The sequence below is a fragment of the Clinocottus analis genome, unplaced genomic scaffold (assembly GCF_023055335.1).
Source record: "Clinocottus analis isolate CAN_PGR_092001 unplaced genomic scaffold, fCliAna1.0.p SCAF_2, whole genome shotgun sequence".
In the NCBI taxonomy this organism is placed as follows: domain Eukaryota; kingdom Metazoa; phylum Chordata; class Actinopteri; order Perciformes; family Cottidae; genus Clinocottus; species Clinocottus analis.
Window position 1 is genome coordinate 22,749,037 of NW_027175931.1, and position 72,089 is coordinate 22,821,125.

Genomic DNA, 72,089 nt, shown 5'->3' on the forward strand with positions numbered 1-72,089 from the left:
CACGGCATGAAACACAGACACATGTTTTACTTCAGCAAAGAACTTGCACAATGAAAAGTTTCACTTTGCATACTGTCTATGATGCACATTGTCTTGAATCACTTTCACTTCACTTCATCATGGCAGTTATTTGGGAATTCTGCCTCTTCGTGCATAGTTCAGTTGAGTACATTTCACACCATGGTAATGAGCAAAGCACCATTTAGATGTAATGACTTTAGATACACATGTGACCGAGCATGCCTGTAATTGCTGTGGAAGTAATTTGTTTAGTGTATAAAGAGTGAGGTCTAGACTCGTGTTTTTTTTTTAAACCCCGCAGGACTCTCAAGAGCACTGGAAGAGCATATGCTGCCCACAGCGTGTACAATGGGCCCGATCAAAGCCATCAATAACCATAATGGTCACCCGGACATTTGTGTTACAGTTACTGGAATGAGGAATGAGGCGATCAAGTCAGAGGGCAACCTTTGTGCACACTGATCTTCAAAAGGCCCTGTGATTTTATTACCAAATGCCAAACGATGGCCCAAGATAACAGTGATGTTCTTCTGCAAATAACAGTCATTTTGTGAGAAACTTTATTTATTCTATAAATAACATTCCTCACAGGCCGACACAAGGCTCCACAGCTACAAACTAACCAAAATTGGTAAGATTTAAGTTATTCTTTAGAAAAGAAAAAACAAAATGATTTTTTTTTTTTTTTGATGCAATAATTCTGAATTCAAACACTAAAACTTCTGGGCTTGACTAGTGGCTTCAATTTCTATATCAACCATGTTTGATCATATATGTATGTACATGAAGTTTCATTTTTTGAAGACACAGAATTATTAATAAATACTTACTAAATCCACCACAATCACTTTAAAAAAGTTATATTCATATTATATCCTCATATTATTATGAAACTTGTCATGGATTTGATGCACCCCCATTTTTTAAAAATTAGTTTGTATCTAATTTGTTCACCCAATTATTTTTGTCACTATTAGTTAATAATGTTTAAAGCCAATAGAAATGTCTTCCATCAAAGATGCATTTCTCTTCATTCTGGCAGTGAGATAATTAATGTGAAGAGTATGCAGCAGGACATGAATATAGATAAACTGACATGTAGATTCTCATCGATTTGCCTGCTCTCTATGCTTTTAAAATTTGATGAATGGATGAAAAGGTTTCTTAATCTCAAACTGCAAGTTCATTTAAAATGAAACTGTCTGCTTTGCTTTTGGCAGATTCCTCAGTGTTAAGATGTGTTAACTGTTTGAGCTTTTCTGTAATCAAACTGATTATTTTTCTCAATAATTCAAACAGTTAAAAACAAAAGAATATGTATTTATTTTTTGCACAAGTGCTCTAAAGTAAATTGTGCAGGTGGCATCATTAGAGCCAACTAATGATCAATACTCAATTAACCTAAATAGTTCAACTGTTCACTATTTTCATCTTTAATGGTGTGGCATCAATATATTATATGTGCTGATTGAAATGTCGAGAACAGAAGAAAAGCTTCGGCTGTGAAACATGACATCAGTGCTGTTTCTTACCAATTTATTTTTAAAACCTGCTGATATTCTGTCAAATACGCTTTTTTCTTTCTTTCTTTTTAGGTTTCTTCATTCCCCATGTTTCCATTCCTCCCCTCAAAAAGCTTTAAGACTCAGTCAGTTAATAAAAGTCTTGCTTTGGAAATGATTTATGCGCAGTTCATTCTGTGAGCGTGAACCAGGTTTTTAGGGTTCGGGCTGCCCACGACGTCAGGCCCAGGTCGGTTGTTATTAACATTTGCCACACAAATGTTTTTTTCTCCGAGCTTCTGCTTAGACGAGTAGAATTCAGAGCAACTGTTCCACCGAGGTGCAGCAGCAACACTTCTTCTTCTTCTTCTGAAACTCGCTGCACGCCATGAAGCGACAGAAATCAATACATTTGAAAAGTCTGATTTTTCACCACAGGGCCTGAATGGTGGGCGCTATATGAACGTTATTAACGCCTGTTGGATGCATTTACCTTCTCCAAGCCGGGAGTAATGCAGCTCACATCTTAGCCGAGATAGAAGGTGTTTCCACTGCCAGGTTGTCAGTCAAACAGCAGACGTGTCAGTGGAGTAATGCGTCACCTCTGTGTCAGGGTGAGCAGATGGGAGTTCCTGTTAGCAGCAGGTCTGTCTGAAGGACTATTCTCAAGGCTTCTCTCTGCAAGGCAAACCCTCCGGTTTGCACACATGAATGACATGTTCTGATTTGAGAATCCACTCAGAATTGTCCCGTCTGTGATGTCAATCGGGAGTTCAAAGCATTGTCTCCAATTTTAGATAACAAGATGTCACACGAAGTGAAAAAAAAACAAAAAAAAACTGCATTTCCGAGGATTTTTTAGTTTATTTTTAAATCTGAGACGTTCTACCATCAGATATTTTGACTTTTCCTTAGAGAATATAGTTCTCTCTTTCTGCTTCCTTTGTGGGACATATGTGCTGATCAACTACGCACTTAGAAATACATTTTGGCATTTTTAAATATTTCCGAGCTGAAGCACAAAGAATCAAAAACACTCTTAATACATGACTTACAGTAGTCTTCCTCCTTACATTATGGAAATCGAAAAACAAATTCTAAAAATGTTAGTAAGCTGCCAAGATCATCAATCACTCATCTTGTAATGCCTTACATTTGTAAGAAAACACTTTTCGCCTGCCTCCTCTTGAACAAGGAATCAAAAAGGAGAATGTTCTCAGTGAAACGTACTCAGACAGATGAGTTTTTAAAGTTCCAGCAAAGATGCATTTGTTTGGAGAGCAGTGAGCAAACGACTGGATAAATAAGACTTGGATTATGCTGCTCGAGTTGTGAGAGAGTTTGTGAACGGATGTTCTGTTTCTCTGCTGTGAAACGCAGCCCCTATTTACTTCCACTCTTCAAGACTTTCCTCCGTTCATTGATTCATCAAGAGGTAACTTGGGTTAAGTAACAGATGTGCAAATTTAGATTTTACATTTCGCTAAAATGTGTACTGTTTTTCAAATCTGTGTCATTTGTTTTGCATATCATTGAGTTAATGATGCTCTGTTGTGCTCTTACAAAATGTCTCCAACTGACAATTTCAATGCAATTTATCTACATCAATTCAATGAAAATAAAAAAAAGACAATAATAACAACATTCTTGGAATCACGGTTAGCGCGTACTGAAGAATATCACCCACTTGACAGATGCTACACCACCTTTGTCGATGTCCAAACAAGAGAGGAGGAGCATGAGGCTCTTTAGCTCTAACAAGGAGTAGAACAGAGTGCACACAGCCCCGAGCAGAACTCCATGCCAATGAGTGACCGGCATGTACAGGCACAAAGAGAGGGAGAGAGAGAGAGAGGGAGGTTATGCTCAGAGCACACTGTAAGAATATGCACTTCCCTTTAATTGTGGCTTCATGCCTAAAGCTGGGGTTCTCCGGAGGTGTTTGGGGCTCTGATGAGGACGCCATGGGGTTTTCCTGGCTGCAGCCCTTCCTAAGCGGCGTGAGGAGAGCCTGTGGCGGAGCGCTGACTGTGACCTGCAGTGACAGCAGTGTTGCAGCGTGCAGCAGAGGAGACTCGCACACCTGTGTCTTCACCACCCTTCAGAGGTTAAGGAGAAAGGTTTTCCTTCCTTGTCCTCTTTTCTCCTTTGCTGCCATCGTTCCTATAACTACACTTTACTTCTGAGGTCTTGAACTGACTCTTAGTCTGTCTTTGTACTCGGGACACCAAAGAGAATTGTATTCCTTATGTTTGACTCGATATCCGTTGTTGAGACAATCCCACAAGCTGCACTGTAAACGCCGGCTAGCTATTAGCTAGCATGTGGAATAAGAACAAGGTAAGCAAAGCGGGACTGAAGATAATCTGCAGCCATTAGGGAGATCTGCAGCAGAGAAATTAATTAGCAGTTTGCTAATAAATAGCTGCCACTGTGATTAGTGGTTGCGGCTGGCATCCTCGACTTTTTTTTTTCTTCAAGATAATTGATGAGAAGGTATGGAACTACACAGCAGTATTTGTATATCTGGCTTCATTAAAAAAACTCACTAACTAAACGGTAGAGAAACATTAATAACAAAAATTGACGCATTTAACATCTGCAAGTTCACCTTTCGTTCAATCTACATTTATTAGAGACACATTTTTCCTCAGTCTGACTGAACGAAAAGATGGTGCTAAGTGAGATGTTAATGATTTGGTTTTGGGCGACTGAGTTGACACTGCCAGATCGCACAGAGTCTGTGACATTAAAATATGGTGTCTTAGTATCTATTCAAATGATTTTTGAATTCAAATAATTTTTGAATAGATACTTTTCTGCAGGGGCTGGAGAATAACTGGTGTTGAATAAGGCTGCTCTTGTTTACCAGCATCCAAGCATCATCTTTGGGATTTGATTGATTTTCTTCGGAACGATTCAGAGAAAACACTTGCAACACTTGTGAAAAGCTAATGAGCCGAAAACAAGCGAGCTTTCAGAAAATGTTTTCAGCAATCAGTCTGTTGAGGTAGGAGTGCTGCAGGTCTTAAATTCCTCATCGCGAGAGAAATCCAGACTTTACTGAGCAGCGTGCGATATGAAGATAATTAAGATTACATCCACATCATTACAGATATGTTTATACTTTATAACTAAAAGTCTCAACTTCATATCTTTATTCAAATCCATGGCAAACTGGCTGCAGATGTTGCGATTACATCAGCTAGCCTTTAACCTCGGGTCCTTTGCTGTTCAGGTATGGTGCATTTGAGATGTGAGCTAACCTTTCATAGCTTCACCAAACATCAGAAAACTCACCGGCATCAAAGAATACCCAAGAATGAGAATGTTTGGAATCTCAGTCTCTATTTTTAGTTGCGAGACTTCAGATCCGGCTCTTATTGTCCACTGGAACATGAACGATGTCTCTCCAGAAGACAGTTTAACCTCATTTGGCATTCGGCCTGAATGACACACAGTTATTATAATGAAACGGAAGCTTGGTGAGGATGCTCGTGTGTGTGTGTGTGTGTGTGTGTGTGAGTGAGATTTTGCATATTTGTGTATATCTGCAAGCCTTTTTAAATGCACGTATGTGCGTGTGCATGCATACAGCCTTGGGTCATTATGACTGCAACAATCCTTGGGGTCTTGTGAGAGTACCGCACGGAGAAGCAGCTGAAGCAGCCTGATCAACGTGATGGATGCTTGTGAGCCTCGTGTGCACACTGACGTGCGAACCTGCCGCCTGTGCCCCACTTATTGAATCCATGAATCAATTTAATGAGTGGAGGACGGGGTCAGGACTTCAATAAACACCCCACCAAGCTTTCCCATTTAACGTCCGCCCAATGAATGATGCTGTATGTCAGACTGGCAGCCAATGAGAAGCCCTTCTACTGTAAATAGGAAATGGGCTTTGTCACGTATAGTAGCCCGTGCAGCTGTCGACCGGATGCCCTTTACGGCTCGTGCATGAGCATTTCCGATGCACAGATGAGTTGGAATCGAGAGCAAAGAAGAGTGCCTGAGTGTGTGTGGTGGGGCGACAGAGTGAGACTTGAGAAAGAGAATCAGACATCTTCCATTGGTAATCAATACCGCAGCAGTGACCCGAGCGTTTTCTCGGTAATTCATCCCATTCAACCCCAACAGGGTTGGCTGTCTGACAGAGACAACTCCATGATTTCCCCTTAGAGTTAGTCATGGCAAAGCCACCTGCTTTACGTGACCACTACATCTGCATAATCACTAAAACGCAATGCCATTATCCCGCCTCCTGCGGAAAAAAAAACCAAACTTGTCTGAAAGTCTGCGTTTTTGATCAACTTTCACATCGCCTGATTTAACCGCAAGCTCACTTCCGGTCTCGAGGTCATTCTTAGCAGCACAAAGGCCCACGTGGTTGCTATTTAGATGTCTGTGACAGCAGCATCCCCAGTAGTGAATGCATTTTTCTTTATCCACTGGGGACGTGGGCGCTAATGGAGCATGAGAGTGGCAGTTCCTCTGGAGTTGTGTAGCCGAGTCACGCCCCCAGTTTGAAGAGAAGCTGCAGGCGGCAGTCATGTGAGACTGGGACCAAGGGGCCACGCTGTGAGAGTCGAGGCCAACTCAGGGGTAAACAGGGGTGGCCGTAATTGGAGAACAACACAGCAGGGAATGTCATACTTTTCTGATCCATGTGGATCAGTGCAGAAGATCCTGACTGTGGATTTTTTTTTTTTTTTTTGGAAGGGGGGGAGGGTGGGGTGGGAAGGACTGATTGTCTATATGCTAAAGGTCTTTCCTGTTCCTGTGCAGAATGTGCTGAGCGCCCCACGATACATAGCGAGCACTCATTTCATAGGTCAAGATTGTCTTAAATGAAAGAGCACAAAGCTCACGCCTCAGAAGGATTCCCTTGGTTGGAGATGCTGATGCAGGGGTTGTGCGTGTTCATAGAGGTGCAGATAAAGAGCTTGTTTGCTGCTAGCACACATGCTATTGCTGTCCATCACGTTTTCTGTGTTAAGGGCTTCAGTGGAGCTGTTGGTCCTGTATTTGTAATTAGATCCAATCAATATCGTTAGTCATCCATTACAGGAGTTTAAGGAAGTCCTCTCCAATCCATCCATCTGCTCTTCTTTCTGCATTAGTACTTTGTGTCTGGGTTATTGCACAATTCCAGGAGAAAACCCTGAATGCTCCCTTTGTGAAGTACATCACTTCTTTTTGTTGTTGTTTTTGAAGATCTCTCACATAGATGTGCCCACTTCATGGTAATGTCCAAGGAATAGCCCTGTGGCGTTATCATCCATTATTTGTTAATGTTGTGCAGGAGGGGATGGGCCACTTCAGGACAAAAAGAAACGTACATTTATAATGCACATGCATGAGTCCAGCAGGCACAGGAATGCTACATATCATACATGTGATGTTGTGCTTCCAGTTTGGTAAGAATGGAAAATGTCTGTGTGAACAAACACACACACACACACACACACACGAACACACTGCGTTACTAAACTTGCTGGGAAGGTACGAGGTTAGTGTTGGCGGTGGAATCCTGTGGCTTCTGCTGTGGTCTCTTATCATAGTCTGCTTATCACTCAGCCTCAGAACAGAAGAAACACACAGACAGACAATTTTAGCAGCGCCACATGAGGAGACATTCTTTATCCATGTCTGTTGCATGTGCATCTAATTACAGGCGGGCGGCAGAAACTGAGAACAAAATTTAGCAAAACACGATTTCTGTACATATACTTTGACATACAGCTCCAAAGTATGACGTTGTCACCTAGAGCACATTGCTGTATCTCACTCTTTCTGTCCGGCTGTCACATATAGTATTCAGACATTATTTATGTTTCATAGTGAAAGCTTTTTGAACAAGCCCTGCAATTTTCTCAGTTGGTTATTCCTACAGCAGCCGCTCAGATCATGTCATCTTACTGACATGATGAACAACCAACACTTTTTCAGACCTTTTTTCCACCTGTAGCAGGAACAACCACAAAGGTAGTTTTGGAGCCATATATTCAGTTTTGATTATAAATCATGTCATATAATATACATATTTTTTGGTGTGAATTACTTATGCTAATTTGATGAAGATCAGCTGGTATAAAAGGGCAGGGGCGGGACCGAATATCAGGTTTTATTTTCCTATGTGGAACGGGACATCGGCACAGATCTTTGACCTCACGTCGGAATTTAATTTAGAAACTCAAGTTAGACTTATGATTTTGTTTGGTCGATGAGAGAGGAATAAATCAACAATTATGGAAATGAAATCAACGTCTCCAGAGTCATCATTTTTTAACGTTTAAGTCAATCAACAGAGTCCCATAATGTGGCAAAGAATATCAACAGGAAAGCAGGAAATGGCCACCACAGGTAGTCTTCTCTACTTTACTAGGTGTTCATATTTATGTCACTGTGCTAGCATTGCAACTGTAAAAAAATTGTGTTAAAATCAAAATGAAGGCAAGGAACATGGCTTTGAGTGATAATAACACGGCCGCAATGTCCACGCAGTATCTAAAATGATGCATGTTAAATGGAAATGTCACATGTGTGCTTTCATCAGTTTTAATATTCTACCTGTAGCCTGTTATATCTCTGTTTTACTTAACCCAAAGTAGTTCATCATGTTTTGGTCTTCACAATAATGATCTGTTATTTGCTGCAGGATATAAGCATTACTGGTCGATAGCTATCTTTGGCACCAGCCACACGACAAAAAAAAACATGTTCCAAAGCTGCATAATTCTGGTAAAGGACATATAGTGCCTGTTTACAACAGTGCGTGTGTGTGTAGGGGCAGGGATATATATATATATATATATATATATATATATATATATATATATCTATATATATATATATATATATATATATATATATATATATATATATGTGTGTGTGTGTGTGTGTGTGTGTGTGTGTGTGTGTGTGTGTGTGTGTGTGTAAAAAATGTCAGATAGACATGTGGAGTTTTCCTCCACATGTCTATTTGAGTGCCAGCACAGCTTTATGCTCTCCTGACATTTGCATGGCAGAAAACTGTCAAACCCAGACAGATGCCTGCTTAAAGATAACAAATGTAACACACACAGATACATACACACACACAGACACACACACACACAAACACACACACACTGGACATCACACAAGCAGAAAGTCTAAAATTGAAGGGATGCATGTGGAGATTTGACAGAATTGTGGTTACATTTGTCATTTTTTCATGTTTTCTGTGTAGAATGCGAAAAAGGCCGACTTTGAATGTGCACATTACACATAGAAAACAATACCAGACAGATCTGATGAAAAGCCTTGGAACACTTTATTGTTGAACTTGTCTGCGGCGGGCCTTTTTCTTTACAACTTTCATGAATTTTATATGATCCATCCTTCATTACGACTGTTTATTGGGCATAAAACGACTTGGTTCTGTAAGGTTCCCGCACACCGTGTCCCCTTCCTCTTAGCAGTTATTAGCTCTGGACATTATAACAAACAAGTGGAGTGAAATCTCATTCTTCAGCTTATTCTCCATTAGTAAAGCAAAATGACACAAAATACGCTGCCCCGGGGGAAGGGGGCAGGGCGGGGGGATCTACACAGACTTCATTACAAGGTACTTTTAATTAGTCATTGTAATTAAAAGCGGAATATTAGGTGCGGAAAGGCTGGTATCTAAATTGATATGCACATAAACGTTTGCATGGTCACCGGTCAGGGTTAGCGAATCGTCTCGTTCTCACTCAGTCGGGTCTGAAAAGAGACTCAGAGTTGAACCGCAGAGGGATTTACAGGAACATTTGGATGACATCTGCCTAATTAAATGGAAGGAAGGAGGGGAACTAGATAATGAGAAAGTAAAAACTAAGTGTAAAATTGGGTATCTACATTTTCATTCCTATTTCTGTCTGACCATATGCTGTAATATGTCATCCAGAAGGGGCTCAGAGGATAATACTCACCCAAAGGCATATACTATTCACAGCTGTGAGGTAATTGGCAGCGTCAAACTGGCTTCAGAACCTTAGGTGATTTATAGGTTTAATAAGTTGAACAGACCTTTTTTTTAAACTCATAAATAAAAAAAATAAAAAAGCATTAAAACATGTAACTAGAACAAGTAGAACAGCGACCACTGCTGTACTGTGTTGATTGATTAAACACAATCCACACCCCAATGGGCTGTAGGTGTCATAAAACACACTTAATTCAAACACACGCATAAGAGTGAGCGATCTCATGGTTCTCCTGTTGGAGATAATATGATTTACAAAACTCTAAATCTGCTAAATTCACATGATATGAGTGCAAATGCTTTTTTTTTTTTTTTTTACCAAAAGCTTGTAACCCAATACTCCTTATAAGAATGTTTCAAACCCAAACCCAATCACGATATAGCACTTAGAAGCACACACAGTGCACATGGGATTGCATACATGTACATATTGCAAATGTGACGTTTATTCTAATCAATTCAACATCTTCTCGTCTGCAGCTCTAATATGTGGTATTATATACAAATTCATAGTATACAGCTATAGTATCTTGAAATGATTGTCAAGTGATTGCCAAGCATTATCCTTATTTAATATAATTTAAAGCCAAAATATGCAATCACTTCTAAAAAATACAGTCTTTGGCTTCTCAGCCTTAAAGTTCAACCTCACACAGTAACTGAGCTTGGATTTCAGTTGATACATTTTCATTTTCATTATGCATTTCCATAGCAATCTGCAGCTTATTTATAGCCCTCTGCTGGGCCGAGCCCTCTGTAATAAACACAGTACCATCACAATTTCCTGGGTCTTTGGAAATTCAGCAGGAGCACATATTTCTCTATGTTGCCCCAATGGTTTGGCCTTATTAATATGTTTTGCCAGGTATAATAATAATAAACTAGATCGAAATCCCAAAATGGTGGCAATCTTTAAGAGGAATGGCAATGAGAAAGGGAAAAAACCTTTGAGAATCGGGTGAGATTTATAGGAAGCTGTGCTTGGTGTGTTGGTAATAGCAGCCAAAACTCCAATATGCAAAACTTGAGACCAGTGATGCTGTTATTAGTCCTGCTGTGTGAGGACTGCTTTTGAATGCCTTGAACATTAATCAAGTTTGACTCTTTACTTTTCCCCTCTGCCATCTAAAGCTGTCCAGTCACATCTCAGAACATTAACGTAGAGTTAAATGACATGAAGCTTGCATGAATCATTAACCTCCTGACTCAGAATTGCGCCATTCTGTGCTATACAGAAAATGGACACGCTGTAATTAAATCCCTTTTAAGCTGCCAGGTTAAATAAGAGCTCAAGATGAGTCTTTAGATGCATTTTATTATATAAGACTTCTTTATTGTTAAGTATCTTGTCACTTTGCAATATGTTAGTAAATTGTGAAAAAGAGAGAGGACTGAAGTTTCTGATTAGTTTAAGAAGCCGGCTAGTTTAGATTGAAGGAACAGAAGGAAACAGCTTTTGTCCACAGCTAATAGTGAAGCTACCAGCACCTCCTATGACTGCAGTGGTTTTTTTTTTTAAATATTTTGTATCATACTTTTGCAGTAATTGACTAAGTTTATTGAGAATGGTATGAGTAAATTTAGCAGCAACTAATTCATTATTTCTCAACCTGCTCTGAAGCACTTCTTAAACTTGATTCAGTTAATCTAACCTCAACAACAGACCTCTCCGGTGTCAGCTGTGTTGCTGTCGTAGCAACAAGACACTGAAATAGCAAATATTCTTTTCCCACACAAAGTCTCTCTCTATGTTGATGAAATGCAGGCTGATTGCAGAGCCTATAGCAAAGCAGCTGCCACTGATAAGATATTCATTATAATCCGTGCCAGGTGACACAAAAAAACGGAAAAAAATGGCAAATGTAGATTATGGATCTTGCACATTTTCCAAAATGGGTGTCAGTAGGTTTTTGCAGAGTGATTTGAGGGATTGAACGGCAAACGTTTAGCCAGCCTCAGTGTAAATGAGTGTAATTAGTTAAAGGGTGTTAGGCTGGATTGACGCCCCATGTTGCACGGCACAGTGGTTCTGCCACGGGACCAGAGAGACGGCCTGAATGACAAGCAGCGCGGAGTGACAGGTGCGCATCTTTTTAGTTTGAATGGGACAAATAATGAGCTGCTGCATGTGTTTAGTGGTGTTGTTGAGCAGCAGAGGTTGGTGATGGAAGAGGAAGCTATTTTTGACTATTTAATAAATGATCCAAGGTGTTTGGAATGCATCAGGTTCTACGTTTCACCAAAACATCACTTCATGACAATACATGTCTATCCGGCACATAAGGGTCCTCTAAACTGCCTCAAATGTCACACTGAGAGACAGTCCACTGCTCAGGCTTGATATGAAACCAAATGGACCTGTATGAAAAACAACATTTTCATAACATTATTAAAAATACCTTTTTCGATCTTGCATTGGAACTCCAAATTAATTCAATGCTACGTTTATGAATTTTTGTCTGACAAAAGGTGCTTGCGTTTTTGAAAGTGTGTGACTGACATCTAGTGGAGGACACGGATCATGGCATGGACATGGATGGCTACATAAATATATACATAATGTATATATTTATTAAAGAAGTAGTCATATAATTATGCCATATATATAAAGATAGTAAACAGAAAAAACAATCTGTAAAATTGTTTTTTAAATATGTTTTTTTGATGTGCTTTAATTTAGTTTAATCACCCATTAATATATTACATTCCATGTCATTTAGCTGACACTTTTATCCAAACCCAGAACAACAAGAATCAAGAAAGTACAATAAAGTCAAACCACAAAGGGTTATCAGTCAGAGCCATCTAAGTGCTGCCAATGTGCTGCTGCTAACACATGTTGTGATCATTTTGGAAGGGAAACGTCAACCCATGATTACTAATCTTCAATACAATATAAAAGGTTGACAACACAGTACGCACAGACGATGCATTGCAAGGTTTTTGAACATGCGGTAGTTTAACTGTTGTGAATGTGGATTGCCTGCTATCACCACCCCGGTCCCAGTGAGGCAGGGGTGGAGGCTGTAACTTGACCTTGCCTCTTAATGGCTCTGGGACAATGCTGCCCTGTCCCACTGGCCTGTCTGCCCCTCGGCCGGGTCTATTTATAATGTCCAGACACAGTGCAGAGGTTATTCAGGGGTGCTGGCGAACACAAGGTGACAAGCGGAGAGCAGCAAGGGGTGAGACATTTCACTGTTAATGTTCCAGTTGTTCACTTTTTATGTCTTGGTTTTATTTGGTTTTAGAAAACATTTTGATGAGCAGAACATTTGTTTATTGAGGATAATGTGTTTAATCTACTGTATATTCTTAAATGAATTTACAGAAATGTTATTGACCGATTGTAATCATCCAATTAAAGTCTGTGTGTCAGAACACACTTTATTTACCATGTCCTGTGCTTGTCTATTAAAAATGATTCAGACGTGTTAAGAGCAGCAATATCTTTCCTGGAAAAAGGACAATGGTAAGTACATTTATTTTGTAATCAGCATTTATAAGATTTACAAGATTAATCAGAAAAATACATTATTTCTTCAGTGAAAAAGTTATCACTTTTAATTAGCATCAGTATGGACTTGGACATTTCTGTGTTGTGTTATTTCTCCCTGAAGGTGAGGAGAAAGTTGCCTGCGGGCCAACATGAGCATTGCGACAAGTGTTACAATGTCCACTGCCAAGTCTCGGTGCAGATCTCCGTCTCATGCCTGGTTGTAAAGTGTCGGCTCAACTGTGGCGCCGCCTTCCACATGTGCAAGCAAGAGGAGCACCAGCTCCTCTGTCCCAAGGAGACGGTGCCCTGCCTCAATGTCCACTACGGCTGTCCCTTGGCCATGCTGCGCCACAGGCTGGCTAACCACCTGGAGGTCTGTCCTGCCAGTGTGGTTTGCTGCTCTCAGGAGTGGAACCGCTGGCCTGTTTCAGAAACAAATCTGGTCTTCTACAAAAATGTTTTGGAAAGCCCTCAAGCAGAGACCAACCTGGATGTTGCAATGGCCCTGAGGGACCAAGAGCTGCTGTTTCGATCCATCAAAATGAAGAACATCTTCCCCGAGTTGATGGTGGGTGATTCTGTCCCCCGGGATGGTTGTGCTGGAGTCGACAGTCCTGCAGATGAACCAACCAGTTCTTTACATTGTGGTGAATTTACAGAAAATGTATACACGAAGACGGAGGAAAAAGAACTGAGCCAAGAGAAGAGGGATGCTTTGGCAAAGAGCCGAGATGTGGATGGTATTGAGAAATACAGCTCCTGGGAGAAAATATTTAACAAGGAGATGGAGGGATGCAAGCAAACCGTGAAAAACTTGAACAAGAAGGAGGAAACGGCAAAGGAAGAGCAAGAATCATTAAACCGCCAGGGGGAGACAAGAGACTCCCACCAAAGCCGAGAAAACGCTCCTGGCGCTCTGAGAATAGACGGCACAACTGGCTTTGCGCCATGGCAAGACGGGGTCCTTCAGCGGTTGAGCCGGCAAGTCAACATTGCCGAATACAACATGTACCTAGCGCACAATGGGGCAATGTTGATTAACTTTGGCCAACTTGCAGCTTGCACCCCGAGGGAAAAGGATTTTGTTTACGGGAAGCTGGAGCCCATGGAGGTGAAAACCGTCCGCTCCTTTACTGCTCCAACGAGCTACCGGGCAAAGCGCAACTACCTGAAGGATAGGAAGGTCAAGACCGACGTCAGTGTTGACACCGCAGAGTTGGGTATTTCGGTCGAGGATCTTCCAAAGTGCGACGAGGTCGGCGCCACGCTTCTTCACTCCCTGGAGAAGGAACTGAGAGGACACGTCATCTCAGAGAGCACGGGGATGGATGGCTTTTACGTCGATATAGGCACGCAAACATACAACTTTGCCTCTGCGCCGTTCAAAACTGAAGCGACGCTTGCCGATGTCATCGCCGACAAACCCCGCGGTCTCCATGTACAGGTAGAAGCCGAGTCCGTCACCAGAAGACACAACAAAACAAATTCGGCTTTCAGCAACATGTGTGGTCACTTCTTTCGGAGAGACGAATACCGCGCTCACTTCAGGAATGTGCACTGTGACATACAGGCCTCTCTGAGCGGCTGGTTCCAACAACGCTGCCCTTTGGCGTACCTCGGCTGCGCTTTCACCCAGACGAGGTTTCACCCCGCGGGTCAACGCGCCACTGTCAAATTCCTCGAAGATGTCAACGCCTTTGTCCTTCATCCAGAAGTCCCTTCATTTCTCAGTGAAGGCGGGGAAACCCTCAACCCTCAGAGAAGTGCCGCAAATAATCTGTGTCCCCTGAGCCGATTGCCCCTGGAGATTCTTCAGCACATTGCTGCTTTCCTTGACAGTTTCACATTATCTCAGCTGTCCCAAGTCTCCCATCTGATGAGAGAGGTGTGTGCCACATTGTTGCAGGAAAGAGGGATGGTCTCTCTCAAGTGGAAGAAAAAGACGTATTCCCATGGGGGAAGCTCCTGGAAATGCAGGAAGAAAGCAAGTATCCCTACGATTCCAGTTATTCTCCATTATAGCATGATTTGGACTGTAGAGTTCTGCAGGCATGACAGCTGCGGGCCAACCCTGTAAATTAGCATCGCACTGGTGCCCTCGACCAAAAGCCAATGGGATTTTTCCATTGATTTTGCATTCTTGCAGAAAAATAAGCTCTGTGGCAAACACCAGTAAAAAGATAATGTTATATGTTTTTGTAGTCTTACAGCGACTTGTTAGCAAGCGCCTTTTTAGAACACATACAAGCTTCTGGATTTACAAGAAGAATATATACTGACATATTTTATATTGTAGAAGAAAACAATAACATTTCTGAAGCTTGTGCTAACCACAAACCTTTTTTCCGGCATCTAAACAAAAAACAATATCCGATCCCCGTTCAGTATCTGACATCATTCTGTTTTCTGTCATTGAAAAGTTTCCGTCATTCACGCAGCCTGCCAGCTGCTGCATTGTAAACACTCTCTAGACTCTGCGTATTCCTCTCTAACAATATTACAAGCTGCATCACAGCCGTGTTGGCAACAGTTAATGGGTTCCCACTGAAGCAGTTGCTGGAGAGTTGCCAGGTTTTTTTCTGTGTCCGTATCACAGAATGTATAGAAAGAGTCAATGGTCCTTATTATGAAACAGCTGCATGTGGGTTCATGAGGAAGTGTGTGGGACATTTTTCTGTTCTGGTGATCATGCAATGGTTCTGGTCAGTTGGGCTTGACCATCCTTTAGTTTAACAACATGCTGATTTTGTTTTACAAATTTATTACAGAAATAATGACTATGAAAATAAATATAAAATACAAACTGTAAGCTAGCTTTCACTATTTATTCTTACCTCGTTTTGATAGTGGACAGTGGAGAGATTAAGGAAAAATAAGAGTGAGCAGGGATGCTGTATTTGCATTAGTCTGCTAAGCTAGACCTTAAACGCTTTGGCTCAGACCGCTCGCCCACAGGGACGCCAAGAGGCCCATCGGTCTGAGCCTTGAGGAGGCCCCAAGCTGCCTTGACTTTTAGAGATTACCTAAATCCTGTTTGGAATGATGAGCATTATGTACTGTATGAGGATGGACGTTTAAGAGTTTCAGACACATGGCCACTGAGCTATGGCTCTTTATATGCATAATTCATGTTGCTGTACACAACTTTAAACAAAGTGCCATCATGTGCTGGCTTTTTTAAAGTAAGTTAGGTGACATTCAAATCTTTAAGAACTTGGCAAACAACCAGGAAAAAATAAAGCAGAAAAAAGAAAGATGTATTATTATTTTAAGTATAGTTTTTTTTTTCCTTTATCCTGCTGACATAAAAAAATAACCTCTCTACTGGAGTAAGAAAGGATAAATATAGTAATGCATAACATGTCTATTGTTCCATCCACTCTCTCTGTGGATCATGGGACAAAGGGTGTAACGATGATATCAGAGAGGTGGAATGGCCTGAGGCCTCGCTGCCAGTAAACACAGTGCCACCATAACAAGTCAGATGTGATCATTCATGGAAACACAATGTTGACAAGACTGTGTAGACAGCTGGGTATTTGCTCCCCGATGAAGGGCATCATTTAAATACATTTGTAATGGATGGATGCAGAAATAACACCATGCCCTGAACCCAGATAAAAATACTCCGAGTTCTAGATTCCCTGGATATTGAACATAAATGCATCTTTTTGGTTACTGCTGCAGTGCGGTTGATGGATGCCCCCGGAGCAGCCTCCTACACCTACTTCAGCTCTGTTTCTGTGTTTTACAGGTTTGGGAGTTCAGCTCTCTGTTTTCCTCTGTGGACAAATGGAGCTTCAGCAACACTCCTTCCATGTCAGATCACCTGAAAAGCTGCTCCTTCTACCAGAGAGAGGAACACACTGAGCCAGTGGCTTTAGCCTGCATAGGAGTGGTCAGAGACAAACGTAGAGAAATAAAGTGCAAAAGATAACGCTCGGGGTCCCAGAGCTCAGTGGACGAACCGCAACGCAACGTTTGGAATCAGTCAGACGTGATGTGAATCCTCCGCATGTGCAGCTGCCCAGACAGAGCTGGAGCCCTGCAGACATGAACAGAACATATGAAGAATTCACTTTGGCATGAATGATGTGATATATTGAACTTTCATTTTCTTGCAATGGCTCCTCGTGTAATCATGCTTGTTTGTAAGGAAAATGCTTTAAGATGAGTCTATTTATGTGTATTTAGAGTTCATTAAAACTTAGGTAATCCCTCTGAGAAAACTTCATTTACGAATTAATTGCTCTGGTGTTTGAGAGGGATCCTCATATTCATTGAAGTGAGATAATTTGCTTTTATGTGGCGTACCGAGCTGACAAGTGTTGTTTGTTCCATCTTGTTTCATTCTTGTGGGGAACTGCATCATTTCAAAGAATCAAGGGCAACAGATGTTGCTGTTGTTGCCTGTTGTCAACGTGACAAGACTGCCATCTACTGGAGAGAAGCTGAAGTACCTCATCTTTGAGCAGTGGCGACATGTCACAAAGGAACAGGTCCTATATTTCAGATTTGATCAAGCACAGCAGCGCACGAGGAGACTGACAACTTTGTTTCAGTTGAGACGATCTTAAAGGAAAGTAAGAGAAATGATATACATATGTCACTGCCATTGTCAGTACAATAAAAAGGACCTAATTAAAAGCTTTGAATGTTATTTTATTAAACGCAGACTTCAAAACAGAAAAGGTGTACAAGCAACCAGCTTTCAGCTACAGCGCCTCGGACACTCCCGGGTTTCGTAGTTTGTTGATCACCTCCGACAACATTTTGTTGCACAGGGCTGCGTACGGATTCAGAGCAACGGCCTGCTGTCGAGCAAATTCACTTCCGAGTGCAGCCGCTTTCTCAAAGTCCGCCCTGGCTTCATCGCCCCGGCATGCCAGTCTGTGTAAAAGGCCCCTCTGCACCAGCGCCTGGCACGCGGTCCGTCCGGCGCCGCCGCTCAGAGAGACGGCTCGGTCCAGGTCCCCCAGGGCCCCTGAGAGGAGACAACAGCACCGGGAGACACACTTAAAGTCAACTTCCAATTTGTAACTTCCTACAGGCTACACAGTCTAGCTGAATCAACTTTAAATCACTTTGTACTGGAGACTATTTCCAGTAATTCTAATATTACACTCAATTGACCTTACAATCTGATGTTTTTCATAAACCAAAAAAATACAGCAGTCTCCAACTCATTCAAAACATCTACAACAAATTGGTCAGCGATGACATTTGTGGCTGAATATAGCACTATATCACAATATGTGTGTCTGTATCTTTGGTTGGGAACAGCAACAACTTGGCCTCAGATTACAGCCCAATTGAAAAGCACAACCTATAGATACAAACTATAATTTTACAAACAGCCAATGGAGTTTAAAAGATCTCACAATATGAAGTGCATGGTGTGACTGTGATTAATAATTTCAAGAAGTAAAGATGACAAGGATTATAAGTAACATAAGCAGCTATAATCTATAGCATTCTTATGTATGTAATAATAATCTTGGATCTATAAGGGGACCATTTTCATTGTGGCACAGAAGGTATATAATAGAAGGTATATGATATAATTGTAATTCTGTGCATGCAGCGTATACGCAACCACATGACGGACAGCACGCAACAGGAACCTAACACAGGGCCACTAGAAGTGACAAAGTGCATCAGATAGACACAACCCTGATATGTTGTCACGCTGGCCTCAAACTCAGCACTCTGACATGTCGTGATGGAGAGGTTTATTACTGAGTTTGCAGCATGTACCTGCTGTGTTCCCCTGCAGCCGCAGGGCTTGTGCCCGGTTGTTATAGGCTGAGGCTCGCTGAGGCAGGATCTGGATTGCCTGGCTGAACAGTTGAAGTGCGCCTTGCAAATCCCCAGCCTCTGCTGCCGAGACACCCCGCATCTCCAACTCTTTCACTTGCCTCAGCAACTCTGTGTCAAAGCCACAGTCTGGCAGGGGGAGATAAACAGGTTGAAAAAAAAAGCACTCAAATTCAATTGACAGGTACCGTGGCGAGGAAAACACAGAAATGTCACCCAGAACTCAACTTGGATTAAAATGTCTCTTTTTTTTCAGTCCAGAAATGGAATGCGTTCAAATGAATTCAATATGCTATGAAATGATAAATGTGAAAAAGCTGTGACATGATATGCAGAGACACATCAAGTCAGAGGCTCACGCTCACCGTCATCAATTAAGTCCTCCTCTTGGTTCAGGCCAGGGATGTCTCCCAATGGCGTGGTGGGGTTGAATATAGCCTGCAGGACAGCTCTGTCATGAGCCGAGGCCATCTCTCTATTGTCTGCAAAGAGAACAGGGAAGCAAATGGTGACACCTAAACTGCAACTAGTTGGAAAATCATTCCTCCCCAAACTTCAGCCATTTCCAGCAGCCAATCGGAGAAGGGGGCGGAAGCAGAGGTGGACTTTGAGATTTGCCATCTGTACTTGATTAGGTGAAAAATGCAGACCAGGCCTACACGCTGCAGCGCTGCTGCTTCGATGGCAGGAGGGGAACATGTTCTCAGATATATTCTATTTGAGGATTACTCCTCGATGGAAAGCGATGCTGCCCAGACTCCATGGGATTTGTAGTTATTTAATACTCTGGTAAAAAAAAATGAAGAAAAGATGCCCAGATATTCCTGTACTACTTACCCATCCACCCACATATGGACAGAAGTAAACATGCACTGTAAGTGGAAAGCTACAGGTTTTAGAAGCGACAGCCAGAGAATCACAGGCTGAGTTTGACCGGATTAAGGCATCAAGTGATAGATAGAGAGATAGATAGATCAAAGTCAAAAGACAAAGTCAACTTTAATGTACAATCTTCCATTTGTGCAAACAAACAGAAGATTCAAACGTATGTTTTTCTCCTGTCCAACATCAAGTGAATGTAATAATAAAAGTGCAAAACAGCTAAAACAAGAACATTTAAACAACATATAAATGAAGAAACTATATATAAAAAGAACCTTGAGTACTGTAGCAGCAGTCAGACATGGAGAGGAGTTTAGATAGATAGATAGGTAGATGCTTTATTTATCTCAAGGAGTAATTAGTTAAGTGGTTAAAGCAAATTATCAGCGCAGACTACCAGGATGCTTTTGTTCTGTTTTTAAAATTGTGTGTCCAGTAAACAACCCATTAGCACTGTAATGCTACTGTATTCCAGCCATTAATAGAACTGGACCAGCAGTGTTTTGGTCCTGCATGAAAGCTAATGTATAGTGGCATTCAAAATGTGCTTTCCATTTGTATTTTTGTGTGTCCGTGCAGCCACTGCCGTCAGCTGCCAAGATGGTAACGTTAGGAGTAACATCACCAACGGCACCTTGTTATTCATTTCACTCTTTGACGTACTGGGGCTCGTGTGCACCGGTGTTATGTCAAAGTCTGTTCCCGAGTCAAACAGTCGCTCATGCTGTCAGAGTGTGATGACGTCATAGAGCGCTGCAGGGATGATGCATTTTTGTAGGTCAACCCCGGAGGTCAGCGCTTACTCTTATACAAACTGATACATCACTATATTTGTACTTTATAATATTATACTAAAACTCTCACAGGGATCATTATTCTGCAATATGTACTTTCTTTTGATACTTTGCTGATACACTATCACACATGTCAGTAGCATTTTAAATGCAGGACTTTTACTTGTGATGGGGTGTTTTACAGTGTGGTTTTGCTATGTTATAACAAGAAGATCTAAATACTTCCTTCACTGCTGTGTCAGACAGCTACAAATGAGAGAAAACTCTTCAGGCCAGGACAAGCAGGCCTGCAGCAGTTTGCTTCAGACAGATTGGAGAGAATCTGCAGTGAATTATGGGGGAGAGATTCATTAGTTTCAGCCTGATGATCTGCAGCCGGATTCCAACATTGTTTCACATCCCAAACAATGTGGGGCCATTACCCAGCAAGTCCAGGAAGCAGCTATTCATCGCAACCTTTCAGGGTAAGGCTGACAGATATGTGGGACACCGGTCTTGGAGGAAAACTATGCTGTCTTACTACTGAGGTGCTGCGCTGCCGCCTCCAGAACAATCCAGCTGTACCAAGAGAATAGCTTCACCACTGCCAGGTTTGATACATTGCTGGCATCAGAATATGAATTTTACAACTGGATTCTGTTGGAGGAGACATCCAGACCAAAAATATCACGGCTCAAATCCTGCCTTCTGCTGTCACTGCTGACGTGGAGGGAGATGCACTTTGATCACTTGATACGCAAGAAGCTCCTACAGGTAGGACCTCTACTACATGAACTGCATGCAGCATGATACACGGTCATGGTTGGATGGCCGTGGTTTTCTTGTTTTCAAGATGCTGGAGCAGTGGTAGGATACAATTGTCACTAGGTTCATATGCAGAGTGACGCCTGTCCTCCATCCATACCCATATACATACTGTTGTTTTGGTTCTCTGTTGCAGGTGCTGATTGGAGTGTCCATTTTGGATGAGCCATAAGAGTCCTTTATTTGGCAGCCGCTCTCGGCTTGCGAGGATTTAACCGTCAGCACATTCGTCACCGACACAAGCCTCCATACGCGCTTCAAAGCCTCGACACGAAAGGACACATACCTAACTGATACCTTCACTTTAATTGTTGGGACTTATGTTGTTAAAAATACATCGGTTCTTGTTAGCAGCCTGCTCGTTTGTCGCCCTGTTTTTTCCTGTCTTTGAGCCGGGTTGTGACGGCAGCCATTTTGCATTCAGCCCCCTATGGCAAGGTGCCTGTATGTACAGTGGAATCAGAATCAAGCAGGTTTTTAGGCATTGGGCAAATCCTGATACTATAAGACTAAAAACAGTGTATACGAGTGAATCACGAATCATCCGCTGGAGAAATGATTGTATTTGTTATGATACACAGTAAATAAATCAGACAAATGTATTGAGGAATGCAAAAAGATAACGATATGTAAAATGATTTCCTCAGATCTTTTTTTCTTCTCTGTAAAATACGAGATCGTTCTATCTCTTCTGGTTAAAAACATTATGAAAATGAAACGGTCTGAGCAGGAAAAATCCCTCTTTGGTTAGAACTGCTCCCACACTGTGATGAGGGATCTCAAATAGGCAGAGCTTTCATTGAAGAAGTCACAAGTCAAAACAGCTGGGTGCTACTGATGTCCTCTGTAATATTTTGATCGCACTGTGCGGCTGAGCGAGGCGGTTTTGACAGGACACACACTTAATCTAAGGTATGGTTTGCAAAATCTGAACTCACGTCTGGACAAAAAAAACAGGATGAGATTCTGTGCTACGCGTTTGCTTTAGTCTTCAGGGGACACTTTTACACCTTAGACCAGCATCTTGCTTTGATTTAAAAAGTCAAGCACTGTATTTAGAATTAAATTAAGATTTGCAATCATAATCTGGCAAGCGGCTCCACAAATTGAAAAGATAGTCTGACGATTAAAAGAGAGCAAGGACAGGAGAAGCTTCACAGAATCAGAAGAAAATAAGTGCAATACAGCAGAAACATTAAATATAGTTATCGGATAACACATTGGCTCTTCAGGGATCTCCATAGCAACAGGCACAGGTGTAGAGGCAGAAAATAACAGTCTTTAAAAGAGGTATAGTTGCATGTAACAATGGCAGATAACAGCACCCAAAGGAAGTGAAATGACGACAGGTGAGATTGATCAAAACGGTACGACTGAACAGGGAAACACTGAGGCTTGTCATTGTTCTCATTGGCTTAGAAGGTAACTGCAACTATCTTCAGCAAACGCAAGTGAGTCGCAGAGATGAAAATAGTTACGGCTCAAAGCCTTTTTCAGTTGTTTCCAATTACGGTCAGCAGTCATCCGGAACAAGAGAGAGCTGGAGGTATGGGCTTTTGGGACCTTTAAAAGGACGAGGCAGATCTGATGCTGAAGTGGAGCTTCTGCAGCATGAACTTTCTTGAGAAATGGTCTTCAGCTGTCAAGGATGTGGATTTTGGGATAGTTTGCTCTACCGTAAAAGACTTTTGTCAGTATTTTTGCCAAACAATGCATAAAGAAAACAGCACAATCCAAAAAACATGTGTTTTTTTTAATGCATTTTTTCAAGTTTCTGGTTCGTAGTGTATTCAATGGGCATACGTACAAGCACTCTTTGCAATGCTCACAGTAGAGATGACTGACTCATGGATGTATGCCGGTGTGTTTTTTGTATGATGACCCAGCTGCCATTGTGAGACTGAGACATTTTCTGGGGAAAATGTGAATCCTGTAGTGTCACACTCTTCTGTGCAGTCTGACGCTAACGTTACCACGTGATGGCGTGGGTAATAAATAGATGTGATGGCTTATGTTGACAATAGCATTTATTCACAATACGGCTTGAATATAAGGGGAAGGCTTTTGATGTGGAGTGCAATGTTTATCTTCGATAATTATAGCCGAGGTAAGACAGCAGTCGGTCTGATGTAACAGATCTTTCCTTCTCAAAAGCTGTCAAACACTGAAAACGTCACAATGCATCAACTCAACAGTGCATAAATTACAATATATTGTCATAATATATACACATTATTAACCAACTCTCTTGCATAATTGCTATAGCTGGCTTATCTAGTTTCAGTGTCAGATAGAGGGCATTGATGGAGGAATCCATATCCTATATCCAGTGTGAATGTCAGACATATTCCATTGGGTTTTTAGGTTGGTATGGTTGATTTAACAAAATGAATGGTTAGATTGAGGAAGAATCCTTGGGTTAGAATAAGTATTTTACGTAAAATGGGTAGGCCTATATTGGTTACGTAACTTACCTCAAATATATAGCTTGAGCTATATATAAATACATATATATATATGTATGTGTATATACAAATAGATATAGATATGTGCGTGTGGAGTAGTGTCTACCTGAACTCAGAAAGAATCATATACAGTAGCACCTTTTAAGTATGAGGATTACGAAACAAAAGTCAGTTAAAATAAGTCAACGTCTCATTCAGACACAGAGGCCCACTGACCAAGGTAGTACGGGTACAGCATGGAATGTGAATTTGACGCTTTGGAGACTCATTGAGGCAAGAATATTATAAGTTTAATGACACCTGCTTGACTAATGCTGCTGGTTTCAAGAATCTAATTTAAACTTCTACTGCTGCAATTCTACATTCTGCAGCAAAACCAAGACTTGATTTAGCAGCCAGAGCAAAGTCTGATGCGGACAAATTACCACAATGTTTTAAAGAGGCAATTAAAAACCTGAGATGATATAGTTATTTGCCTGGATGATAAAAAATCCAAGAGGATTATAAAAGGGCTTCTTGATTGCCGGGCAGAGAGAGAAAGATTCTTCTTTTACCACTCAAGAGAGCTCTCACTGATTTTGTTTCTGCCGGCTCTCCATCCACCCAGTCAGCAGACAGTTTGATCCTGCAGGACTCCCATTTTCCACAGGGTAATAAGAGTTAAAGAGTGAGGGCGAGGCTATCTTGTTCATGGTCACTCCGTAAGCAGCGGGTTTTCTGCAGAAGCACAGTGTGTCCCCCTACGGCCTCGGCCATAGTGCAGAGGTGGAGAAGCAATTGTGTGAGGATTATCAGTCTCCCATTACTGCAAATGTCACTGCGTCAGCAGCGTTCAACGGGATTATGTCAACAGGGAAACACATGGGAGGTGTTTACAGACTCAGAGAAAAACAAAGAACTGGAAGAAGGGGGTGGCTGTTGCCGCAGGGCCAAGAGGGAAATTAACAGATAATCAAAAAACACTGACCCCCCAGTGGGAGCACTGCTGTAAAACCTAAGACCAACATTTAGCAATGAACAGGTCCTTTGTATTTCCTCCGAGAAATTACAAAGGAAATAGATAGATCAGATCGAACTGCAATGGCAGAGTATAAACAGTGGAACAACACTTCCTGAAGGTCTAATGGTGAATGAGACAACATTATTACTCATTAGCTGTCTAGCAGACGCAATGAGCATTTCTTTAGGGGCTAAATCCTCCCGATGGACTTTTATAAACTCACCAAAGAGAATGTCTTATCCTGACAGAACAAAGGAGAAAAAACCTCTCAATAAATAAAATGATGATAAAAGATAAAACAAAGTCTTCGACAGTTGCCGCTCCATATTTTCCTTTTCTTCTCCTCGTTCCTGGCTCTCCCGCCGCCTCATGACGCCTGGTAAAGAAATGGACTTTGGTATCGTAATAACCCAGAGAGGCTTTAGCTCTGCTCCACTTCTGTCTGTGAATCTGACATCAAAGTGTGTGCTCCTAATCCCTGTGCCCTATAGAGGTAAACAGGGGCCCCGTGTGTCAATACCTGGCCTGTTATGATGACGGCGGACGATTGCGCGCTGCGCGGGGGCACTCTGAGCTGGATTAAAACAAAGTAATCCGCTCTGCGGAGAGACAAGGAATAACCAGAGGTGCCAGAGGTTAAGAAAATAGACAATGTGCTCCTTTTTCATGTGGAAATCTTTAGCAACATCCTCTGTGCTGCGACACAATAGCTACATATTTCTTCCCGTCTCTCATTGCCATAGACTTGCGGGGGGAATTGTAGCCGTTCATCCTGATGGCTTTATGTATGGCTGGCTCACAATAGTTGGCTACCCGGTTATTGTGTGCTGTAGCAGGCCACTTCCTCCTTTTTTTGCCCCAAAACCTCAGCTACAATACTGTATATTAGGCATTTTATGACATTTTGTGATTTGCTAAACAAGTTTTAGGACACCCCGGGTGAAAGAATGTAGCAATGCATTTTCTGGTTTATGGTTCAGTCAGGCTAAATGCGTTGAGTTTGTCGGGCGCCACTGATGTCTATTGGGGAGGACGTTGTCACATGTGGTGGCATCATAAATCTCAGAAAGTGCAGTTTGCTTCTAGTTTGTGTTGTTGTCGGGTCCAGGCGCTTCATGACTGTAGTTTTCGATCAGAAGTAACACCATGGAATGGTACATTTACAATAACATGACCAATCCCAGGTGTGATTTGCTATTGAGCAGCGTAGTTTACATTTAAATTTAAATTTATTTTGTTGCTAGCCCAAAATAATAATGAATGGCAGATCGTAGACGGCTTAAAGATTAGCGTGATACTGAGATTAGAGTAACTTCACAAATATATATGGGTATATATATATATATATATATATATATATATATATATATATATATATATATATATATATATATAGACAGGGATTTGCTGCAAATTGGTAAAAAAAAAATTGACACTTGTCTCCTGCACTGCCAACATTATCTACATTATGTGATATAATCCTCCTCAAACTGCATCAAAGTGGCACATATTTCTTATATAAGATACGCGTTTGATTCTAGTTTAACAGCAGAAGTTCAGTCTGCCAGACTTTCCATGGTTATGTAGGTCACATTCCCTTTTAAACAATCTGTCACAAATTCTACTTTCTCTTAGTGTTTATTTTGTTCGGGTTCTGCTTCATCGTCAACTCCTCCTTTTGTTTCAGATGCTGCCATGTTCTCAGGCCAGGCAATTACCCCTTTCCTGGACACCCCGCCCATCTCCTCACCTACGCTCGATCACTAATTAGAGATCCAGTCCCAAATGTATACTCGTCCACTCTCTCTTGGTTCCTGCCAGACAGTCTTGTGTGTCCCTGCCAAGCTCTTCAGTGATTACCATCCTAGTTTCCCACCAAAATTGGTGTGCAGGTTTTTTAAAGTACTGAAAAACCTGCTAAAAAATAGGTGTTAGAATCCTTTTCCCTTTGCCAGGAGACGAGTATGCCTTTGTTATTTCTTTTTCTGGTGTGTCATGATGAGCATAAAAAATATGCAGAAAAACAAGGTTAGTAAACGGTGAAAATGTTCCAGTGGTTAGTGCTTTCTTTTTTTCTAGCTTGTACTTATTCAAATTCTCTTTCAAACTCTCCAACCAGAGTTCATTTTTGGAACAGTGGAAAGACAGTTTTGACGAGAATGATTTAGTTTTTGTCGAATTTGTTAGTTTGTTGGTATGTTCCGACGATCGGTGAGGAAAATGTACTCTTGTCTGACTTGAAGTGGAGCATGTTAACAATATGTTTTGTACAATGTAATAATTACCCTGTTACAGGGGCACTGTGTCTCAGAGGTTAGCTTGCCAGTCTTTCAAGCAAAGGATCAATGGTTCGAACACTGGCTCCGTGGGTCCACGTTAACGATTCTATTTATGATATATTCACTTTAGCTTGCGTTTTGTAACATCTCCTGATAATGTCTTGGGATTTATTGGACTGAACGACTGACCTTCCAGTTCTGACCTTGCCCGACCTTGTACTAACTCTGGTTGTCTCGTTGTCATGAGTTCAAGTCGGCGATTAGCAGCATACGTTGCACAATCAACATCAGTTCAGTGTCTGCTTAAAGAAATGGCATTTGTTCTACACTGAAAAGGAATGATGTTTTGACAATGTTTAGACTAAGAAATACAACTACAATCAAAAAAAAAAATTGACAACGCACAAGAAATTGTCCTCAGCATTCACACTTCTACACACCCCGTCACTCCCTTGCTCTGCCAACCAGCCAGACATGATTAAAAGCATGTATCAAGTGAGGCACGGAGGAGAAACAAATCAAACCCAATAGCAATTTTAGTATTTGGGGTATCTGGACATGTAACTGTAATGTTTTTCCCAATGTAATGTGCTGGAGCGTAGCCGGAACTGTCATAACGAGTCATGGATGATTTATGGTTTACTTTGGCAGAAACAGGAGGATTTCAGTAGAGTGGGTTGCTCTCTGAGGTGCTTATGCCACCTACCACCTGCTGATAGAAAAACTAGTTTAGAGGGATTGTGTGTATGCGATTGTTGCGTATGTGCAGGGGAGGAAAAGGGGGGAGAGGGGCCTTGAACACAGCAGCTGTGTTACATGCAATCAATCTAGTGTTAACACGTTAAACTTGCAATCTTTATTATAAGTGTAAAAAGACCTCATCCCATCCCAGCATACACTGGTAGGACACAGACTGGAAAATGTTCACTCTCATTATCACAGACTGCATGAGTCAAATCTCCAATTTATTTGAAGTGTAGTAGGTTGAAAGAAATAAGTTTCCAGTATTGCTGCTTGTACAGATATAAACAAAAGTCTGGTTAGAATGTTAGAGAGGCATTCATTTTCATTTCCAGGCAAACGAGACCAAACCAATTACTGTTTCTTTTTCAGGAACTATTGTTCCTGAAAAAATGTTCACTCTCATTATCACAGACTGCATGAGTCAAATCTCCAATTTATTTGAACACAGCAGCTGTGTTACATGCAATCAATCTAGTGTTAACACGTTAAAGGTGCAATCTCTAATATCTCTAATATGTAAAACGGCCTCCAGTATGGCTGCTTGTACAGATCTAAATAAAAGTCTGGTTAGAATGTTAGAGAGGCATTCATTTTCATTTCCAGGCAAACAAGACCAAACCAAGTACTGTTTCTTATCGGAAATAGCACAACTTTAGTGTACAATCCTACAGTAGAGGAAAGGAAAAAAGCTGGACTACTTCACTTATGGTGCAACAATGCAGCACCAGTATCATTCCAGTTTGCTGCAGCTGCTGCTGCTGCTGCATGAAAAGGGACTGCACTGCTGAGGCACGACGTTCAGTTCAAACTGATACTGGCCGTTCCTGATCAGAGCCAACTAAAAACTCTAAATGTATCCTCTGGGAAACAGAACTAGACACACCCCTCCCCTCAAAAAATGTCCTTTCAAAAGCCTCGGCCCTGCAGAGTACCCAGAGGAGTCTGTTAGGCTCAGTAGCTGCACGTCTCAGGTAACACTTTACCCCCTGTAAGTTGTTAACATCGATCCCAGATAACGCCCCAGCGCGTGGAACCTGCAGGGGATTACACAGTACAGTATATATCATAGTTAGAGGCGCTGTCTCCTCGAGGAACCTCATTACAATTTGTCCACAAACAAACAAACAGGAAAAAATGATAGATACAGAACAAATAATTCACTTTCAGTTTCTAAATTTGGCAACACGGAAGCTTTATCTTAATTTCTCTGTTGTACTATTCTCATTGGATTATCTGTTGTGCTTTCTGTTTGTGGTTTTTGAGCACTGGAGTTAAAATACCAGCACCTATTTATGAGGAGAATTCACTTCTGCTATCGAATTTAAGAATGCCGACTTTATGCTTTTCCCACCACATTGACAGTGCACACTCAGACAGCTATTCAATCAAGGCTATTCCTCTGCTCATTTGACAGGTCTGTCTGGATTTATAAGCATGAGAAAGAGCCTCCCACTGTGCTCCAAGGACTGGCTGATGTTCTGGGTAGTATTCAGAGGTGGAGAGAGCAACACTTGCTGGCAAGGTTTAAAACTTGAGGCAAGGTAAAATAAACAGTGCAAGTTCAAACAGCCAGCACAATTGAGTGTTCTGTTAGTCTACGCAGTCTTTTGCATTGACTCAGCAACGGCGCAGATGCTCTTGGTTGTGTCTCTTTTGCACGACAGATCGGCGTCAAATTATCAAAATAATATGCAAATGCAAACAATTTAACACCAATTATTATCCACAACGTGTTGCATCATTCTTGCAGTGGCAGCAAGAGAGAAGAAACACAAAATGCTTACCCCACTTGCATTTTTCTTTTTTTTCCTGGAAAGCTCACATCCACCTACCGGCACATTTCTCATGCATTTTTTAGAGTCAACTGTTCTCATGCCAGGCTGCACTTGAAAAAGCCTATCTGGTCTTTGTGAAAGCCATCTGCATGTCTTTAAAGTCCTCTATTAGAAAGTTAAATGTGCACATGAATATCCCTGGCGATCGTTTACCTGCGTTGGATGGAAAATACAATTTTTATGGTGGAGTAGACATTATGTTGGGGCCACAAAGTAGAATGGATAGCCTCGGTCCAAAGCTTATTTAACACATGATGTCATGCGGCTACATCATTTGTGCAGGCGGGATAACTCATTTGGAAAATGAAAAGTCCCTCGGAGTGATGTGCAAGATCTAATCAGCCGCAATATTGGGTGGTTTGTAGATTACTTTTTGTCGGACATTTTGCCGGGTGCAAAAGTGGCTGGTTAATGTGTCAGGCTGGATCGTCTGATTGACTAAGTGTGGCTTTAAGAGGGTCTGAAATGTGTTTTGAAGGAACTCTTCATTACTAAGATATATTGTTCACTCTCCATGATATCCATGCAATTGTAAAAAAAATGTAAAAAAATATATAAGTTTATAAGAAATACAAAAGACACACAGATGACGCTGCTGTTCCATCCCATATAAAACCCAAACAAGCACATTTGTTGTTGCAGTTATGCTTATTGACCAAAGGATGGTGCCCAAAGACAGAGCTAGGCCTGCTGCTGGTCACCTGAAGGGATTCGGAGCGTTAGGTTCCCGCATGCAGGCTGAATAAAACATGACTCTTCTAGCAATATGACAACACCAAGACTTCATTGCATCTCTGTCTGGCCGAAGATGCTTTTGATTGTAAATCTCGTTTTCTTTTAGTTAGTTATTTTCGAGGGGCTTATCATGTAGAGCCAGGTGTTATATTGTTTTGTTGAAATTGAAGAGCTCCAAGAGTGTTTCCATTAATAAAGGTCAACAAGGTATTAATAGAAACAACAAGGGAAAAACCGCTCTGAGAAATCCACGAGTCTCTTTCTTTGGTGAGTCATCACATTTATATCTAGAGGCAGCAGTGTTTCTCATGTGGCTCAGGTATTTCTCGAGCTGTCCGCCCACTCGCAGCTTCCATGTAAATACAGTTGTTTGTGATGAGCGATAGTTCCAGCTAGAGGTTGGAGGCACTGACCTCGGTCCGGCTCTAATTAATCAACAGAGCGGTGCAGCGTCCCACACCATTAACCTTACACGAGTGAGAGGTTCATAAACGGCACAGGTCAGACCCGCAAGAGGAAGACCAATGGCTTTTCTGAGCTCAGTCTCTGCCGGAGTTTTCAGTTTAATTGTACGTTAGCTGTTAACTGTTACGTTAGCTGTTAGCTCTTACGTTAGCACCAATCTCGACAGCACTGCAGTCCGTTTTCAGCAAGTCACTTGTGCCGCTTACTTAAAGGTGCAGTGTGTAGGATTCGTTAGCATCTAGCTTTGAGGTTTCAGGATGACAATCAAATGAAACTTCTCCAATCTTGTTGGAGAACCACAATGGCCAGCAAGAAAATGAAAAAAAGAAAATTTGGCCCTTTCTAGAGCGAGTGTTTTGTTTGTCCGTTCTTGGCTGCTGTAAACATGGCGACTGGCTCTGTAGACATAAACAGCTCATCTCCCTAAATGCCACACACCGTTCTTTCAATTTGGAAATATATTCACCAGAAGAATGCTGGCAGCAACACCTCAAAATAACTAATTTTTACATTTTGGTGGTTGTCTGATCATGAAAAAGAACGTTGGTATTGGACAATTCTCCTAAACCCAGGATTATGTTCAGCGACAACCTGTTTTTGTTTTTTTTTACAATCGCTGCATGGCCACTCAAGTAAGATTAATGTTGAGGAAAGATTATGTTTAATAAAAAACACAGCTAGTAGCCTAATTGCCTGGCTGTGACAAGAATCAAAGTCCAGTTAGGCAGAAAGTCTGACACGCAACATGTACACATACTTATCCTGCACATCCTTACTTTCCACTTTGTTACATTAAGACCCCACTACTACATTGGATGTAAATTGTCTAAAATTAACTTACTATTTGAAATTATGGGCTGAGAGGGGAAAGCTTATTTTTCAAACCAAAATGAAGTGGCATTCTTACAGTTAAGGTCCTGAGCCAAAGTTCCCACGAAAGGCGATACATCATTGCTATGTCAGTGCTATCGAAGCGTCCATTCGTTCTATCAACATCAAATCCAACAGCATACGACCTCCTGTGTCCATTTCAATTCCTTGATGTGTGTGACACGCTTGAGGCGACGCAGATATGGATGCAGATATGTTTGTTTGTCACAGACAAATAATGGAGATGGAAAATGCTGCAGAATCCCTAAAAAAAAATGCAGGTGTTGTGGGCTGAGATTGTTGCGTTGGGCGTGCTGTCTACTACCAACACTCAGTGGTGGTTTCTTCTCTACGACATTCTTTCCCTCATCCTAAAAACAGTTTAATTTTTGGGCAATAACCACAATCTTCTTCCCAACATCTGTCAAGTAATTTCTTGTATCATTGTTTAACTGAGTGAGTCATTTTGAAAAAGTTGTGAGACGTTCTTTATTTTATTGAATCACATTCATTATCATGGATGATTTGACTATGTTGTAAGATGCACATGGAGCTGCAACATTGGTTGATTATCTGATTGTTAGAAGAAATGTCAAAGTATTGATCTTTCTTTCTTAAATGAAATTAATCTTCATTTAATCTGATTGTACATTTAATATCTATTGGTTTTTGACTGATGGTCAGAAAACTAAATTAGCTTTAATTTACAGACTATACAAATAGGCCTAAACGAGTAATAATTGGCTGATGAATCATTAATAAAAAAGCTAGGGTTTTCTTGAATGGTATTGGTGATACAGTGATATTAAAAAAGATACACAAATATTGCAAATACATACAAGTATTATAATATATTGTGATGAATGCAGTCCCTTTCAAATTATATTGTGGTTACAGACTCTCTCTCCCCCTTCCCTTCAGTTTTCAGTGTAATAAATTAGCTGGAAAAGACAAATGTACAATGAATGAAGATGAATTTGAGTGATAACATTATCTTTTTTTTCATTTCCATATATATATATATATATATATATATATATATATATATATATATATATATATATATATATATATATATATATATATATTTATATATATACATATATAGATATGTTAGTATCTTGAATTATTTTGGGCAAGATAATCGAGCAGTGAGAATCTGATATCATGACATGACAGTCATCATGACAGTCTTATTTGCTGCCGTATAGGGGCTCACTTTCAAGCCTGTGAGCCGAAATTGAGCAGCTCCAACCGGTGGAGTTTGAGGCCCATTGTCTTCTTCTTCAGCACCTTGGCAGCACTTATGGAGAAAAGGTAGACAATTTCACTTCGCAATCTACTTCTGATTCAAACCGTAGGTCTCCCAGTCACAAGATGCCTTTTCAAAGGTCAGAGATTCTCTGGGAGAAATAACCATCTGTTTTACCATTGTCTTGTGTACTCTGGGATGCGGAGAAAGAGAAAATACGATTTGCCATGTGCAGAGCAGAGAAAGGTCCACTGACGAGAGAGAGAGAAAAAAAAGAACTAAGCTGAAAATCAGTGAAGCATCAGCTTGTGCTCTATTTCACTGTCTGATAATGAGAAAACCCAGTTTTCCATCTTTGGCACTGGGTGCTTATCTGTAGGAGCGCAGTCGATGCTGATTTAAATTTGCTTTATGGAAACAATGTTTATGAATCAAGCAGTCATATGTTGTGTATCAAAATGTGAGAAAATGTAAGAGCAGATGGTTATTTCTGCTGGACAGTCACGTAAATAAATCTGACGACAAATGCAAAATGTAGTGATGTTACATAGATATAATGGGAAAAGCATGATATTTTGTAATTTCAAGCTGATGCTTTTTCTTCATTAACTGCATGTCATTTTGGCTTTAATCTACAATAGGAGTCAATGCATGTGCAACAGACCTGATTCAAGCTCAATTTCAAACATTGAAAATTCATTGTCCGACTCTCACAGTCTCCTCGGGTCGGGGAAATTAGTTCTAATCGAAGTACCACGACTTATATTGTGGTCTTGGATAAATAAATGGAGTAAAGCGGTAGTTCAGGAAGAAAGACCCTACACTACAGGTCATTCATATATCTGTCTATTTCGTCATTATGGTAGCAGCTGATCTAGGGGGCGTCTACTTGCAAGCAATCAACCAGATGCATCACTGGGTCTCTAAGCCAATCATATTGTTGCTGTCAAACTTTAAAGGTGTGCTCTGCCCTGCTGCTGTCTGTTGTCATTTCAGCTCGGAAACGACGGCGTCCCTCCTCCCGCCCAATCACCTCCAGGCAGCAGGCAGTCAACTTCCTTCTTCACCACCAGTGTCTGGACTCCAGGGGGGATTCTGCCGGATCAGAACTCAGAGTCACTGCCCCTTGTTTATCCTGCTTCAGGATGGAGTCCGATTGCCAAAAACTTTGCACTATTAATTGTTTCACCAACGTAATAGATGTATTGTTTGAACTCGGAACAAGTCTCTCCTGATTGAAGTAATCCCATAAAGCCGCACACTCTTACACAGAAGGTCAGCATGAAATAATGTCACTAAACGGTCCACTTTTGTTGTTTCTGTTTCAGAAAAAGCTTGAGCGATGCCACTGATGATCTAATGTCAAGTTTTGTCCGACTGGCAGCTGAGCAGAGTGATATTACTGTGCAGTTTGTCATGTGGGTTGACCAGGGGCTGTAGGACATCATTTATCTTGAGAAATATGTCACCGGGGCTTAACTCCATCTCTTTTTGTCCAGTTGGAAACTTGAGTTGATTTTTGGCTGAGTTAGCACCTTGAGACAAACATAAAAAAAATGTGTTATTCATTCAGATTTGACTATACATATGTTTGAAACCCTGCACGCACAAAAAATGCACAAACATTTGCATTTGTTGAGCTGTTGCAATGGACATGATGACTTCGGAGTATGAAAACAAACATCTCCCAGCCGTCCCCGGAGGAGTCCTGTACGTGTGGCTCGTCTGCAGCATGTTGGCGACGTCTGCAGCTCTCTGTTTATTGAGTCTGCGTAGCAATTATTCCAGTGTAAGAAAACCTCTCAAAGTGATACTTTCAATAACGTCAGAGCTTGTGAGCTCATTCTCTGAGCGAGCAGGGGTCTGTGTTAACAGGTAAGCACGTGAATAAATGGATGTCACTTTAATAAATGTATCAGACTGTGAAATCAATTACAATTGATGTCCCATTTATGAAAGCTGGCAGGGCCATTTATTAGGCTTCTGAGGGTTTGCTGCTTGATTAAATGAGCTGAACAGCTGCATCTGGTTGTTTCCATGTCACAACAGCACTTAGTTTGTGAAGGTCTTTAGTGTGTTACATGCATTTGTGAGTTGCATGTTGTTAGTTTGTTATAAGGCAGTGGGTCTCCATGCAGGCTTTAAATCTGCCTTCCAAACTCTTCACCTTTGGCTGTGCGATCCTGTGGTGTTAAAACATTGTTTCAGCTAATTATGCCAACAATACACAAATAAATTGCTTGCATAAGGGCTCACACATTGGGCACATTTTGGATTGCAAACAGACGGCTCTTGTTGTTTGTTCCAACGTCGTAGCCTTAAGCTATTTTTTGTCTTTGTGTCGTTGCAGCCATTGCGTTGTGGATTGTTTCTGCCACATGGGTTACATTTTGAATATGTGAGTCAACAGCCTTTAGTCAGCCAGTCAGAAGTAACGTATTAGTGAACCAGTCATGTGCAAGTGTGTTGTTTAAATAGAAGCATTGTTTTGTTGAGATGATGTGAAACCTCAACTGTATTTAATGTACTTAAGATTTAAAAAGCAATGCAGTCAACAAAAACAATTATGTCTGTCTGTCGCTCTCTCACACACCCTCAATTAAATTTCCGTACCCACATTTATTTTCACCTCAATGCTGTTTCCGCCAGAAGCCAATGCCGAGACCTTTCATCAACATCCTGACACAATCACAAGTCCGACGTCTAATTGACATTTGACCACACGCCACTGGGCCAATTAAAGATTTAAATCCATTTGGATGCCAAACACAAATCAATAGTTCTTCTCTTTAGACACTTTAGCGGAGTCATCAGTTGTAAAGTTTAGCACAGAAGTTTGTTCAAGAGGCTTAAAAATCTATAGTACAGGCTCAACAACATATTTGTAATTATGGCATCACTGGCTGTGATAAGAGAAATGTCAGATGCACGTTCACATACATTTAAATAATAAATGTTCATTTAGTGGTGAATGCAATGCTCGGTCCCTTTGCCTTTATCTCTTTCAATTCCAGCTTAATTTAATGAGATTTTAGTTGTTGGGCAAGAAGGGATACGGATTAGGAAATCTGTAAATGCATAATATATTCATCACAATAAATTGAGACCTTTTAGGACTTAAAACCACATATTTTAAAACAAGAGAACAAGTGCTAAAATGTACCTCTGCTTGGACCACACGTTACACTACTCATGCAAAGTAGATCGCTTACCTTACACTGCAGTTGGATTCTTGTAAAGTCACAAGATCATGAAAGAATAACAGGACGGACAAAGGTGGACCTGGAGAGGTTAGCGTAGATGCTGCAATAGCACCAATTATAGTAGAACTGGAAAGTAGAACTTACAGTGGCCACGTGGACCAGCGTTGCACTTGAAACATTCTTTTTATCATTTTATCCAAATTTCACTGCCTGACCAAGTTGCATCAAGATCGGCTCTGGAAAAAAGAACTGAGCCACAAAATGCGGCTTCTTTCAAAGTAAGCTCACAACAATTTGTGGGCCGATGCGTAAGCCCTCTGATGACAAAATCACACGGACCCTTGCATCCTCGAGGACACGGAAAGTATAACCTCGACTTTAGCTTGACAAGGCAGAAAGTCCTCCATGCTGCTCTGCAGACTTCTGTTCCCTGGTAATTTCATGTCGAGTGTGTGTCCAGCAGTTAGTAGCCTACAACAGCTAATGGACTTCGTATCGTGGCCCTCTCACCTGGGAATTGTCTCACTTCGGTGCTTTGCCCTTTTAGAGCACACTGGCCTTTTTATTTGGTCTCTGTGCTGCGTGGTGAACAATGACTGTGAGTGGGATCAGTGCGACCAGCAGCAGCGGCCAGTGCATTGATTTGGATCATGGTGTAGTTGTGCCTCCTACAATATTGCATGGGTCTTTGCACCCAAAAAAAAACTAGTGCTGTAATTCAATTGTACTTCAAGGGCCCCAGCAGAAAGCTCCAGCCTGTAGTGCCTCAGCACAACTGGAAATAGGAAAGATGGAAAAGTGGATTTCAAAGTCCGAATACAAAGCTAATCCATGTTGATTCACTCATTGATGCTGGAAATCTCGCACTCTAATATTCCACTTTTGAGGTGGACTAACTGCATTTTGACTCCACTAGGTGCCCCTTTGTTTTGAGCCTTGAGAGTAAATTATTTTTACTGCGGGAGCACTTCTTTAAAAGATGACAGCAAAGAAAAAATGAAGTCTATCTTTGCGTTGTGTTGTACTATTATGTATTTTGTTATTATGTCCATGATTTTCTAATAGAGTCCGGGGTGCTTTGTTGTATGCTGTGATTTGGCAGCATCTAATACTACACTGCAAGTTTCAGTGTTTCATTGTCTCAAATAAATATTCCCTTATTCCCCAAACCAACGCTCAGTATTCCCACAGTCACTCTAAACAATCTTTGCCATTTTCGTCTCTAATGAGCAACTCTGCTTTAAAAACCTGACGGCATCACAGGTTTGAGTCACGCAGCCGTTCTCTGGTCTCCCGCTTTTGGGCAAGTAAGCTCTTCATGATTGCAATTAATCTCTGGACTGTTTTCGGGCAAAGTGAATAGCAGCAAATATTTAGAAATCGACTCCAGTTCTCCTCCGCTGGCTGCAGAGGCTGTGTTTGAAATAAACTTTCTGTGTGACACGTCGAGACGATGGCACACTGTGAATACAGCGAAGCAGATCGTAACGACTGAACCGTTGTGAGAAACAGCAAACATGTTCAAGTTTAAACTGTGCTCTGTTTTATCAGTCGGAATCCAAAGCGATAAGAGTGCAAAGCAAGACAATTATGAAATATGTCACTGATACACTACACAAAACCTTTGCTCTGATAAATAACATTGATATATTTTACAGGCTGTAGCTCACCAGAGATAATATGTGCTGTTGAAGGCTTCGAAGAACATTGAATTATCCATGACTGGTATTTTAAGGGATCCCATACTTTTATTTGTCAAAGACGTCCCAGTAGAAACACTTCAGATGACGAGACCTCGGTGCTTTTTGCCGTGAACTTGGAAGAACCAATCAAAGTCAGAGAGAAGACATTGGTGAAGGCACCTGAACTGATATCTGTTGCCGCCATTGTTCTGGTTTTAAATCATGCCGCTCCTATTAGGGACAAAGCACCGTTTTCAGGGTTTAGATGAGACAATCCAACTTTAACATGCTGCAATCCATTTTTTTTTTCTTTTTCAGTGGAATTAGCCTTCTCCTTCCCACTCCTGCGTATAGAGTTATAAGGCCAGAGCAGGTATTTTTCCTCGTTTCTTGCACAGACATTCTGCACTTGCTGCGAAGAGTGACAGTCACAAGGCCGTGTGCCACAACGGCGACATACTGTTCAAACCACAATTACAAGCAGCCGAGCTCATGTGAGCCTTTAGAGTTGAAGTTCTGAGTCGGGGGGTGTCAGGGAAGCAGCGATATACAAACAATAGAAATGTCAGCAACCCACTGGCATAATAGCTGCAAAGACACTTGCACCGAGAGTTACAGCTAAATAATACTCTAATGCCATCAATTCAGAAAATTTAAAAGGAGCTGCCCTTTGTTTGCTCATATGTTGCTCATATTCAACACAGAAAAGGAACTCATTTAGGCTATTTTAAATGTGATTTAAATTAAGTGTCACTACAAGGCGAGCAGTGGGAGACCAGCTCAGGAAAATGTGTGAAACTTACACTTTTTCTGTTCTTCCATGAATCCGCCACTGTGTCTGGGCTGCTTAACCCTCTGGGCTTTAGAGCCCATGTATCCCATATGCAAGTGTTTTTAAAAAAGTGAGTTAAAGAAATTATGTAAAATTGAGAAAATGACCTCAGAGGATTATGGTCATTGTATTTTGTCTATTGAGAAATATTGGTTTAATTTATTAATAGTTTGGTTTATGGGATATAGGGAAATTGCCAAATGTTAGTTGCTAAGTCTGAAATGATTATTAAAAGGTTCAATGAATGAAAAGTCAATGAATCAGTCAGTAAACTAATCTATTCACAAATTGATTATTTCATGTTGACAACATTGTCTTTTTATTGTGAATAGCAAACTATCCTTGGAACCAACGTTGGATGGATCAAGGTTACCTCGAGGCATTGTCTTATCACATACCAGCTACACTGAATTTCTGCTCTGCACATTGAGAAATTATGGTAATTATTCTGATGGAGAAAAAACAAAAAACGTTTGCATTCTTGCCGTATCGACGGCGGACGTCTTTCTTTTATCCAGCCCTCCACAACAAACTTTCCATTGACACTGTTTGCCTTTTTCTACCTCATTAACGTAATTGGAGCGCACAGAACTTCATTCATCTCATATTCACATTATTTGCATCTCTGAAAAAGACACCCTCACCCGTGCGGCAATATTATAGAATATTATAGAAGAAGATGAGGCGTATTGTTGTGAGTCCCACTTCAACACTCACAGCCAAACGTGACCGTTTGCACTGATCCGGGCAGAGAGAAGAGACTTCAGAGGAGCTTTTGTTGTCTCATGTATACTACTCAAGGTCAAACTACACTCCAGCTCTTAGCGACATGTACAATAATACAGTCCAATCTCTAAACCTTTTCTTTGGTTTCACAAATAGAGAGGGGCTGAAGCTTCTGAAAATGTTCCATCCTAATCTTAAAGAAGCAAAACCAAGACTATTTTTTAATTTATACATTTGGACTATGTGAGAGGCTCTTGATTGCACACACACACACAAACTGCAGCTTTTTATTTGCGCACACACGTGACATTCTCATCTGTGGCCTCCTGCAGGGTTATATAACTCAAACATCTCTATAGTCAGTGAGACAGAAAATGTCGTCTTCAGTTCACTGAGGCATACCAGCCTCTGACAACCATTACTGTGGCCCCGTGCTCCTTCGAACATTGTGAGCATGAATACATTTCAATGACTCCCACATGCTCAATCTTTCATGACAGCGGTGTGTGTGAAATCTTAAGCCGTGCCTGCCTACCTATTGTGCAGTGCCAGGTGCACGAGCAAGCGGCGGCGTCGGGGTGGAAGCCGACAATAGATGAGGAGGCGTTTGGTTTTTACACACGGATGCATATTTCCTCATATCGATTAAACCTTGTGAGATCGTTTAAAAAGGGGGAAAAAAATCTTTTAGGAGGAATTGTCCAAAAAAAAACAAGCACAAGATTAAACCTCACCGTGAGAAAATCATGATTTGGGGATTTGATTCAGTCTACATTAACAAGCAGAGAAGATCCTTTCGCTGATAATTAAATTTTTTTTCTCAATGGTCAGATAAGAAGATAAAATCCACTGTAAAGAGCAGTATGGCACTCTGAGCACTAATCATCTCACTGTGCAAAATCAATTGTAATGCCGTCTCTCGCCACATGGATGGGGCCGGCACTAAATATGCAAGAAAGAGCGGAGGCTAATGACGCTTGCTAACGGGGGCTTGAGTTGATATTATAACAGATTGCACTTCAGTCAGGGTCTAGCCAGTGGGAGAAAGAAACAGCTTCTTTATTCATGTAGAAAATTGCAGGCACAAAGAGGAGAGGTAAACGTCATGGATGGGAGAGAGTTGTTTACACTCTGAGGGAAATTTTACACTTCAAAGGATTAACTGCGTCTCAATTTTGACAGTGAAAGATAAAGGTTATTTGAAATGCATTTTTTTCTCTCCTCTTTATAGTTTCCAATCCAAGAAGCCATTATTGGTGCTGCAAGTGTCTCAGTTGTATATATATATTTTAAAAAGAATGTTCTCCCCCGAAAGCTTTACAGAGCACTCTTGTGATGAATTTGCAAATTTATACAATAGCGTGTCCTCGTCTGTGGATGTTCACTTTCCCTCTCGATCCTCGCATCCTGTGAGCCCTGCTTGCTTTGTGGCGCATCAGACAGACAGTGTGGACGTGGGAACGGTGGAGGAGAGATCAAGTCCTGGGATGTACACTTACTGGCACAAAAGATGGTGATCTGAGGATCTAGATTACAGATGTATTATCAGAATGATAATGAATGACATATGTATCATGCATTTCTATTTTCCCTTGAACACTAATGTCGGAAGATTTTCACCTAAGGGATTGTGGTTACTTTATTTTCATTGTGTGGCTTTTGTCTGAGTTGCGTGGTTCTTTGTGTCATTGAAGGTGGGCGTGTCTTATTGAAGGTGGGCGTGTCTCTCTGCTCACATCCCTGTTTTTTTCAACAGGCACACGTTAGTGATAGAGGGTGAAGAAATTTCAGATGGGGGAGACTTTTCCTCCACAGGACAATACTCACATGTCCCAGGAACATATGAACCAAAGAACAAGTTCATAGCTCCATTATTTATATTTTTATCATATTTTATTGACAATTCCCTAATTTTTCACCTGATTTTGAACCTTTTTTTTCAGGGTCTCCCCCATGATACCTGTTTTTGGTTTTATGAGAAGTTATATAGGGTAAAATAAAAGAAGAGTACTTCAATTTGCCTTGTATTGTTGTATTTTAATAATGAGAAGTATATTTATCAGGTACATTATATACCCAACGTTAGTGATAGTGTGACTATTTTTAACGTTTTATAGGATTAAAAAAAACAACCCCCCACAAAAATAGCAGCCCTTGCTGCACATTTCCTTCTGATGCAAGAGACTGTCACCTGTAACTTTGGCCGGAAATGTCTCCCCTCGGCCCATTTATTTCAAATGCAGTAGTGGAAATTCATCAAAATATTACACAAATCCGTAAAAAAAATTCCGGAGACTGCTGTCATCTGTCACAAAGATGAATTTGCCTCGAACAGACGACGACTTCCAGCGACAGCGCTGGAGTCACTGCAGCACACAGACAAAATGCACTCTTCAAATAATCATGACTCCTGTCTGAAAGCCTGTACGTTTTGTATTCAAACCACTTTCCTCTCACAGGAACCCGCTGCAGTTGCACGCTGTTACCTGCGTCATTCATCAAATAAGTCGTTTCCCAAATTCTTTTGATGTACAGGCCTTTTGTCGTCTTTTTCGTGAGAGCCTTGGTTTCAGATCTCGCTTTCAAAAAATTCCATCTGAACTAATGAGATGAAAAGCGGTTGGAGGCATATGTGGCATAAACATTGTCTTTTGCCGAGATTAAAGCACTGTTTCCGTGATGAAAGTGCGCACTTAGATGTTTTGCTAATTTTCATCCATTTCACATCTCAGCACTGTCGGCTCCCATTGTTAGGATTGTGTCGGTGTGGCAAATTTGTCAGAACCAAGTACGATGGGAATCAGAAGAGTTGCCAAATCTGCTAGAAACGCTTTAAATGTGAAAGTTAAATAACGGTAGAATCGCATGTCTTTGCGTGTTGTGCTAATTGAGTTTTATGATGGGGTGCTTCAGGTGTGTTGCTGGCTGGGGCTTTCAGTGCTGCTAATCTAGCGCTGCTTCCCATTTCTCTGATTAGAAAGCTTCACCAGAAAGCAATTGCACTAGAAAAGAAAGAAACATACACTTTCATTAATCCCCTTGGGGAAATTTTTCTCTGCATTTGACCCAATCTTTGATTAAGGAGCGGTGGGTTGCCCTGTGAGGCGCAGGAAGGGGTTGAGTGTCGTGCTCAGGGACACTGTGGGGGGGCTGGGGATCGAGCCGGCTACCTTGTGGTAACAGGACGACCTCTCATCCCCATGAGCTACAGCTGCCCCTGAGTGCAGTAAGCACTCAGTCCAAAAAGCACTCTCCTTTCCCATAGGGCTCCTTCAAGTTCTGACCTCTTTGTGTGTTTGACCACTCCCACAGACATCCACTGTGTTCTGCTAGAATGTGCACATCAAACTTTTCTTCCCTCAGTGTTTTTTAATTTTTTTTCCCCTGTTTTTTCCTAAATCGTGCGTACGTTCGATACAAACACATGGAGGAGGAGGGTAATGAGCATGTTACAGTTCAGTGTTTCCAGAGTGTCTACAAGATCTCCTTTTTTATCTGGCACTATTTTTTATTTTTTATTTTGTCCTTGAGCAATATCAGTGTGAGGCAATAAAACACCCGTGTACACCTGAGAGAAGTAAAAAGAAGAAAATAAATTGCCTTGTGTTCAGTGGGCCATAGACAGCAAAGACGCAGAAGCTCATTGCGGCTGCCTTTTTGTGCTGGTAATGTTTACGTGTACGTCCTCTTGTCTTCGGGGGTCAATCCTCTCAACAAATAGAACAGCACATACAAGAGCTCTAACAGAACATGCTGCTATGTGCAAATCCATCATCTCGGTAGCTTGAACGATGTATTAAATCAAAACATATCATTTTACTGCATTAAGGTTTGTAGGAGCTCTCCAACTCCCAACGTATCTTCCAACTGCAGGTGAAAGAGGGAAGAGAAATTGTATCTGGGTCTGTCTTGAGTGGGCAGGTGAACCATAGCGTCTGATTTTGCCAGAATCTAACACAGTGACACGTTGAAACACTAGACATTACCTATCTTTTAGCTGATGGTCAAATATGCAGGTCATATAGAGACTTCGGTATTGAATTGATACTGTGTTATAACAAGTTAAACTAACTTTAACTTAAATATTCTATGCCTGTGGGTAAAAAAAATGTGAATGGAAGTGGCTTTGTTTTTCACGATCATAACAACAACCTTAACAATCTTCTCACGATTACTAATGTAAACGTTTATATTAATATGCCGCTGTTAGGCTGTTGCTTACTTTTGATGAGAGCAGATAAATGACTATTGAAAATCCATAATTTTACTATCAGAGACAAAAGTGTGCATGACCATTTACAATATAGAGCCCTTAAATCATATATAAAAGGACATAAAGGATTTATGGTATGATTGCGAGGAAATGATGCTGTAAATAATGACATCTGTCATCCGACGTCACTTAGATAAACACATTTAGATTAATGTAAATCCCTTCATACATTTTGTTCCATCACACCTGCAGGTACCGTGCATGATCTAACAGTAAACAATATTCCAATAAATCAGTTTATTCTCAGAAAACCTGTGTCACTAATGCCGCCTGCATTTTACCATCATCACATCTAATCAGTGAAGAGAGCATGAAATTAGATTGTAATTAGGTCACTATTCATTCATTCATACAAAAATGTCAGCGATATCAGAGAACATGGTGAAGGTGATTGCGATGTGAAAAGGCGAGGGAGCAGACTGATGCGTGCGCTCCACGGAGGCAGCCAGAGCACACGCACTTGTGACAGCAGGCAGGCAATTATGTGCTGTACTGTACGCTTGCGGGAAGTGCTGCAGCGGAGCTGCCCACGCACGTTAAACCAAACGCGGAAGAAAGAGAAAACAAGAAACACACGACACATGCAGCATGTCTTTCAAAGGGACTTGAGCGTGGAGTGGCCGTTCGAGCTGTGCAGCAGCAGCCTGAAAGCTTTTATCCGAGAGCAAAAGCTCTGTAAGGGGGTAGAACTAAAAAGCCTTAAAGAGGTCGCGGCTCCGCCGACAAACTTTTCAATGAGATATTTTTAGTCGCAGGTAACTAAACCGGACCACCATTGAGAACATAATTCTTTGTGCTTCTTTGCAGCTTTAATTCATCACGTAGGAACACCTTCCATGAGGTTTTTCGCACACAAAAAAAGGGCATGATGTGTTTGACACTCATGGTAGTTCGAGTGAATCTGTATACTTAATGTCTGTTTACTATCGTACAGATTGGCCGGGAAAACAAATCGTAGGAGGAGTGAAGCAAAACTAATTGTAAATAAGGACAATCTGTTGAGGCAGAAATGTGTGATAACACATCTCAGACAAAACAAAAATCGAAGGAAATATAGCTGAATGCTTTATAATGAGTAGGATGCAACAATCTGACTTGTTCTTCCCCTGGTACGGCATTCGTTTCAGCTTCAGTTGCTTAAAGTTTAGTTTTATAAAAGGTGTCGTGAGTACTCGATTCTCGGGTTGCTTGTCGAGTATTGTGAGAGTGACCTCTTTGGAAAACATGCAGAAAATGTCTATATTTAGTCGCGTTGAGTAAATGCCTGCCCTCGCGTGAAAAAGAACCCATTGTGAAGCTCATGTATCAGCAGACGCTTAAGCTTCCTGATGTAAAAGAACAGAGCGGAGAACAAAAGTATTTGATGTGGATCTGTGTCATTTAAACAGATACTCGTTCTACTCGAGGTCGAGGTTCATATCCAGCCAACTGTGACTATTTTGTTGAGCTTTAGTAGTATTAGTTGTAGCCAGGTCACATACCAGCCTTCAAAGTGTTTAGTACAAAAAAATGAAACTGCATTGATTCAACCTAAAAGGGGCAAACGGATCCACCAGACGCTTTGTTCATGAGAGCCACTGTTCTGCTATTACAAGAGACGGAAAATGCAATTATTTCACTTTCGGGATTCTTTCCCATCAGTGTGCAGTAAATAGATAGTAACAGAGTGAATAGATTGTTTGGGATGGAGGTGTTCATCTTAATATCTTCTTTGTAACCGTGTAAGAAAGAGCTGCTCATCAGCATTTTGAAAGTGGATTAATCTTCCATGAGGATGTACGGAGGAGCTGCTTACTCTATGTACAAGCAGCTCGAAATCCTCCATTATTTTTCAGTACTTCTTCTCTGAGCAGCGGTTGACCTGGAGCATTTCAGAGAACGACACAGGGAGAACTCAGATTTCTTTCTTCAGTGAACTCCTGTGAGCTCACCGAAGACAAAGCTTGTATACATTTTGTCTTCTAAATTATTTGATATCTTCGCAATAGACTACCAAGATAACCTATTTATTTCTTTGCATTTGCAACCATGTGTGAAAATACTAATTTGTAGAGGAGGGCTATTACATTATCTTTAACAAGCACCTTTCACATGAAATAATGTAATTATGCTATTAACATATCTGTAAATAGAACGTAAGTGTGATATTAAGTCACAGTGAAGACACCTTGTGTCAATGTGCAGCTCCCGTCAGCTCCAACACCAGCGCTGTATCTGGTTATAGGATTAGGTCTAGAAAGTTGGGAGTGGATGATGCCATCATCTACCTGCTGCAACGAGCTCAGTCGCACCAGGATGGAACCGGTATCTCTGTGAGTCACGTGTGTGTGTATATATATATATATATATATATATATATATATATATATATATATATATATATATATATATATATATATATATCCTCAACACTCTGAACAAACAGGGCTTTATAGGGGAATGGTTGATTGGTGATCAGGAACAGGTGATGATTTGATGACTGGAACCAGGTGTGCACATCTGTGAAGTAGGAGAATGATAACAGGAGGGGGAGACAAAGCAACAACACAAAACAGAACACAATACATGTAGAACACTGTACGTAACAACAAGGTTTACTTATAACACAAAGGAACTTTAAAGGCAAGGCAAGTTTATTTGTATAGCACATTACAGCAACAAGGCGATTCAAAGTCCTTCACATAAAACCATAAAAAGCAGATTTAAAAACAAGAAAACATTAAAACAGTCAAGAAAAGTGCAGTTTAACAAATAAAACAGTAGTGAGATGCAGCAGTTGAGTCTGGTTCAATTCAAAACAGAAAAGTCTTCAAACTGGATTTAAAGGAGCTGAGGGTCTGAGCAGACCTGCAGCTTTCAGGGACCTTGTTCCAGACATGTGGAGCAAAAAAGGCTAAATACTGCCTTTCCGTGGTTAGTTCTGACTCTTGAAACAGAAAGTAGACCAGAACCAGATGACCTGAGGGGTCGTGATGGTTCTTAAGGTAGCAAAAGGGTTTCTCTGGCCAAACACTCACAACACCAAGAGGACATCAAAAGACACGCTGGCACAGGACAGAGGGTTGAAAACAGAATAAATACACAGGGGAACAAGACACAGGTGGAAACAGTGAGGGCGGGGCTTGCAATCACACATGAGGCTGGCACACGAGGAGGGCGGAGTCTGGAACGACAGACAAGGTGAGTGACAGACAACACAAGAAACAGACAGTGAACACACAACTACCCAGAAGGTCTGGGTGTAACAATGATCACAAATTTCGATTTGGGGATTAATAAAGTACATATCTATCTGTTCTATTCAGATGCTAGTATTTACCTGAGTTTATTGAACTAAAAAAAAGCAATGTGACTGTGAACATAACTCTATGTATTTGATGTACATGGGGTTTACATCAATGTAGATATAATCGTTCTAATGTGGCGACAAGAAGAAAGCCTTGCCTCCAAAGAGCCTTGTGAATTGGAAACAACGGTGCTGCCTCTAGGACGTTTGTACATGTTTTTTTTTAAGTCTCAACTTTAGTACCATGTGAAGCACAGCGGGCGGCGTTCGCCTCATACATTTTTTCTAGGATAAATGTCTTCCATTATATCCATTGTGCATTGCTTATCCACAGGAAGCCACTTCTGGCCTGAATAGCACTCCTGACACCAGGACCTGTCATCATGAAATTTCCTTATGAATCTTTCACCGGGATGAAACAATATTTCAATGTCACACCACACAGTTTGGTAGTGAGGAGAGAACGGGAGCGTGGACACCGTCTGAAAGAATAGATATTATAAAAGTTTTGAAATGCTTTGTATGCAGGGACAAACCTTCTTCCTCTTTGAATAAACTGTTACATGTCCATTTTCACCACATGATGTATGCTGTTGTTAGAGCTCTTGCCGGTATTATTGTCAGATCCAAGGGCACTCCCCAGTGCTCCTGGGCATCAGTTCTTTTCCAGAGAGTCCATCCTCTTTCTGTCTCGTCTATACCTGTATAGGATTTACAAAGAACGATTACCGCTAAACAAGTTATTATAACAAGAAAGATCACGGCAGTTCGCTCCACAGGTTTCTTGATAAATAATTCATTCTGGCTTCTCAATCGTCTTTTCTTAAAGGACCCATTTATACACACTTACTGAATATTAAGTTGTATGTTTCTTGTGTTTTAACACTGTGTATATTATTTCCAGAGTTCTACATGATACTGTATGAGTACAGTAATTAAAACTTCACAGGCTTTAATTACTGTACTCATAATTGTATTGTAAAATCAATGCAAGGAGGGCTGTTACACAGGAAATGTTAGTTTCAACCTTTCGTGTGGGATTACTATAGTATAATTATAATGTGGTGTACTGCTATAATGTTCTGATGGCGATTGTCCTGTAAAAACACAGTTAAATGCAGTAATACGACAGCAACTTTATATCACAGGAATGTGATGCCATAGCTCACTGTGAACCACAGTGTAACTGAAACAATGTCACAGTACAGGAATGCAATAAATTTAATGTAAATGTATACAGACAAATATTTTCCAGTCTAGTGAAACTCTTAAACTTCACAGTAAGTACTTAAGAGCCTCAATGACTCACCCCGAGTTGAAATCAATGTCCTTATTAAGTCATGTTAACTTTTAGCCAAGGCAGAACTGTGTGCCTATTTGCATATAATTGAGAAAACATACTTCACAATGAATTACCCACTGGCTCACCTTGCTAAAAGAAGAGTAATCCAACACGTTCAATACAGATCTGTTGAAACCAGTGAGCGCTCAGTGAAGTCTGTTTTCTGCTGATGTGTTTTAAGCGTGCTTGCATCATTTTTAATCCCTCCAACTGCAAGAAAAATGAAATACATAGAAACATGTTTTTTTTCTCTGTAGGTGTTTCTGCTGACGTACTGTTTTACCTCTGAACACTGTGCACTTCCATTTCAGTTTGGGTTAGGACAATCGCACACACAGAAATTGAATTTGCAGTGTGAATGCCTCCGGCACAATAATTGGAAAACAGCATAATCACATCTACAGTACATTAATGTGGCATGATTTATGCTACCCTGCCTTTTGGACTGCAATAAATCAAAACTGATGTTTTTTACATCTTAATTATGAAATATCAAAATCTGCTTATTCATGTCTGCCTTTTTTTTGTTAGCCAAATGCAAAGGAGGATGAGAAAAAAAAGTCCTGGAGGATACAGATTCCATTCATCCTTTATTAGCTTTTCATAGCTGTTTGTCCAGCTTTTCAGAAGCAGCAGAGGTCATATAATTATATTATTCTAAATTATATATTAAGATGCTCTGGCATGATCCCTATGCTGTGGAGGGATTGGAAATTAAATATCTACTCCAACTATGCAATATGTAATTACACAATTAAATCCATTACTTTTATACGACTGAACAGTATCTTAGATGCTGCATGTGTGAAACTAGAGGGCTGCTTTACCTTTGTAGGTAAAAGGCACATAATTTAACTTGCGTCAAGGACAAACTTGATAGGTCTTCATTTACATATGTAGAAATAAATCTTGTATGTGTCATTAATGGAACTGTAAACATTGAGGTTTGAGCTTGTCCATAGCAGCACATAAAGCTGCACAGTACATATACTCTATATTTATGCATGCTGTGGAAACCTAAATCACAAAAACAGCCACAGTGGAGATAAAAAATGCCACATCTCTTAGTTCAGACTCGTCAGAGTTCCCCTTGTGAGGTTTTGCAGCGTGATATGAACTCCTTTTCACACACAGGGAAAAACAAACAAACAAATCAAAACGAAAAAGTGAAAAGCCTGGAGCAATTGTTCCAGACTCTGTGATGCCTTCTCTTTCTCACTGTGTCCGTTTGGTATCTTTTAGACACAAAGTGATCACAGAGCAGCAGGCTGGTGAACAGGAGCAGGATGTGTGTTCTTTACTGACAGGGCTTTTGGATATAAAATGTACCTTTATTAAAACATGTGTTTCCTGTTGCCATTCAGAGGCCTTTACTGTGCGTCAAAGTCTAAATTGTCCCCTTAAGGGATGAATGAAATGGCTGTACTTAAATAAGCTATTAAACAAATGAGTGCGTGAAAATCTAAAATTACATTTTAAATTCTGTATTCCTCATTTTGAGTGGAGAACACACTCTGCAAGACCATTTGTCCTGCGGGCACAGGTGGCTGAGCCTCTGTTACCCATTTATTTGTGTTTCTACTCAGGTTTCAGGGTTGCATTAAAAAGACATGACATGAAGCAACAAAGTGGGGTGAGAAAAAGTTTCTGCCACTAGATGATTGCATGTCTTCCACTCACATCAACACTTTTTCCTCAATTTCTTTAGATAATCAGACAATTTGAAAAGGATGATCGTCTTGTCAGTCGTGCATTTAATGCTGGTATGACCAGTCTGTGTCACTATTTAGGCATAATGCATATTCTTTCAAGCCTAAGTTCTCGGGAGAAAAAGAACACTCAAAAGGATATACCCAAAATGCATCAGTAATAGCTCCTCAATCTTGTATGCTTTTATCTGGTCTCCTTTAAAAAGGTAACGAGCTTAGAAATGTAAACCCATTGTGAGTAAACCGATTTCAAGTAACATTTCTGAGGAAATGGAGATGCAATAGAGGAAAAGAAAATCAGATTTTTGTCTTCATCTAGTTCATAATCGAAATACTAAAGCAAATATCACTGTTCGCCATTGGTAGTGATGCAACTGAATGTTTTTTCCTAACCTATAAATTTGATGAAAATACCCCAAAATAAACCATTTACAATAAAATATGTATATACTGATATACCCAGGCAGTCTCCCTTTTGTTGGCCATGTTTACAGTTTCTATGTTGACTGTTTAATCAGCGTTTTCTTCGAAAACCCAAACTATTTCCATATGAACATATTCCAAATTATATTAATCTCCCAAAAACATTGAAATAGTAACACACATAATTCATATTAGTCATTATTCTCGTGGGACAGAGGAGCTGCATGCTATATAGGCAGATCAATAGAGAATGCCGGGACCCTAAGTATTTTATATTGAGTAAACTGGATATAGTAACATGAGGCTTGTTTGTGTCACTGCCTCGCCTCGAACAGCCGGAGCTCTGCAAGTCAGACAAAGTGAGATGACTGCTGACTCCTCTCAGAAACCCTCTCTGGCCACCGTCCACACTGACAAACTCACAGATTGTGAGGCCCATAAAGTTTTAGGGCCGGGAGATTGGGATTGGGCCTCCAACTTCCTCACAGGCCTCACTTTATAGTAGAGTCCTATGTAAGTATAAAATTATACTTTTGACGAAAATAAAACTGCCTTGGTGAAATCATTTGTCAAGAACTTAGATTTATGTCAGTGTCAATGTATAAAAGTTTAAATTCTTATATTGGCCGACACTGTGTGTTTTGAGTTGTGTTTTGACAATATCCTGATGAATGATTTTACCACAGGGTGTCGAGTAAATTTTTCTATCATGAGTAATTGTACGTTTAGTTGCTTTAGAAAGCTCAGATTTCTTTGTTTCAAGCGACACCAAACATGTTATTGTACACTGTCAAGACAAATGTCTCAGATCTTTTCAAACACACACACACACACACGTATACACATACAAAGACCAAAAGATACAATAGTTAGTTATGATAGTTGTGATCCCTAAACAGCAGTGTTTTTATGCTAGCTGCTGGCCCTGCTTATATCACAGAGCAAACTTCCCTGGCGAGTAATCGCGACGTGTTATCTAATCAGTAAGATCCAGACTATACTTTCTGTTGGTTCTGCCTCATCACACTCATCTCTGTCATTGATGTGGAGGCAAAGTTGAGACAGAACCAGATTAGAGTGTCCCCTGATAAATGCTTCGGCTATACCGCCTCACAGGTAGCGCTTTCCCCAGAATTACAAATCTGGCACGGCTGCTTGTGACAGGACAACCGTGTGGCTAGCGGTGTGCACCCAAGTGATGCAAAATACAGCTCGATAGTAAATCACTGGCTGGGGCTTTTGGGCTGAGAGCACCAGTGGCAGTCACACCGTTGAGCTGCATCGAGGATGAGGCCCTGTATTGGCAGCGAGCTGAGTATGTGTTTGAAGTGATGAATAGTGGAACCTCAACACACAACGTATCTGGGCACATCCTGTCTCGCTTACTATACAGCCAGGGTTTTCTTTGCTGGAAAAAAACAAAAACAGATTCATCTTCTCGGCCCAGAAGCAAAGCCCTTGTGTTTTTCTTCACGTCCCGTGTTTCTGCTCAAAATGCGATCGCTGCCTGCACCTTTTCGGATTTGTAAATTCTGTATGGAAATGCAACCCATTAGATGTGACATTTGGAATGATGCCTCAGTGACGCTTTGTACCCATTTTGCTTTTTGGAACACCTCCCCATTCTTGGCGCAACCCGTGTTTGTAATCTACCATTTACTAAAACATAAAACAATCAAAAGGCAAACCAATAATGTAGTTTCACTCTGCCAAACCTTGTTTCACATAGTGCAGAGGAATTATCTGCAACGAGTGTGGTTGGATAATGCCTTCGTAATGGTGACCGTTTCCTTCCACTGCAGTTTCAGAACAACATGGTGCTGTTGCTTCTGTTAAACCGGCCTTCAAGGTGGACCACATTTCTCCTCGCAGTTCTCCATCAAAACCCTGCTAGCATTTTGCTGCTGCCTGGACATTTAATAAGGTAACACAGCCAAAGGGAAAGGGGGGACGGCACAACAATTGTGACAGCCAACTGGAAGATCTGCCCGACACAGTCAAGCGCTAAAGACCCAAACTTTCCCGAGGCTCTAATTTCTCATACTAAAGCTTAAAAGGGAAACAATCCACAACATTTGTTTTGAGGTTTTTAGTTTCCTCTTGGCTGCACTACGGGGAGAGGAACATTGTAACTATAAACCAGTCAGAGTGTGTGCTCTTTGCTCTTTCTGAAGAAATAAAAGGAAATGCAAAAAAGTACATTTTGCAGACCTTGTCACAAGGGATTAAAGAGTATGGGAACATGATACACAATATGACAAACGGGTGATAACGGTGACAGAACGGAATTGGAAATGTTACACCCAGTTTAGAAAATTCCTTTTATATTGCACCAATACCTACCCTGCTGTCAATGTGATATTTACAGTTCTTGGCTCTGCTTAGAAATATTAGAATTATGTTTTTTTTCTTTTTAAAGTGACATATTGTTGTAATTTCTGTGTCCTGGTATCCAAGAGGGACAATTCTGTCTCCACCGTTGTCACCACCACACAAGATACAATGACACACAGCTATTAGCAACTCACCGCATCATCTGTGTTTCAGACACAAACACCCAAAACGATGAATACTAGTCTGCATGTGTTCTCTAAGGGCATGCTACTTACGTGAAATACTGTTTGAGTTCAAACGCTGCTTTCACCACATTTGTAACTTATCTGGTTCAGTGATTTCTTAACCATAATGTTCAGTCTATTCAAAGGAAAGAAGGAGAAAAAAATGCCGACCCAGTTATTCACCAGACAGACAGGATTTTATAAAACAAAGCTGGTTCAATTTAAAACTTAGTTTTACAACATAAGCATTCAATTCTGCTCACTTTTAATGGGATGACGAATTGTGTTGTGTGTGGGGTGTTTTTTTAACAGCCATGTGGCTGTCACTTAGGAATTGATTCATTTCATTTATATCTTTAGAAAGGTGAGGCCCACTCTAAATTATATAAAGTCACATCAAAATAAACCAAACACAGAGCTTTAAGATCCCCCTGCTGTTCTCATCTCACCGCATTTTACCACATTTCCTGTGTTTCCCTGTAAATGTAAACACATTTACATATTGCTTTTAAGGTCACACAGTCACTATTCCAGCCTTGCTCGTGGTTTGATACGCAAATTACTTCACAATACCCTTGAGGGGCGAAAGAGAGAACTTGTTTTCCACATATTTATCCTTTTCACTCAAATACGTGGTTCATGGTTGGTGCTTGAAGTTCATAAGTGAATAATCTGAACTTCAGTTCAGGGGTATGACTGTCAGCAATCAGTGAATACTAATCATAAATGCAGTTTCATTCTTTACTGTTCGCTGATATAAAAACAAAGAAAGTTAGACACTGGCCAGACGGCGCATGTGTGAAGGGTGTATGTTATCTTACAACTGTCTGCTCTCTTGGCAGCCGCATCAAACAATGTTATTATCCCAGATCAGCATGTGCTACATGGAGAGATAAGAACTGGTAAATTATACAGCAGTTACCAGAGGCAGCGGGTAAATTCTCCCCAGCAGCTACATTAAATCAGCTCCCTTCAACAGAGAGGTGTCTCCTTTGGTCTGAACTTATGTATATGTCTTTGCAGCATGCCGCCTCATCTCCCTTTTAAAATACTTCTCACTTGTCCTCTGTGAAGGTTTGTGTGATGTCCTGCAGCACAAATTACTAAACAGTGGAGTGCTTGGATGGACTCCTCTTTGGCGATCCCAAATTCTAATTATGTAAATGAAGGAGACTTTATTTTAAGATTGAATGCTGATACTGAACTTTCCAATTTTTAGTGAAACTTGATTCTGCTCGCCTGGAAGGTCAGCCCCTTTTTTTCATTAAATGCCCGGCCTTGAGGTATTGCCGACAAAGTATAATCACTATTCTGCATTAATATGCTGATCAAATCCCGGGTTCCAGGCGTAGACGCGGCTTTTCATCCTTGCCATCCTGCCCCCACACTTTCCCATCAAATATTCTGCATCAAATATGCATCATCAATGTAGTTTCGGGGCTCTCTGTACCTGTTACGGGGTTACTTCCCGACATCACACGGCAGGTTCGTGCATCCTGACTGCCCATTTGAGCATGCAGGGACGGCATTCGTGGCTACGCCTGGCTGCAGGCATCATCTACAATCTGTTTGAATGGAGAGCGTTATGCATTCTAAATGCATTTTGCAGAGGGAAATCACCTCCTGCTGAAGAATGCTTAGCACACAGTCCCCCCATTCCTTTACCCTGCATAACATGACAGTTCCACATAATGTCCTTCTCTTTTAAATAAGAAGGTACTAGCACTCTGCAGCGGGGAATACATCCTGTTGAGCTAATACAGTTTATGAGATCAATGGTGACCAGTCATCTGCCCTTCTGGAGGATTTCTGCTGTCTCATTGCATTTTTCTTTTCTCAAGCAGCACTTGGGGAAACTTTTCAGCGAGCAAACATGCATTGTCTTGCATGCCAAACTATATCTTTGTGGATGTCCTGTGGTGATGCTGATGCAATCGGAGCAAGCACATCATACCTCGCAGCATCACTGTCATGCCCATAATCACAGTAAAGAATGTACTCTCCACTACCATTCCTCATGAGAATTGTTTGAACAAATGCCAAAAAGATTCAACATATGATCTCCACCCCGACACAACAAGCAGTTATCTGTTTGTATATCACAATACCGATTGTATATTGTAATGGCAGCGTGGTGATTAATTCCATACTGATAAGTGGGGCTAATTTGGAAAGCACAACAAAAGCCTTCGCAAAAACTTTCAACAGTTGTAATTTCCATTATTCAAATATTTAGCTAAAACACCAGCTGTAACTAGAACAGCGTTGAACACAAGCTTCAGTAAACCCTGCTGTGTTTCATTATTTGTGTTCCACAAACTCACAGTACGCACAAATCTCTGAGCAGTGATAACTGTCATCCTGAAGGTCAAGATTTTCAATAGCCTGTCTTCAGAATTTGAGATCGCCCAGGTAAGAAGAGATGGAGATAGAATAAGAAGAAAAAAAATGATTATAGTGGAATCTGGCATTTTCTGCATGAATGCACTATGGCACTCAGAGACTGATTGTGAGTGACACTCCATGACCAGTTCAAGCCTTTCTGAGTATCTGTGCAATCGGAGACAGACAGAAGGTGTGAGTGTGTGTGTATGTGTGTGTTTGTGTACACGTGTATGTGTGTGTGTGTGTGTGTGTGTGTGTGTGTGTGTGTGAGGGACGGGGGTTCTGTTATCATGTGGCTTTTATTCTCTTGCTGAGTAACTTACAGCTAGAAGATTATATGCGACAACAGTATACAGCGAGAATAAGTAATGTTGACATTTCTTCCTATTGCAGCAAAGGTCTGTCAGGTGATTTAACACACCCCTGGCAGCCATATTGGGTGCTTAGATTTCAGCTTCAGTGTTGTTTAAAAGCTGATTGTGTGTCTAAACAAAGCGGCAGCTTTGTAGTCTCAACCGGATTTCTGAAACATGGGAAATTGATTTGCCAGTTATAAATTTGATAGTTTTTGTTTTAGCATGCTGTCAGTTTGTTTGCATGCTCACGATATTTCCTGCTGACATTGCATCTCAGTCTTGATCTGATATTCAAACCGAGTAATTTATACACACTGTGGGACTGGACAGAGAATTCAACTGAAAAATAAGAATTCTGAGATTTTATGATTCATCATCCGATCAAGAAAATCAATGAGGGAATTTTCTGAAGAAACAACTTGGGTGTATCAGCGTAAAAGAAGGACTTATTTTCCAATGTGATGGGAATGTGCAGTGTGATGGTCATGCCGATGGTCCAGTGGGCTGTAGAGCCTTTTGGCGACAACAGAATCATTCTGATTGTGAGAATAGTCAAAATGACAAGTTAATTTTTCTTCTCATGCTGTGTATGTTTCTCTGTTAAAATGAAGAAAGAAAGAAGCACTCAGGGCTCAAGGGAGATGATGTACCCTCTGCTAGCAACACCACTGTAGCAACTACCGCGAGCATAACAACAGTCATGTTAGCTTGCGTGAATGAGATTAGCTGCATGCTAACATATGCTTAATAGCTTGTCAGCCAGTTTGCAAAAATATTTTTCATGGAAACACTCCTCTTGGAATCTGGATTAATTAATGATGAATAACAATTACTTGAGCATGTCATAATATCAGCAGCCTACAGAGTAGCTTGTGGATCCTCTCTTTTAGTTAAATGCAAGTGGAATCAAGAGGAAGCAATGCTAGCGTTAGTGTTGGTGTATCTTTTTTAATAAGTCAAACACTGATATATACCCTTGGGATGGTATAACTTTGCATTTTATAATCTACAATGATTAACTAAGTACTGAGCTGTGAAGAACTGCACAATGTTGCCCTTTTTTTCTTTATGTTATAACACCTGACATAACATCCATACCATGAAAGTGCATAGCCTACCATTTTTTTTAAACATCTATAAACCGGAAGAGGTGTCTTTCTAAAGTAAGATGACTGCATTTGAACACGATGTCTCTTTGCCTTTTTCCACTTCCAGCAGTTGATAGAAAGAAATTCCACATGACACTCTTTCTCAGGAACTTTTTTTCTGATTCTGTTGTTTGGTTAGTTTTTCAGCAGACATCCACGTTGTTGTCAGTTGTGGCTGCCAAAAGATTTATGATGCAATTGCACAGCCTCCATAAAGAAAAGAAAATATGAGCTCAGTAAACACTGAGGACATCATTTTGCTTACATTTCTGCGACCTTTTGTTCCAGCAAGAAAGAGTCATTGTGAAATGTCCGTATCAAAGAAATATCGATGGCCTCTGCGGCTTCATTGTGGTCAGGGGAGATAACGTATTTAAAATCCTGATCTGATTGGAGTGCACATGAGCTGCAATTGTAGGCTGCTGCAAGAAACAAAGGTTTCCTTCGGTTGGAGGAAGCATTTGGGCTGCTTTTGTTCTCTCTGCAAAGCTCCTGTTGGCTTGACCTAAGTCAGGATGACATGTTCACCTCCTATCCTCAGTACCTATTTCTGGATGACTGTAACTTACTCTGACATTGCTAGGGGCAGCACTTCCTCTGTATTACTCACAATATAAAATCTCACTAATATTTGTTGGCTGTTATTTATCTCAGCCAAAAAAAAATACAAACCCTTTTTGAGGAGTAAAAATGGAATACAATGTATTTTGGACCCACTTAGCTGTTATAAACAAAAGTACATTTTGAAGTATTTAAAGAGGAAGCAGCTCAGACATTAATTCATTTTGTTCACATTCAGCTGCAGTTAGACTGAATTACGCAGCGACAAAGCTAGCCCTCTAAAATGTGCAACAAAATCAGATTTATATATTTCAGGTTATTCATTGAGTTAAGATTCAATATCTGAAAAAAACAAAATCCATCATGGAAAAAGTAAACATTGTTTCAAGCACAAACGTACAATAAAAATAGATGTGATTCTTTCTCTAACCAACTACCAGGAATCAAGAAATGTGGTCCTAAACAATATGAACAGTCCAGTCTGTTGTTTATTGGATTACAAGCTTTTGCTCTTTCAGCCAACTAAGGCATTGTATTCCTCTAATATGAATGCAGTGTATACCATTCAGTCTCACTGAAAGCACTACTTTTGCATTTTAATTAGGAATAAATTGTCAAAAAAATTACAAATTTCCTTTGACCTTTCACAATGCAAATGTAATTTCCAGTTGAAATGAATCTGTAAATCAATAAACATTGTTCCCAAGAACGAGGCACGCCGACGTGTTTATGTGGATTGTGTTTTACGTACTTCAATCATTGTGCTGTTTAGAGAATAATCTAGAGATACAAAGTGTGTCAGGCCTCGGGGCGACGTGGAAAAAGGTAAAGAGGGGTTAGAAAGAAATAAGAAGAGTGGAACTTGAAATTCATTTTAATCAACCTTTTCTCATTACACATAATAAGTTACATTTTGCTATCTAGAGGATCGAGAAAATCACCTTTGGTTTCTCAGGCCGCAATCAGTTGGACTCTGTATCAAAATTTAAATCACCGAATGCAGCATAACGAAGTCTTTCAGACGTCTAATAGAGAATGAGGGTCGTGGCGACACGACCGCTTTGAAAATATTATGCCCAAAGATTAAAAACAGCTTTTTGCCATTTAATGAAACAGGGTGTAATTTCAATAATCGAAGGTGCTCTCAAGAATGGCAGTGTGGTTTGCTTCAGATTGGACTTGAGTCTTTTTTTTAGGCTTTTCAGCAGCATCAGAAGAAATTTTCAGAGACGTAGATAACGTGCATCAAAGGCAATCACTTGTACTCAAGGCTGTGATGTTGCAGTGCAGCCTGCTATTCTGCCGACAGCATCCAGGATGATTTCCTTTATTAACATGCTCTCGCTCTTCATTGTTAGAAAACTTGAAAATATTGCCAATCAAGAAAAGCCTCAACTTAGAGTCAATAAATCGCCCTTTACCTGTGAGCAAAGCAAACACAATTTCAGGGAATTGAATCGCACAGCCTTTTGTCCAATATTGACTCAACTGTGGGAATGTGGGGATAGCAAGCAAATTGTCAAATCAAGTGTCGTACCCTGTGATTGAGACTAAAGGTAAACAAAACTCATCCTATCACGTTCTCAGTCTCTGTGTGGAGAGTAAAGCTGCATTTCAGAGCTCAGACCTGTAACAACTGGCGGGATGCAGTCGGATGCTGAGCACGGTGGAGTTCTGTTCTATTTATAATGCACGGGGCACTCGCCTGTCCTCATGAATAAACCTTACTGGGATGAAAGCTTCCCACTGGGACTACAAAATGGGAGCGAATGGGAGGGTAATGCCCGCACTTCCATCACACCGTGGCAGAATACATCAACAACTTCAGCAAGTAGGAAATGAATACATTCAATCACAAGTGGAGGATACTGTCAGGTTGCATACAGTACTGTTGAGTTGTTGTGTGTTTCTAAATCATCTGGTGAGAAATGAAAAATCACAAAACTGTTATGTAGCCTAAACAAATCTTAGAATTCCAGTATTTCGCTTTAAACAACAAACAGAACAATAAAGGCAACCAAAAGTAAAAATAGTAGCTAAGGATAACAATAATAATCTTGAACTCACCCTTCTATGCTCCAAACCTAAACGATAAGGAGATCCAGGTGTGCATGGGTTTTAAGAATAAAACCACAGGAACAATCAGATCAGCAACGCACTGCAGTTTTAGTCTACGACTGAACAAATCTCCTTTCTTATACATAGAACATATCGGCTTATACCAGTGGCGGGCCGTGCGTTTTAGACTTAGGCCTTCTGTGAGTGTCGTATAAAAACAATTAATTAATTAAAATGTTTGAAATAGTTAGCTAAGACAATAGATAAACTGAAGAGTTTGTTAGCTAAACAAATACTATGAAATAGTTAACGGCAATGGATAAGTTCAGTTTACGTATGAATACAAACTTGACATGAACAATTCATATTTTTTACATAATTCAACAATACCCTCTTCTACTGAACTCATTAATGATGTTTAACATTGAGTTCATCATTCATTGCAACATATTTAGTGCAGATGAAAGGGAAAATTGAGATCCTCAGATTTAAATGATTAATACAAAGTCGTGCACTTTGTGTTGAAGCATTTCGTGAGTCTGAGATTTTGGCTTGCTGCTGCTTTTTTAAGTTTGACTCTTGTGGTAAGAGATACAATAAACACAGCTTTTAATTTAGTTAAAAAAGCAATAGCAAGAAACTAATGTATTTTTTTATGATTAATACGCGTGGTGACCTCAGAATAGCACTGCTGCAAAAAAGTAATGACTCAGGCATGCAAGCAGCATGATTCAGCAGCTCTCTGTGCCCGAGCGATGAACTAAATATCCTGTTTTTGCATTCTTGGTTTATGATATGTGTGTTTCTTGGCGACATCTTGCAAATTGCTCACCCTCACCCAGTATCCTGCTTAAACACTTTACATGTGTGGAAAGACTCCTCAGTAAATTGCTAAAGTCTCCAACATGCCTTTCGAGACAACAGAAAAGTCCAACATAATTGATTGATACCAACGCAATGCTGCTTGTTGTTCGGGGCCAAGCAAATGCCAGTCAAATTTCACCTACTCTTCATATTTAATACCACAACAGCAGCACTAAATTACTTTTTAATTCCCATCTCCAACACAAAAAAAAACAGGCGGCTGAATTTGTAAACAACTGTCTCTGTTTTTTCCGACCCAGTGCTTTGATGTGACCCTAAGGTGATGCCAATGGGATTGACAACGCGCTCCTGCAGGGCTTTCGGATTTGGAATAAATCACCGAGACAGGCCCTACCCTCTCGGTGCTCTGCTCCTGGACACTAATATATCTCCCATATAGCTCACTGCCCCAGTCACTCCATTCAGATGAGAAAAAACGACAAGGTGCCTTGAGGGAAATGAATTGCATGCATGCAATTTACTAATACATCGGAGAAATAACACCTCATAAATGTCAGTGTGTTGGGGGTAAGGGGGGTGTAGATTTGACAGCGATTCATTTATTCCAAAACTCACCGCTTTAAATACGGCGTGAGACATCACAAACCCAAATCAAAGTGTTCCGTGTCGAAAAACAAAAGAGGAGACACGACAAAGACATGAGACGTGTGGTATCGTGCTTTTGGACCAAAAGACCACAAAGTGTAATTTCAGATAAGAAGGTCAATGATGGGTGAGACACACATATCGCCTGTGAAAAACAGATAACCGGCAATTTTTATACCATTTTAAATGTGGCTCTGCTAGTCTGGAAACAGCAGTGTCATTCAACAGCAACAAGCAACATTTTTGAAACATACATTGAGAGCTGTTCTTCAGCACAGGGGTCTCTGAAATGGGTTGTCATTTAGGTTGTCACGCATAAGGAAATCAACCCTTCATTTATTTTTTTTGTCACATGTTCGATTGCCAGAAACGGTCCCAGCGGGGAATTGCATTACACCCAAATTAATGCAAAACCAGTTGGCAGATTATCCTATGGCTGCATCACATCTTATTTCACGGGTAAATAAAGGATCAAGAACACATTAGAGACTACTCTCGTATTTAATCAAGTTACAGCCGAGCATTATTTGCATGACATAATCAAATGTTTTCGTTTTAAGTGGTTGTGAAGCAGTCATGCCGCCAATCACGTGACCTCTCAAAATATCTCCTCCTCTTTTATATTTTATGCCTCCTGCCTAATTTAAAGGAAGGAATTAGAGCATAAAATTACTTAGCTCTCTGTGTGGGGGAGGAGCAGTGGACACACACATGACGCTCTCCTCTTCTTCAACCCCCCTGAGCTCATGCCAACAAAAGAGAAATATTTCTTTTATCTTTTATTGTGGGACGTAGGAATGTTCAGTTTAAAGCCTCGTTTACATCATGGAAGTCTAGTTTCTTAAATCAGACGTGGCAGCTCACTTTCATGTGTGAAGCTATTCAGCAGCAACAGACTGAGATACGAACCCAAGCATGCAGCGTTAGGAGAGGAAGGGGGGCTTACATATTTCAGAATTACAATAACCAGATTAATTCAGATCTAATCTGTTGCCAAAAATGCAGTATATATCACACTGACAGTGGAATACCAAATTCATCATTCAGGCCATTTCAAATGCTGGAATGACATTTTTAATTACACCACTTTGAGCACAAACAACAGCGGTCGCGCTAATTAACTGCAATAAGTTGTCCATCATATCTTGAACTAAGCTGATTTGTGCTGGTTTGACCCGAAAGTGACCGAAATCTAATTATGTGGCAACTTTGAGTTGTCCAGTGAATTATGGATATCAATTTAAAGACGCTGCGCGACCTAAAACCAGATTAGCTGCATCTGTGAGTCATTGCACACACAGTAAAAAAAAATACATAAAAAACTGAAACCAGCAAAAACAGAAGCTGCTTTATTATTTAACAAAAAAAATGGCCGGAGATAATACAGAATGTAGGCTACGTGCACCAAGCGTGAGCGTAACTCAGAGGATGCTGAGAAGCGTTACTTGTTGAGGGCATTCTGACATCGCGAAGGGAAAAAAAAGGACAACGACACACTTTGTTCAGCGCTCCTCCTGAAAACAAGCCACGTCTCGTCTGCATCATTTCATTCCCAACAAAGAGCGATCACAATGGCAACAACAACGTGCTGCTGTGTGAGGACACAGGTTATAAAGGTGAGAATAGGATGTGTGCGTCCTCCAGCTGTGTCCGTGACAAAAAACAACCTAATTAATTTTCTAAATAAAGGACCAACTTGTTGTCAGTTCAATACACATTTAATGGCGTTGTCCTTTGTAACCTTTTTTCGAAGCAGACGAGCTAAATGAGGACGCTGACCTCTTCAGCGCAGTGACCTGGTGGAGGGAGATGCATCTGCACAGACGGGCAGCCGCGCGTACGTATACAACACGCGCACAGTGTGTGCAATGACAGCTTTATATTCCTCATGACAAGTGATACATTCCGCCGGCTGACATGCTGCAGCCCCGTGTGCCCTTAATCTCGCGCTTTCAGACTTCTTTAATGTCAGGACATGAGACAAGGCTGTAGCTGGCACACTACGTAAGAGAGGAAAGAAGCCTTCCCTGCGAATACAGCAGGAAAACAAAACAAGGGAGAGTTTCTGAGATTAACAGTGAGGCAACACACTCGTGCACTCACGAGCAAGGCGTTGCATACATTGTGCACGCCTATATGTTACAAAGTAGAACAAAGGCATTGACCTCCACATGAGGAGTCACTTGAGCCTCCAGAGGTTCTCTAGCCCAATGTAGCAGCGGCATAACAGGATGTAAAACATGCATGAGTAGCTCGTGGCATCATGGGGGAGTGTTAGCCAAGCCTGCCTTGACATCTCTTATATAATGTTAATAGGGAATGCAACGGCGAAGTCTTTCGCCGTCTCGTGACGATTCCGCCGCAGCTATTTCAACACAAACCTATTCCATTTCCCCTCCCCTGTGATTCTGCCTTGTCTGTAATTTTTTTTATTATAATAATTTTTTCGCATAAATAAAATGAACTGCCCGTGTGCCACAAATGGACTTAAATGCACCGCCTCGCTCACACCAGATGCACATAGTGCTCATTGCTCAGTCAGTCATTTCAAATGTAGAAAATTCATTACACATGCATCATTGATTTTAAGCTGCATTTGCATTGTGTGGAGCCTTAGGTCTGTAAGGGAAGGAACTGTTTTTGTTCTGTCAAACAAAACTCTAGCTAAAGCAGACACTAAGCACTTTGTTTTCTAGCTTTCTTTGTTGGCGTTCATTATAATATCTTTCACGAGTGAATAAAAGTGGGAGCAGATGAAAAAGGACATTTCACACTTTATAGAGGCTGTTAAATTTCTCTGTGCCGGAGATTATTTTGTATAGTTGTGCAGCCGGAACCATACTGGCACTGTGATTAAGATTTCTAAAACTTTTAAGAAACGGAGCAAATTTTGTCAGCTTCACAAATCAGAGGTCTAACCCGGGGGTTTTCTTTTGAGCACTGCAGCGTCTGTTTCTGTACATGCGCTGCCGGATCAGCGCTGATCACAGCGTCAGGTTGTGGGATGGAATGCATTCATTTAGAAGTCACATGCGGTGCCGCCTACAGCTGCACTTCTCGACTCGTCTGGCTGGAATCCTCCAAAATCAAAGCGACAGGCAGCACTGCGGTGCTGTGGAATGAATTAATTTTCTCTAACCAAACTATACCGCATTGAAAGAACATCAGAGAGGAAAGCAAAGGACTTTTATCACACAGCTGAAACACACAATTTGTATTATGTGAAAGTGTGGCGCTGTCGGGATAAATCAGTAGGGTTTGCAGAGCTGTTGTTATAAGGAGTTCCAGTGCAACATGATATTAATCAATACCTGAAATGTATTTAAAATCAGTGATCAGACAACTTTAAATCCCAAACTTGCACTTTAATCAACGGCTGGAATCAATAGGAAACAAGTAGGAGCCTTTCATCATATTAAAGGGGACACATCTCCGGCAAAAACATAGTTATTTTAATGCACTCGTCATTTTAGATAGTTTGGTCTTCCTTGTTTCCATTACGTCTTTTTTCAGACTTGTGGAGAGAACACATCCAAAATAAACATCAAGGGGTTGGTTTGCATCTGTAGATTTTTCTTCATAGTTACTCTGAGCCAGAAATCAGCCACAGCCTGATTTATGGAATGCTTTATTTGTAAAAAAAACAACAACAAAAAAACAACCTAAAAAAACATGTCAAAAGAACTGATTTTTAATCACCAATGACAATATTTTTCGATTTATGGAGTAATTCGTATAGATTTCCAAAAGTCCCACTGTAAAAACGTTTGACACTAATATGTCAACCAGATGAAACGAGACCTTTGAAGCCGGCTTTACTCAACGTTCAGATTTCTCTCCTGGAAATATATGCAAAGTAGCACATATTGGAAAAGTGAACGCCTCATTTGCATATTCAAACATATGATTTCAGAAAGCTTGTAAGGCAAAAAAAGATTTGATAATGTCTGTAATCAAGTGGGGAGGTTCCCTGGTGATCTCTATTAATTAATCTTTTTACCCTGTTCACCTATCCGTCTCCCCTGAAGCGGAGTCTCATTTGCTGATTGCATCCGCGTTACATTTATTCGCATTTTTCTTTGCAGCCGGCATTGACGACGAGACTCTAGAGACCGTGACATTGCCTCCCTTTACATTAGCGTGCTAGTAAGTTGGGAGACTGTCCCTGAAACGTGGGCACAAGTGACAGCAAGCACGCAAACTGCTAAAGTGCCCTTTAGCAAGACACTCATGCTCCATGCATGCCGTTCTGAACAACGCGGTGACCTCTGTGAAAAATAAAATGTCTCATTCAGGAATGTGAAGCCCTTTGTGTATAAAAAGGAACATTCAAACTGATCATGGGAAAAATGATCTTGTTTTTTTTAAAATAAATGAAGGTTCTCAGAAGAAATGTGAAAATTGCACTAGACTGTTGCAATGATTAGTCGAAGTGCGAATCAATGTCAGCCATGATTACTGGATGTTGCAATGGCTGTGGCTTCCTGGCTTGATAAACTGTTTTCCATCACATTTTATTTTGTCTAGCTTTGGATGACATGAAAATAAAAAAGAAACCTGGGCTGTTGCCCACCAGAGGGAAAGGACGCTGGTCTCCGGGGAGAGTTTGCCACAGACGTGATTATCATCCATCTGTTCAATTAACTGTCCGCTTTCTCCGAAAATGAATGAAAAGGGAGAGAAAATATAGCACAAAGATAAAGTCAGAAAGACAAATTGAAACAGTGGCCTCATGCATTTGCAAGCGTAAAATATGAAACAAATGAACACATAAAATGTAAAATGGAAGGCTTTGGCTAATATTCGAGAAGAGACCTCGCAGAATATGCACAATATCGATATCTTGCCTCTCTGACAAGTGATAAGGATAATGAGCTTTTCTTCCTCCTCTTGCCGTGGTTCAAGGAAATCACATTCTCTATGTTACAGATGTAAGTCTTATTATCTGACCTGAGTTTCTCCACTTCAATTCCCTCAGTCTTTGCTCACTAAGCGCATCAGGCTGATTAAAGAACTTTTGGAGGAGACTAAGCCTGTTTTATGCGTTATCGCACCACAAGCACAACCCTGTGCTCTGGCGGCCAAACAGATAGCGTAGCATACGCTTCCCAAAGCTGGCTTTCACTGACTGCAGCACATCACCTTCCTCCATTCCTCAGGTTCCCTCTCCTTTTGAACAGCATCACACACACACACACACACACACACACACACACACACACACACACACACACACACACACACACGCACACACACACATGCAGCATGTACCCATCAAAGCCTCAATGCAGGGAACTGTGCAGCAGTTGCAGAGCTATACCAGACCGTCTGACTCTTTGAGTAACTTTGCTCATGTTTCCTTTCACATATTTTCTGAGGCGCAATGAAAGGTTGATTATGATGAATCCATGATTGATTAATCGTTGGTTTATCAACAGAAAGATTTACTGTTGATGACCATTAACAGCCGAACAGTGACATTACATTGGTTTAAGTTTCTCAAATATGTCATCATAAATTGAGGATTTTTGGCTTGTTGGTCAAACTAAGCATGTTGAAAAATAATACAATAATGGAATGTTTCACTATTATAAACTATATCTATATATCTATATCTATATATATCTATATATATATATATATATATATATATATATATATATATATATATATATATATATATATATATATATATATATACTGGGCTTTACATGCTGTTATAAGGTTGGTGAGTCTATGGGTATGGCTCCACTTTGACCTCAGATGTACATTTTGAGGAACTCAAAACTGGTTCATTTTTAACATTCGTTCAAAAAATGATTACTGGCAATCTTCATATACTCCCAACACATGTTGGATGGCTCTGTGATGCCTTTTTTCACTTTATATTTTATTTATACAGAGAAGAAAATCCGACTGGTATATGTGCATCTCAAATGATACCTCAGGATTCATGCTGGAAACACATGCATTTTAACTTCATCCACTGCATTATTTAGAGCTGCGCTATTACATATGAAGAGCATATATATATATATATATATATATATATATATATATATATATATATATATATATATATATATATATATATGTTTTTTAATATTCATTTGTGAAAAATGTTGTCTAAAAACCAATGTAGTTATCTAAAAAGTACCAGGATGTCGAATATGTGTGCCTTCGCAGCGCTCTCTGGTTGGAAAGGTCATTATGCAAATGTGAGTCTGACTTCCAAAGAGGACTCTATGAAATGATGTTGGAGATCCTGTTTGATGCGGCCAGTGCGATGGCCACTTCCTCCTTCCACGGGGACAGAGAAAATATCGTCAGGTCGGCTTATCATCAAAAAGAGCCTCAGACCATCAGCGTCTGCAAGCCTCGTGGGACCGTCTATTTGGCTATGTTTCCATGACAACCAAAATAGTATGAATATTTCACAAGTTGTTTAGTTAAGGGGCCCTGGCTTTGTTATCATTTTCATGTGGCATCGTTCTGTTACAGAACTGCTATCGCGCGGTATACAGGCTGCGGAGAGTAATGTCGCTCCGTCGCTGCAAACTAACCACTCAACAAAATCATGACTGTTTGCCGTCCTGGCTCCCCGACGGTGGAGTGAGCTCCCCACTGACATCAGGACAGCAGAAAGTGTCTACATCTTCCGACTACAACTAAAAACTCATCTTTTTTGTCTACAACTTGAATAAAGACAATGACAGCAGCACTTAGGCAGCACGGCTCTTACTGAAAGCACTTTGTAGTTTGACTTTATTTAAGAAATTGTACTGTCTTGATTCCTGTTGTTCCTTGTTCGTTCTTACAGTTGAATGCACTTATTGTAAGTCGCTTTGGATAAAAGCGTCAGCTAATTGACATGTAACGTAATGTAATGTTCAAACAACACATTGAGTTGAAGCTTGTTAGTTCGGCCGGTTTCAAAGGCTGAGAGTTGTCTGCGCTGAAGAATCGCCTCTGAAAGTGGAAATGAACTTTTTCGGAAATCCGTTTTGCTTGGCAAATCTGTGAACTGAATCTTAAAAGGATAACAAATTGCGCTGAATTTCCGTCAAAGACAATATGTTCATCTTATAGTTATGTGTGTTCACAGCAGAAGGACCTAGTTAGCTTTTCTCAAACCAACACCAGCCATTCAATGTACATTTATTTTGCACAAATTGGGAACACAGCGTGATGCTTTGCAAATGATCCAATGGAGGATCGCTGCAGTGGTGGCAGGATGCCTGTATTGACAGCCTGAAATCGTTTCTGTAACTCTCCACTACAGTGTGTGTTTGCTGTCCTATACGCCCTCTCTGGGGCTTTATAGGTCTGAGTCATATTTCTCTGCATCCGTGTACACTGATAACTGCATACACTTCCCTGTTCAACATTACCACGTCCCGCATTGATTTTATAGACTATAGCAGCCGTTTCCAAAAACACCCAAACCAGACAGCGCTGTGGTGCCATAACCTGTTTTATCGTCTGTATTGCTCTAAATAGGAACATGAGGTACATATTTAACAACAAACATTATTAAAAACGACATTAAACTAATGATTGAGACAAAACAAAATCATGTTTACAATGTTTACCGAGGAATAAATCAGGCGAGAAGTCATCTTCTCTTGGACTTAAATTAGACTTCTTTTTTTAACCATAGCAGTCGCCCTCTAATGGCCACTTGAGGCACTTCGGCCGAAGAAGTGTGACAATGCTGCCACTTTTTAAACTATTAATCTCGAAGGTAGTTAAAGGGAAAGGGCTATTGTGACTCTATGGGTATGGCTCCACTTTGAACCGTGCATTGAACCATGGGTGGAGCTTCAGGGGGTTTACAAATAAACATGAATTTTTACAGGAATTATTTCAAACGCCTAAATCTGACTGATAAACTGGTAAACACAGAAACTATGTAACCACCAGAAACTGCATCGACACCGTTTTACAGCAAACCACATAATGTGTGTCTCTGTTCACATGAGTGAGACTGACTTTCACAGAGACTAATAAAAAAAACTAGATGCAAAGGCTGCGATGGAATCAAATAAACTATTATGACGACTCTACCGAGCCGTTTCATTTTGATGACCGGCCGTATCTCGAGGGCGTGATGCTGTGATGTAGTTCTGAGGCCATTCTGTCCAGAGATGCACATCTTAACCTGCAGACACTGCAAGCAGTTTATTTGGATCGACTGCCAGATCTTGTCAGCCTCGGGGGCAGAGGAGCACCATGTGTCCCGATCATCACCAGAGTGTACGCTCCCCCTAAGAGGTTAGGAGCCGGGGGGGGGATTGCAGGGAGCAGCAGAGGATCATGCCTCGCTCGATCCACTCCATATATGCTCCACGCTTGCAGTGAGAGGAATACAACACAGAGAAAACACCACCACTCTCCTGGACCTGCTGCAAAACCTGTAGAGCCTGTAGTGGCCTCCTCCTGCGATCATAGAACTTGAGTTACAAAAGTGTAACTATATATATATATATATATATATATATATATATATATATATATATATATATATATATATATATATATATATATATATTTCAATGTAAACTGAATGCTGGAATGCTTGCTGTGATAACTGAGTTCTGTCAACTGGCCCTCAGCTCCCATCACGTCCCAACAGTGGCCCTTGAACTGAGCTATTTGATTATCATAGATACAGGATGCTATGAGTCAAACACCATTTATATCCACTGTATTGTTTGGCATATTTTTTAGTTAGATCAGCAACATTCACATGCTGAGGAAAACGGGCTGTAATCAATTTCACCATCCTGACGTCTTATCAGCTCTGGCAGATCCTCTTTTCTTTATTTATTTCAGCTATCTCTGTATTCCCAAATGTTGCTACCTCTGCTGGAAAAAAAACACACTATTTCACAACAACTTTATAAGACAGCTTGTTACCGGGAGGTGAATGCTGATAACCCCCTGGCATGCTCATGGGTATTATTCAAACTCATGCGGGCAAAAAGAAGTCAAAGATGGGCTGATGCACGGCCAGGCTTTCAAACAGGGAGCGGGAGACCAACATGACAGGATTTACTTATTTTTCCCCTGATGGAGGACGTGGATTTATTAACATGTGGCTGTTGACTGGGTTTTATTTTCTGCCAGACAACTTATATTCCTGCAGCATGCTCACCCCGTTTGAATCAGATTGTACCTTATCGGAAGAAACAGACTGCGCAGAGCTATCTTAAGATACTGCGGCAGGCTGAGCTCTGGATCCGCGTGTCGCTCGATAGGCACATTAGCCACATCATTATTGCAGGCCCAGTGACACTACCGCTACTTTGAGGTAACCCCCTGTTGTCGGGCTCGCTAAAGATCTAATTGAAAACCAGATGTTCCTCTCACATAAGCATTAAAGAGGATTGATCTGGAGCCGATTCCAGAGCCCCCCACTGTGATAATACAAAAATAAACAAGATGCACTGGAGTACTCCAGATACAAGGAGCTTCCCATTTCTCCCTGTCAAACACAACATGTTTTTCTTTTGTTCTGATCTTTTACAAAGCCCCCCCCCCCCAACAAAAAAAAAGTGTGACATCTCTCTGAGGTGTAACCACAGACAAGAAATAATATTCCTATAAATTCCATGACATATTTTGCAGCCGTAATGAAATATGATGATGGAGCTGGCTGTTGCCCACGGCGAGAATTTATTCAGACCGACAGAGTAATTCTGTCTGGTGTGCACCTCCAGAATGGTCCCTGTGATGAGCCCTGTGTCACTGCCCACCCATTTGCTGATAGCCCACTGGTCACTCACCAGCGCTCTCATTTTCTCTCTGCAGGCCTTTGAAGCCCAAGACTGAAATTAAAGATCTCCAGATATAATCCTTTCCTTGCAGCAACTTGCAAGGTCTTCCCTCTCCATCTTGCTAAGCAGTGCAACTCTGCAGACTTTGCTACGCCCAGTAACATGTGTACCTTTATACAGCACTGTGACTTTAACTGTACTGTATGCTATACATGCAGATGCATAAATAATTAATCTTTCACACGACATGGTAATTTCTTTTTGAGGGGAAGATTTGTACCTTTTCTCAACCAGATAAATATCCATACGTTTCAAATAATAAACTTGGGGCGATTTACAAAGTACATGAAAAGGCAAAATAGGAATTGTATTAAGGCCTTTTATTGTGAAATGCAAGAACAGAAGGAGTGGATCCAGTATGGGCCAAGACCATAGGTATAGAGCGCCAGGCTTTAAAGCTAATTCTACATAGTTGCCAAATGTAAGTATGGCAACTTTTGAGTCCGTCAAATGAAGCCATGTACCAAAAAAATAATTTCCCCATAGACCTACATTGGGAAAAAGACATCTGTTACTCAACAGACAGGTGGTAAATCAACTTCCCAGTACAAACACTTTAGAAAATTGTAATGATTGGTTGAATCCACTTATAGCAATTCTGAGTTATTCTCCTTCCTCTGTTGACGATAAAGAGCCCCAGACTGCGGCTGACTAAGCGCTGGGACGGATTTAAAGGAAACACTTGCTTTCTGGGTCCTATGGATGCAGAAGCTCACCGGGACATCTGGGTCATTTTTTCTCAGAGGTTGGACTTTTTTTGTTTCATACCGAGGCCCCGCCTTTAGCGCTGTGTCAGTTCTATGTGAAAGTTTGAAAAAAATGGTCTAACGTGCAAATTAATTCATTATAAAAACAATGCCCCGCTGGGCTTTAATGTATTTGCACTTCAAATAATGTGACTGCAATATGAATCAAGCGCGATGATTATTTTAGTTTTAAATGAATAGAGGGTAATGATTTTTTTCAAGTTACATTCTGATGGCAGTTTGTGACCGCCAACTAAAATGATAGTCCAAATCAAATGACGGAATAAAAAATACCTCCTGCCTGCAGTGCCTTTCCTAAGCACATAAGAGCTATTGATTAAATGTAAATGCACATCTGATGGCTTTCATAATTGTTAAAATTGATGGCAGTGGAGAATGACACAATGAAATTTGCAAGAACACGAGCAGTGAAATCCCGTTACGTCTGCTGCCATGCTGTTAAAAGCATTAAAGTGTATTTATGGAGCGCAGACATGGTCTGTATTCCTTATTATGGTGC

At 40.7% G+C, this 72,089-nt stretch overlaps 2 protein-coding genes across 2 annotated transcripts; one reads left to right on the plus strand and one right to left on the minus strand.

Annotated features, from left to right (window-relative positions):
• Positions 1-3,487: 3,487 nt before the first annotated feature.
• On the plus strand, positions 3,488-17,100 carry LOC137790296 (F-box only protein 40). Its single transcript, XM_068584393.1, has 4 exons — positions 3,488-3,643; positions 13,152-15,035; positions 16,785-16,941; positions 17,054-17,100. The coding sequence occupies exons 1-4, from the start codon at positions 3,488-3,490 to the stop codon at positions 17,098-17,100; spliced, it is 2,244 nt and encodes a 747-aa protein (XP_068440494.1).
• Positions 17,101-17,745: 645 nt separating this feature from the next.
• On the minus strand, positions 17,746-19,318 carry ttc36 (tetratricopeptide repeat domain 36). Its single transcript, XM_068585734.1, has 3 exons — positions 19,213-19,318; positions 18,788-18,976; positions 17,746-18,014 (listed from the first exon to the last, which is right to left on the minus strand). The coding sequence occupies exons 1-3, from the start codon at positions 19,316-19,318 to the stop codon at positions 17,746-17,748; spliced, it is 564 nt and encodes a 187-aa protein (XP_068441835.1).
• Positions 19,319-72,089: the final 52,771 nt, after the last annotated feature.

What these genes read in the sequence shown, in the direction of transcription:
- LOC137790296 (XM_068584393.1), top strand. Translation starts at nt 3,488, where the DNA reads ATGGGGTTTTCCTGGCTGCAGCCCTTCCTAAGCGGCGTGAGGAGAGCC. An exon ending in TTCAGAGGTTAAGGAGAAAG is followed by an intron (nt 3,644 to 13,151) that starts GTTTTCCTTCCT and finishes TTCTCCCTGAAG; the next exon opens with GTGAGGAGAAAGTTGCCTGC. An exon ending in CAAGTATCCCTACGATTCCA is followed by an intron (nt 15,036 to 16,784) that starts GTTATTCTCCAT and finishes TGTGTTTTACAG; the next exon opens with GTTTGGGAGTTCAGCTCTCT.
- ttc36 (XM_068585734.1), bottom strand. Translation starts at nt 19,318, where the DNA reads ATGGCCTCGGCTCATGACAGAGCTGTCCTGCAGGCTATATTCAACCCC. An exon ending in GGAGGACTTAATTGATGACG is followed by an intron (nt 18,977 to 19,212) that starts GTGAGCGTGAGC and finishes TCCCCCTGCCAG; the next exon opens with ACTGTGGCTTTGACACAGAG. An exon ending in GCTGCAGGGGAACACAGCAG is followed by an intron (nt 18,015 to 18,787) that starts GTACATGCTGCA and finishes GTCTCCTCTCAG; the next exon opens with GGGCCCTGGGGGACCTGGAC.